Raw genomic sequence first — 70,469 nt, forward strand, 5'->3', positions numbered from 1 at the left:
CATCTGACAGGTTAATGTTTGTGTTTAAAATCAGTTTGCCATGTGCAGGGGTGGACCGTTAAAGCGCCCGAGCGCCAATGGCGCTAAATTTTCTCGTTGGGCGGTAAATACTTGTCGACTTACCGCCCGGGTGGCGCCCAAGCCTTCTTTGTCATTTACACACCGGCTTTCACCTACATCATGGCCCCGACCTGTAGGAAGCCGCCGTTTTCATTTTGCGCGCGTGAACCTGCGCGCCTCTAGCCATGTACTGCACTTGTACGATTCGTGCACATACTGCATGATTCTAGTTATAGTCACGTGAACTATAAGTTCACTATTAAAGACGAAGTGGAACCACGCTAGAAACACACGAGCACGCAGGGAGATGCCGCCGCCACAGGGATGGGATTTCTTGATGAAATCTCCGGCAAAACGCTTTAAAACTGGTGAGGAGAAGCGAGACAGTTCGAAACGGTATGAAGCAGAGAAGGGTGTGTGTAGGTGGAATGATTCTTGGTGGTTTAAAGAAGACGGGAGGCGCAGATAATGACCGTGTTTGAGTTGAGCAGCGCCTCGCCTGGAAAACAGACGAGAGCAGACGGAAGCAGCAGGGGAAGTGGCTGAAAGGCGGGGTTTACGCCGGGGACACACCGGCCGCGGAAGCGCCGGGAAGCGAATCGCTCACGAAATTCGGCCGCTGCTCAGTTCGGATCAGGCGCGCCCCAGTCGAGGCACGCCTCGGCTCAGCTGTAGTTTTTCTTTTAACTATTTGGTGTCCTCCATTTCCGCTCTGCCTTTTCTCAGCTCTTTTCTTCTACGCGCGTGTGTGTGTGTGTGTGTGTGTGTGTGTGTGTGTGTGTGTGAGAGAGAGAGAGAGAGAGTGAGAGTGTGTGTGTGTGTGTGTGAGAGAGAGAGAGAGTGAGAGTGTGTGTGTGTGTGTGTGTGTGAGAGAGAGAGAGAGAGAGAGAGAGAGAGAGAGAGAGAGAGAGAGAGAGAGAGAGAATCTATGTTGTGAGCCAATTGTTTCTGCCAGTTGAATCTCATCATTATCATTTAAAACGGTTCAGTTGTTATTTTGACTCATTTTGGCAGCTGACCAGCGGGGCCGGTAGATTCTTGGCAGGGCCGGTAAATATTCACAGTTACCGGCCCGGCTGGCCGGTTGGTTTTGAAGTTAATGTCCACCCCTGCATGTGGAAGCACCAAACTGTTATATTTGTGACTTTTTAATGTCATGTGAAGTGTCCGACATTTCTGAAATCCTGCCACTCAGGCCTTACACCCGACGTCCTTCCGAGTGCACCAGAACACTTGTAATACTCAGCACAATGTAAGATTATCTGATAAGATTATCTTTAAAGCCATTGCGGTAATAGTACAAAATGTTAAGATTGGCAGAGATGGTCAAAAATCGGCATGATTTTCCTGTTTTCTGTTCATTGACTACAAATGGAAACTATCTCTGGCTATAATCTGGTGTAAAATATCTTTAATGCTTTTGCAAATTGTCCTTGTTAAATAAACAAATAAACAAACAAAACTGTGTGAACCAGGCTACACACAAGTGCCCTTGGGGCAACCACATAATGAGGAACCAGATTTGGAGAAATGGAAAGAAACCTTGGTGATGTCACTGAACAAAAAGTGTTCCTATTTCCCAGTTAGCTGGCTCATTTACAGGACCAAAATGTATTTTTATTTAGTTCTTTTTTTTTTTTTTTACAATGTCTAACTTTGTCTTTAAATAAAAGTTATCAACTTAGTTACTGATTAACATAATTGTCTTCTTACCATTCAGCATAGATATCAGTCTTTTTCTTTCTTCCTCCACCTTCTTTATCACTTCAACGTGTTGACGGTTTGTTTTTTCTAAGGTTTTGACGTCCCGGCTCAAGGCGATGGATCGTTCCCGTAATCTATTGCACTGGGCTGGCGTGACTTGTTCACAATTTATGTCCTCAATGGGCTGCGTTGTGTTGCATTCTGAGATGATCGATTCTTTGTCACAATGACCTGGCACACAAAAATAATTATTAATGACATTTTTACGTTTTTTGAAAGGAACTTTAAAAAAAAGGTATACTTACTTGTGAGGCGTAGAGATACATTGAGGATGGCTTGAGTGATACACAATCCACCAAAGAGAAGCATCATTAGATAATATGCTCTTCTCCCTGTAAATTAAATGTTCACATTTTTTTCTTATACCAAAATGAAGTTTTAATGACATGTTTTTACTGTTATGCTGCAGAATGTGTGATGCTAGTTGAATGGATAGTGTGAAAATTTTAAATCATTTGTGATGATTCCACCTTGTTCTGCCATGCCTGTCTTTTTTTATTTTTTATTTTTTTATTGCAGTAACATGGTTGACCTTACACGGTTTCCGTGGTTCTTCTGACGCACGAGCACAAAACCTCAGATGATTAAGCAATGAGCTCATGTTGCTGAACTGGTGGGGGACGAAGGGAGGGGCTCATATGGACATAACACCAGCACTGAGACAGCTCTGGCCTCTCTCCTTGTCACCGCAGCAAGAGCTGCGTCGTTTCCCGCCTTCCCAACAGCAGTATTTGCTGCAATGCCCTTTTAATTCTCCCACATTTGAATAAAAACCCTTCTATAATTACTGCTGTCAGGTATTTTCATTACATACCTAATTACTTTAACAGCAGATGTATTATCACACTCTAGAACACAAAATCAAGGGTTCCCTGTCTCAAATCTTTTAGCCATGATTTTACAAATCTAAAAATTTTGTAAAAAAATATTTTTCCGTTACCTGTTCTCTTGTTTATTTCCTGTTTTGGCTCTTCATTTACGTAGTCTTGCATCTTTATTCCCGGTATCACGCTGTATGTTTACTGAGCTCTTAGCGTTGCGTTGTGTTCTTGCAGAGTGAGGAAATGATGTCTTTACAACATTTATAGACTGCTTAGGAAAACAGGAAGAAATGATGCAGTGGAAAAAAACAGACAACCCACAAAGATTTGTCATGTCAATCAGCATTTAAATTTGACCAGTAACACCGAAGCTAACGGATTTCTGCCTTCAATCTCTGTTATTCTGTTTTGCTGTTTTCATCACTTCTCTTGAATGTATTTCTCATTTTAGTATGTTTTTTTCTGTTTTCTACATTTTATACTGATATCAAAATAATCACCTTAAATTTAGGTTGTTTTCATTCATACCCATCACTGCTGTTTTTAAAAGGCATTACTTTTGTCACAAATGCCGGTGGGCTGCTATTTTTACAAAGACGCTCTTGCAACTCACTTAACATTAACACAGCAATACTTTGACAAAAAAAATGTGGCAGTGACTCATTTTTAACTTGATTTATATGGAAAAAGCAGAGAATAGAAAACGAGCACAAAAACGTCTCCAAAAAGTGAGCGTCTGCTGACATCATCTATAGCTGTGGATTAGTACATAGACTAGAATAGACTTTGTTGATCCTACAGTGGAGAAATTCACTTGTTACAACAGCTTCAACACTTAAGAGAATTATAGCAAAGGCACATGTATTGTAACCTTCAGCCACTAAAAACCACAAATAAAAAAATTAAAATAAAAAACTTTGATTCCAGAACTATGCAGCATACTGTAATGAACACAGACATACTATGTAAATCTGTTATTGCACAGGTATTGACCACATATTGAGTATTGCATTGGTGTTGTTGTGTACCAGGATAATACCAGAACAGCTTAAACTAAGGAGTTATAAACTCTTATTGCAGAGAGGATGAAAGATCAACGGTAGCATTCTGTTTTACATCTGGGATGTCTCAGTCTGCCTCTGAAGGAGCTGTCCATGATCTTCACAGTAGAATGCATTGAATGGGAGTTTTTTTTTAAAGATGGTCATCTTCCCCAGCATCCTCCTTTCACACATCTTGTCAAACGAATCCAGTGGGCAACCCAGAACCTAACTAGCTTGTTCAGTCTCTTCCTGTCTCAGTCAGAGATGCCTGCACTCCAACTGACCACAGCAGAGTGGATGATAGTGCTCTCTCCCTAGAGATACTAGTATCTCTAGCCATGGTGGCGTTGATGTTTTGTGACAACGGTCTTGTCAGAAGACTGCTTCCGTGGTGTCCTCATGCCAGCATCCTACCGGTTTAGCTCGGCTAACCCGTTTACATGCAGAATGTGATCAAATTGCTTTGTTTTTTAACATCCCCTTTATTGACCAGATCAATATCCCAAAAGTTTGATTTGAAGCTATACTCTAAATAAATAACGTCTTAATTTTTTTCAACCGTGTTTTTAGAAGTAATTGTGTAATTCTGGATAAGGGAAATTTCCACATGAGGCAGAGATTACACTCGCACAGCTATAACCAGAAGTCGATGAGAAATACATGCTACAGGAAATTTGGGTGTCACCTAAAGCCACGGTTTCATCATCAAATGGCTGCAGGACAAATGTTCTTTAGTCATAGTGTTATTTTCCACATAAAAGCTATTTTTTTATGGTCTGGGTGTGTAAACATGACATAAACCTGAGAGCTATATGCACTAAAAAGATGCATCTCTCAACTTCATTCCAGGATGAAAAACAGACTGAAAAAGGAAGAAATGTATGTGTTAGAAAACCAAGGTCCAAAAACGAGAAGTGGATTGCATTATAAACCTTTGCAGAGCACTAATTTCTTTTGTCAGTGTGGCTGATTGCATGTAAGATGGTGAGAGCTGTTCATAGAGAACAAACTGAGATCAGTTTGGATTATGTAAATGAACCAGATGCATCAAACAGACAATGCTCAGGTAAAGGCACTGAAGTGTATCCAGGTAAGAAGTTTTACCAATAGTACTGAAAATGTTGAGCCAAATCCAAATAAAATTATTCTGTTAAAGGAACTAGTCATAGAAAAATGTCGAGTTGCGAATCCCAAAAAAGGCTCTAAAATAATTTTTTATGTGTTTTTCTCCATCCAGGGCAAAAGCTGGTAAAGGTGGTTGCAGTTAGTTTTGGTCTCCTGTGCGTCATACAAGCTACTCTGAATGTTTATTTACGTGTTCTTCTGTGTAAGTACCTGTACCATGTACTAATTTATGAAGGTTTTACAGTGGTTTGTGGCTTACATTGTGCATTTAGAAAAACAACAGACCAACTTATTTCTCTGTTTGAAAAAGCTGGGGACTGTTATAACAATGTCGTTTATGAAAGATGAGAAGAAGTAAACAATAACTAGAGAAGACAAAAATAAATTATTGTGAATTTCCACTTGACTCATGTTACAAATGTGTTTACTCACAACAAATAACGTATTTAACTAACTTGATATTTTAAAACATACAAAAAAGGATTCATTTTTAAAGTTTATGTGATGAATTTTTTTATTTTTATTTTTTACTTTTTCAGATGCTCCAGCTGAGAATAAACACAGAAACCTGACTGACTGGTGTTACAACACATCTCGTGTCACATTTAATGTGAAGATTTGTTGAGTATTAATTTCCTTCCTTGTGAAATACAAATATTAACGATGGATTGTTTGTATGCTGTTATAAAACCTCCTCAAAGACAAGTTAATATATGAACTTTTCCTCTTTTGGCTTTTAGGTTTTTACGATTGTAAGTTACTGAAGCCATGTTGGAAACTGTAAATGTTTTAGTGATTCTCTTGTTTCCCCACAGATGAGTATTTTAAACAAGGATGGGTTTATTTTCATCCAAGCTTGTATTACATCTCTACTACCAACAAAACCTGGGAGGAGAGTAGAGAGGACTGTCTGCAAAAACAAGCAGACCTGATGATTATTAATACCAAAGAAGAACAGGTAAGCCTCAGCCATGTAGAGAAATATTAGTATTAAGCTTGATTGTATAATTATTTTTATTGTTGTTGTTGTCATTATTATTATGATTATTATTATTATGCATTTGTTTTCTATATACATAAGAACTTTGCAAGACACTTTGACAAGCTCACATGGATTGGGCTTTATAACGACACAGGAGAGTGGACATGGGTGGACGGGACTCAACTCAGTGAAAGGTGTTTATTGTGTACACACACACACACACACACACACACACACACACACACACACACACACACACACACACACACACACACACACACACCAGAGGTGTGACCAAGTAACTGCTTTGCAAGTCACAAGTAAGTCACAAGTCTTTCCAGTCAAGTCCAAGTCAAAGACAACCAAGTCCAAGTCGAGTCCAAAATCAATGATGTGGAAGTTCAAGTCAAGTTGTTACCTTTGAATCTTCAAGTCATAATCAAGTCATCTGTTCAACTTCAATTGATGACAATGATAATAAATAAATTCCAGAAATAAAGCTTCTTAAAGCTTCATTTATTTGCTGAAACAAGAAGAAAGTTCAACTGAAAAAGATTATAAACAAAGTGTTGCTGCATTTAGCAGTACAAGATCAAACCCAGAACGAAGAATGATTTATGATTTTTTTTTCCATGTCGTGCCACTTTTTTGCTAAAATATCAAATATGCTAAAGTCATCATCAAGTCAACAGATGCAAGTCGATTCAAGTCGCAAGTCACTGGCGTTCAAGTCCGAGTCAAGTCGTAAATCTTCATAGATTTTATCAAGTCAAGTCAGGAGTCATTAAAATAATGACTCGAGTCCAAGTCATGTGACTCGAGTCCACACCTCTGATTTACATACATACGCACTCAATAATGTAATATAAATGTGTTAACATTTCAGCTACTGGGGTCCTGGAGAACCAAATCAACTTGGAGGTAACAATGAAGACTGTGTCGAGATGAGGTTTCATGAAATTGAAGACAGCTGGAACGACGCACCATGCAGTAATGTAAATTTTTGGATTTGTGAAAAAGATGCTGCACTGGAACTTGAATAAAAGTCCATAAAGTTCATATTCTCTGAAGAAATGATGTTTCTCTCTCTCTCTCACTTTGTGTGTGTGTGTGTGTGTGTGTGTGTGTGTGTGTGTGTGTGTGTGTGTGTGTGTGTGTGTGTGTGTGTGTGTGTGTGTGTGTGTGTGTGTGTGTGTGTGTGTGTGTGTGTGTGTGTATTTAAACTGTTTTCCTTCCACCAGGGGTTTCTTGTATTATTTGCCTTTTTTCCTTCAGTACAAAACCTGCACCCTCTTTTTCTTGTGAAAAAACAAATTAATCCAGTTTTCACCATTTGCTGCTTAAAGGTTTTATTTTGTTTGGATATGGATGTTTGTTCATGCCAAATATGTAACACACTTGTGTAAGCTTGTGATACTTATTAATAAAATGGATAGTTTCTTATTTGTTGTCAAATAAATGAAAATTAAAATTCATGATTTGTGAGCATAAAATCACATCAAAGGAAAAAAAAAATACACAAGCTCACCTGAACTTTTGATTCAGGTAGCCGTACACACATTTTTACGGTTGTTTGGTTTTGGGTATGAAAATGTAAGTAACATCTTTTAGTTCTTTTTAAAACACAGAAAGGTTTTATTTACCTGCAACGTTTCGTTTGCGGCTGCAAACTTCGTCAGGCTAACGCTGATGGTGGCGTCACTTCCTTCTCCATTTATTCGCGGGCAGCAGTCGCCCTCAGCTGCCCGCTCTCTCCTCTCCGACAATGCAGTCCCATGCGCGTTCCAACGAGTAAACTCCATCGTCCCTGTTCATGGTCCCACATCCACGTCTCCTTATCTCGATAGCTTTTTTTTATCCATCTTTTGTATTTCTGTTGTTCGGTGTTTATGATCCTTGTGTTGTCCTAGTCCATTATATGGTTTTCTTTTGTGCAGTGATCTGTTACGGCTGACTTCTTTATTGTGCTTTCTGCTTCTTCTTTTGCTGCTCTTGTGTGTTTTCGACTTGCCTTTCTCGCACTCCTTTCTATATTCTATTGTCCGTGTGTCGAGTTGGTGTCCGGTTTCTCCTATGTATGTTTTATTGCAGTCTTTGCATGGGATTTCGTAAATGACTCCACATTTAAGTCCAGCTGGTATCTTGTGTTTTGGGTGTACCAGTCTGTTTCTAACTATTGTGTATGGTTTTGTTGGTGTGTTTATGTTGTGTTTATTCATTGTTGTTCTTACTTTTTCTGTTATGCCTTTTATGGATGGTAGGGTTATCACTGGTTTATGTTCTTGTCTTTTTGGGTCATCCGGTTCTTTGCTTTTGTTGTTTTTTTCTTTTTGTTGTTGTTTGTTGTTTTCCTTTGTTTATTGCCCATGTCGGGTATCTGCAGGTCTTTAAAGCGTGTTGTATGTGTTTGTCCTTTTGTTTACGGTCTCTTTCTTCTGTTACTATGTTTGCTCTGTGATATAATGTTATGATTACTGATATTTTGTGTATGGTGGGGTGTTCTGATGTCCATAATAAATATTGGTCTGTGTGTGTTGGTTTTCTGTATGGGTTTATGTTTAGGGTCCAGTCGGTCTGCCTGGTTATTTTCATGTCCATAAATGCTATGCTGCCATCTGTTTCTGACTCATATGTGAACTTTATGTTGCCCGTGTTTCCAATATTATTCAAGTGTGGTGTTAGTGTTTCTGTTTGTCCTTTTGGTATGATTTCCAGTATGTCGTCTACGTAGCGTTTCCATAGTTTTTCCATAGAGCGGGCAGCAGAAGGCGAAAACATCCTCTGCTGCCTTCGGATAAACGGAGAAGGGGATGACGCCACCATCAGCGTCAGCCTGAAGAAGTTTGCAGCCGCAAACGAAACGTTGCAGGTAAATAAATCCTTTCTGTGTTTTAAAAACAACTAAAAGATGGAATTAGAATTTCAATACAGCAAGAACACACCAAAGATGTTTAAAGAAAAATATGGACAACAAGGAACAAAGGACTTCTGCCGTTTGGAACAATTACATCAAAAACGCGCACGTCTTAAGAACCACCTTCGCTTCAATTTAAGATGCCCGGCCGAAAACATCACGCCAACAAGCCTACAGCTAAAACACTGATCTGGACCAAGACAGCACAAAACAGAATGGAAAGAGCACACAGAGCACTACTCAAGGAAAGGATAAGAAACGTCATAACCAAACAGAAGTGTCAGAACCCAAGTCCCCAAGCCAGCCTCTCCCAGCTAGCCGATCTCCACCATGGACCCATCTCCCAGCAAGCCCCTCGCGGCGATTCCCTCCACTTCACACCTACATCACTAACCGCGACTATATACGGAAGTCGCCTCCCCAGCTCACCACTCAATCATCGTTTCTTCAGATCCATGATCAGAGTTTCCCATCAACCGATTCATCTTACGAACTATCCGCTCACAGTAAGTGTTCTTACTTACTTCTGGAAAACCCAGCATTTCCGTGTCACTTCATTGACGCTCGAACGCTCCGGGATTCCTAGATTAAATCGTGAGCTGGAGTTTCACCGACGCTATCACTTCCGCGACTGTGAAACCATGCTCAACTCCCGAATCCAGCCGACCAGTCTTACAGGATGACCGAGTCCTTTAACCCAGCGGAGTTTGAGCGAATGAAGAATGAGATTGTTCAGCTTCACGCCTTGGTCGACCGGCTCAACACCAAGGTGAACTCTCTGACCGACCTCACCCTTCAATTATCCACATCCATCAATGCTCTTCAGTAGCAAGCCCTTGCACCACCTAAGGAGGAGCCGCAGTTCAGCCTACCGGAGAGGTGGAACGGAGTGGTTGGGAGCCCAGATGGTCTGCTCGCCTCTCTCGACATGCAATTCGAGTGCCAACTAGGACGCTTCCCCACTGCCCGCTCTCGGGTTGCGCACCTCACCTCCCTGCTTTCTGGACGTGCTCAGGAGGGCCGCTGCTCTCTATAAATCTAAATCCCCTACCTGCAATGACTATGCTGCTTTTGTGGCCGCCTCAGGAAGACCTTCGTTCCACCCAGTAGTGAAGTGGGGGCTGAAGCACGTCTCCTCAAGCTCCGCCAACGGGAACGGTCGTGTGCGCCTATGCGTCCGAGTTTCGCACCATCACGGCCAAACTACAATGGGATGACTCTGCCCTTCGGGCTGTCTTCTTGCAGGGGTTGGCACCCTACATCCGAGACGAGATGGCGGGAAAAGAACTGCCCCAGACCCTGAATGAAGTTGCCGACCTGGCGCTGTGCATAGACCAGCAGGTTCTGGTTCGACCCAGGTCATCCACTCGCTCACTCAGAGCTCCTGGACCTCTTCCTCATTCACCAACGCCAGCTCCTGGACCCACTTCAACTGAGGAGCCTATGCAGCTAGGCCACCTTCCCCCGGAGGAGAGACAGCAAAGGTGCCTATTGTGGCTCTCCTGACCACCAGCGCCTGGACTGCCCATTATGGCCAGGAAACGGAGGAACCCACTGAGTATCGGGGTAGCTCAGCCCGGGTCACCCTCTGCCCCTATCTCTTCCCACCGACTCCTTCTTCCTGTCACCCTCTTTTACAACGAGACCTCACATCAGGTACATGCTCTGGTGGACTCAGGGGGCCGCCGACAACTTCATGGACGTGGATCTGGCTAAACGCCTACAGATCCCCCTGACTCCCCTGGAACGAGTTGTTCTGGTGACCTCGGTGGACGGCAGACCTCTCCAGCCCTATCCTGTCCAAGACCAAACCCAGTCACTCCAGATGGTCCTCCAAGGCCACCGGGAAACCCTCCACTTTCTCATCATCTCCGCTCCCTCCTCTCCTCTAATCCTGGGGTTCCCTTGGCTCCGTCTCCACGACCCCCAGATTTCCTGGTCCCAGAACTGCCTTTTAGGCTGGGGGACCCAGTACCAGGCCCACCTCTCTCCTCCTCCACCCATGGCAGACCGCCCGGCTGGTGGTCTTGGTCCTCTACCGCCCAATCTCCCACTGCCCTATCAGGACCTGGCCGCAGTATTCGATAAGCGACGCACCACCACACTGCTGCCTCACCGCCCATATGACATGGAGATCAAGCTACAACCAGGTATCAGTCCTCCCCATGGGCACCTTTTCTCTCTCCCTCCAAATCCAGAGCTATGGAGGAATATATCAACCAGGCCCTCCAGCAGGGTTTCATCCGACCCTCCTCTTCCCCGGGTGCTGCAGGCTTCTTCTTTGTGAAGAAAAAGGAAGGTGACCTTCGTCCCTGTATAGATTACCGGGGTCTAAACAAGATCACTATCAGGGACCACCGTCCCCTGCCACTCCTCACAACTGCTCTGGACTCCATCTCCCATCTTCACAAAACTGGACCTCCGGAGTGCCGACAATCTGGTCCACATCAAAGCTGGGGATGAGTGGAAGACCGCATTCATCACACCCACCGTTCATTGGGAGTACCAGGTCATGCCCTTCGAGTTGTGCAATAGCCCTGCCGTATTTCAACGCCTCATTAATTAACTATGTCCTCCGCGACATGCTGGGCCGGTGGGTGTTTGCCTACCTGGATGACATCCTAATTTACTCCAAGTCCGAGGCCGAACACCTCCACCATGTTTGTGCCGTCCTGACCCGGATCCTGAACAATAACCTATACTGCAAGCCCGAGAAATGCTCTTTCCACCAGCGGACCATCTCATTTCTGGGCTTCATGATTTCGGATCAGGACATAAACATGGACCCTCAGAAGGTCCAGGCGGTCACTGACTGGCCCCTTCCTACGAGCCTAAAACAGCTACAGAGTTTTCTGGGCTTCTGCAACTTTTACCGCCATTTTATTAAGAACTTCAGCACCATTGTGGCACCGCTCACCTCCCTCACCCGACCAAGCCCACCCGGCCAACCGCTCCGTCTAACTCCAGACGCCATGCGGGCCTTCCGCCACCTGGTCACCCGGTTCACGTCGGCCCCTATCCTCCACCATCCAGATACTACGGAGCCCTTTGTGGTCGAAGTCGATGCCTCAGACGTCGGTGCCGGTGCCATCCTGTCCCAAGGCGGGCCCAACGACAGACTCCATCCCTGTGCCTACTTCTCTAGGAAGTTTTCCACCACCCAGCAGAAGTATGGCGTGGGTGATCGTGAACTGCTGGCCATAAAATGGGCGCTGGAGGAGTGGAGACAGTGGCTTCTAGGCACCACCCAGCCTTTCACTATCTGGACGGACCACCAGAACCTGACTCACATCCGATCCGCCAAGCAGCTCAATCCTCGCCAGGCCTGCTGGGCCCTCTTCTTCAAGCCCGATGAGTTCTATCTCGCCTACCGTCCTGGAACTAAGAACCAGAAGGCTGATGCCCTCTCCCGCCAGTTCACACACTCCACGCCGATGTCCGAGCCTGCACCAATTCTCCCAGAGCACCGTTTCCTGGCCCACCTAAGGTGGCCGTTGGAGGAGGTTATCCAGAACACCCTCCGGGATGACCCAGCACCTCCAGAGACCCCCGTGGGTCGTCTCTATGTCCCTACATCCTGTCGCAGCGAGGCACTCTCCTGGGCCCACTCTTCACGCCTGTCTGGCCACGCGGGGTTCTCTCGAACTCTGAAGTTCCTCCAACAAGCACTCTGGTGGCCATGCATGGTGAGGGATGTTAAGGAATACACTAGCGCCTGTGACATCTGTGCCTGCTCCAAGACACCCAGCCAGGCTCCTGTTGGTGTCCTCAGACCTCTTCCGGTGCCCAGCCGTCCTTGGTCCCACGTGGGCCTGGATTTCGTCACAGGACTCCCCCCGGTCAATAACCTCAACACGGTCCTCATGGTCACTGACCGGTTTTCTAAAGCTGTCCACTTCATCGCCCTTCTGGGTCTCCCTTCGGCCCGACGCACAGCGGAACTATTCCTGGAGAACGTGGTGCGCCTCCACGGCTTCCCTGTCGATGTGGTCTCCGACCGGGGTCCCCAGTTTACGGCCCGATTCTGGAAAGCCTTTTGCCACCTAACAGTCAGCCTATCCTCAGGCTATCACCCGCAGACCAATGGTCAGACGGAGCGGGTTAACCAACAGCTGGGTCGGTACCTCCGGTGCTTTGTCTCGGCCCAACCCTCGCAATGGCCTAAATACCTCCTCTGGGCAGAGTTGTCCCACAATCTTCACACCTCCTCAACCACTCAAATGTCCTCTTTCGAGGTCTGCAATGGCTACCAGCCCCCGGTCTTCACCCACCAGGAGCCCGAAGTTGCTGTACCTGTCGCGCAATCCCTAGTGAGGCGCTGCAAGAACGCCTGGATCAAACCACGAGCTTCCATCACCCGAGCTAACGCCCGTTACGCTCACCAACATCTCTGCCGACACCGTCCTGGTCCCTCCTATGTCCCTGGGGATAAGGTCTGGGTGTCCACCGCGGACCTCCGCTTCCGTGCCAGATATAAGAAGCTCGCTCCCCGGTTCCTCGGGCCTTACACTGTACAGAAGGTCATCAACCCAGTCTTGTACCGGCTGTGGTTGCCGGCGAGTCTCCGCATTCATCCCACCTTCCACACCTCTCGGCTCAAGCCCTATGTGGACTCCTCTCTGCTTCCGCCTCCGCCTGCCCGCTTCCTCGACGGTGAGCCCATCTACACCGTCCGATGCATCCTGGACGCCCGTCGGGGATGGCAATACCTCATGGACTGGGCGGACTACAACCTCGAGGAACGCTCCTGGGAACTGGCCCACTCAATCCTGGATCCTCCCCTCATCTCTGACTTCTGGGACCGCCGGGACGCCCTGGGACTTCAGGAGCTGTCCCTGGATGGGGGGGGGGGGGGATTCAGGACCCAAGTCCCCAAGCCAGCCTCTCCCAGCTAGCCGGTCTCCACCATGGACCACATCTCCCAGCATGCCCCTCGCGGGAATTCCCTCCATGTCACACCTACGTCACTAGCCGCGACTATATACGGAAGTTGCCTCCCCAGCTCACCACTCAGTCATTGTTTCTTCAGATCCATGATCAGAGTTTCCCATCAACCGATTCATCTGACTAACTATCCGCTCACAGTAAGTGTTCTTACTTACTTCTGGAAAACCCAGCATTTCCGTGTCACTTCATTGACGCTTGAACGCTCCGGATTCCTAGATTAAATCGTGAGCCGGAGTTTCACCGACGCTATCACTTCCGCGTCTGTGAAACCACACTCTCTACAAGCTCAACTCCCAAATCCAGCTGACCAGTCTGACAAGAAGTAGAAGACGAACTGGAAAGAAGACACCTGGACTTAAAAAGGAATTACAAACTTGATAAATAAACGGAGGAACTAATTAAAGGACACATGATGGAAAAACAAGAAAAAGAGTTCATAAAAGTAAAAGAAAGACACATAAAGAAATTAAACAAACTCATCAACAAGAAAAAGAGGGAGGAAATACAAGATAACTCCACACAAAGCTCGCAATACGAACTAACAGAAGCAGAAGAAAGCATATTAAAAAGCAGTAACACCAAAGAAAATACCATATGATGAATTCATTGTAGCAACAGAACTAGCATGTCAACAAATCACAGATGAGGGAAAGAAAGCAGAACTTAAAAATAAAGTTGTTGGGATGTTTAAAAACAGCCAAATTCAACACAGCAATATTACAAAAGAAGAACAATCAGCCATGACAACATTATCCAAAAATGAACAGATAATTATTCTACGGCAGACAAAGGAAGAACCACAGTAGTTATGGACAAAGAAAAATATAAACAACAGATGAAACAGATGTCAGAAGACAAAAATACATACAAAATACTTAAAAAAGACCCAACAGAAAGCTTTAAAAAAATATGAAAAAAATTACTGAAGCCACTACAAGAAAATGGCAAAATAACAGAAAAAATGTACAAACACTGGATTCCTACAGCAAACATAACACCAATAATCTATGGAACGCCAAAAATACACAAACAAAACACTCCACTTAGATCAACAGTAGGTACACCAACATACAACATGGCAAGAGAAATCAGCACAATCATCAGTCCGTTATTAGGGAACACAGATCAACATTGCAAAAATAGCATAGAACTGGCAAAAGAACTAAAAAAGATTACAATAGAAGATAACGACATACTCATCTCACATGACGCCACATCCCTGTTCACAAAAACACCAACCCAAAAAACCATAGGCATAGTAGTTAACAGAATCAGACAGGACAAAACTTTACACAAAAGAATAAACCTCACAGCAGATGACATAGCACAACTGATAGGACTGGTAGCTAATTCCACTTACTTCACATACAATGACACAATATACAAACAATTGGAAGGCTTCTCCATGGGTAACCCGTTATCAGCCACCCTGTGTGAGTTTTTCATGGAAGACCTAGAATAAAAAGCCATAGCCACTGCCCCCCAAACTGCTAAATAAAACTATGGAAACGCTACGTAGATGACAACTGGAAATCATACCAAAAGGACAAACAGAAACACTAACACACTTGAATAACATTGACGACACAGGCAACATTAAGTTCACATGAGTCAGAAACAGATGGCAGCATAGCATTTATGGACATGAAAATAACCAGGCAGACTGACGGGACGCTAAACATAAACACATATAGAAAACCAACACACAAAGACCAATATCTATCTTGTTCGCTCTTCCTTCTTCCATCTCAGGAACATTGCTAAGCTGAGTCCCATTTTGTCCTGCTCTGAACTTGAGACTGTTCTCCACACCTTCATCTCCTCACGCTTAGACTACTGCAACTCTCTTTTCACGTGTCAGAATGCCTGTGCTCGGCTTCTGACCAAGTCCTCCAAACACACCCACATCACCCCGCTTCTCCTCCAGCTTCACTGGCTGCCAGTCAACTTCAGGGTTCATTTCAAGATCCTGGTTCTGGTCTATATGGCCTTACATGGACAAGCACCATCTTACATTGGTGATCTTCTTAATCCCTACACCCTGGGACGTAATTTTGGGGGGGGACGGGTGGGACATGCCCCCCCCCCCCACTTTTTCAAAAGGCAGTTTTGGTCCCCTGCACTTTTTCCCGTCCAAAAACAATGTTACGCTCCATTAAATGGATTTGGTTGAGCACTAGGACCGAAACGGAAACCGGTTTACTATTAGACCCGCCCAAAAGCTAATCTATTGGCTCTGCTGATACTTGCTAATGTATTATTGGCTGTTGCTGCTGTCACTCAAGTTGTAAACAGTCAGAACGTGCTCACGTTGTTTTGCTAGTTTGGAGCCGCTAGGGAACACCGGTACTGAGTCACATCATCAGCTAGACGCTGTGTAATATCAGAGCTCAGCTCAGCTTCCATTACATAACATTTGAATAAGTGTTCATTTGTGAGTCTTTGGTAGTTAGGCACAGCCAGGAGGCAGCATGTCAAGAAAACGAAAAGTGGATATAAGAGACTTCTTTCAAAGTCTAAACGTAAGTTGGAACATGTGACACCCCTGCATTAAGCTCAGACTCACCTCCTCCTTCACAAACATACTCAAAACTAACTTTTACAAACTCATCTCCTCCACATAACTGACTCCTCAGACACAATTTATTCGTATTATTATAATTATTGTTTTTTTTATTATTACTATTATCATCATAATTATTATTACTAGTAGTAGTAGTAGTAGAAGTGTAACTTCAAAACTTTTATCATTTAACTTTATTGTAAACTTATCTATTGCAATGTATATTTTCACATTAAAAAGCTCTGAAAAATGAACAGTATCATCATCGTCAACAGATTTTTTAAGCTTAATGTCAAAGATGTACACTTTTCATTAGATTTATCTTATTTTTTCCATTTATTTTTTGTGTGTTGAAATGCAACAACTGTTTAAACACTTTTAAGGGAAAAAAACATATTTAATATGTTTTTATACACTCAAATGTTAGGGTGATGATCATGTGTAAAACATTAGTTCAGCATGTCCTCTAACACAGCAAATGAACAAACGGCCAGATCTCAGGAGGGACCGTTTTTGTATAAATAATTTTTATACTTTTGACTAGGCCTGGGAAAGTAACACATTTTGCTGGACGATATTTTGTCCAACAAATTGTTGATGATAAACGATATCATTGTCAACATTATCTAGACCAAAATAACCACTAATATAATGTTAATATATCATAATAATGCAAGTACACCCTTTAAAATGCAACAAATAAACCTTCATTTAACATTGAAATGTCCAGAACCAGAACTTCTAAATGAATAAAAATAACAAACAAAAATTAAATAAAAAAGGAATCTCACTCCCTGTTAGAAAATGTTGCACCAAAAACAATAAATAAAAGACCCAAAACAATAAATACAATGGCCTATCCATTGTCAACAGCCAAAACTGCACTTCAATAATGATAATAAATAAAAATAATAATAGAGTTGTACATTTTTTAACTTTGATATATATATATATATATATATATATATATATATATATATATATATATATATATATATATATATTGAGGATGGAAAAATTATTTAGATGGGCACGTGACGTGTCAAGGGGTCTTTACATAACACCCCCCACCCCAAATCCGCACAAGCCTGCTGTGTCCCCCCCACTTCTGAAATCAAAATTTCGTCCCTGCCTACACCCCCAGCAGGTCCCTGAGGTCCAGTGATCAAAGCCTACTGGTTGTGCAGCACCAGGCTAAAGACCAAAGGTGACAGATCATTTGCTGCTGTGGCCTCCAGACTCTGGAACTCTCTCCCCCTGAGCCTGAGATCAGTGGACTCAGTGGTCTCATTTAAAAAGCAGCTGAAGACTCACCTGTTCAAGCTGGCTTTTGTATGACCTTCTTCACCACTCTCTCTTTATTCTGCTCTCCCCACCTATTCCACCTTCCTCAGGATCCACTGATTTCCCTTTTTCCTATTCACTCTCTCTTTCTTAACATTTATTTTATCACACTTGTCTCTTTTTGCTCATGTTGAATATATTTTTAAACATTTTCTAAAAGCTTTATTATATTTTTACATTTTTTGTTTTTGTGAAGCGCCTCGTGATTTTTATCTTGAGAGGTGCTATAGAAATGATATTTTCTTCTTCTTCTTCTTCTATGGACATCAGAACACCCTACCATACACAAAATATCAGTAATCATAACATTATATCACAGAGCAAACATAGTAACAGAAGAAAGAGACCGTAAACAAGAGGACAAACACATACAACACGCTTTAAAGACCTGCAGATACCCGACATGGGCAATAAACAAAGGAAAACAACAAACAACAACAGAAAGAAAAAACAACTAAAGCAAAGAACCAGAAACCCAAAAAGACAAGAACATAAACCAGTGATAACCTTACCATCCATCAAAGGCATAACAGAAAAAATAAGAGCAACAATGAATAAACACAACATAAACACACCAACAAAACCATAGTTAGAAACAGACTAGTACACCCAAAAGACGAGATACCAGCTGGACTTAATGTGGAGTCATTTACGAAATCCCATGCAAACTCTGCAATAAAACATACATAGGAGAAACCGGACGCCAACTCAACACACGAACAATAGAATATAGAAAGGAGTGCGAGAAAGAGGCAAGTCGAAAACACACAAGAGCAGCAAAAGAAGAAGCAGAAAGCACAATAAAGAAGTCAGCCGTAACAGATCACTGCACAAAAGAAAACCATATAATGGACTGGGACAACACAAGGATCATAAACACCGAACAACAGAAATACAAAGGATGGATAAAAAAAAAAGCTATCGAGATAAGGAGACGTGGATGTGGGACCATGAACAGGGACGATGGAGTTTACTCGTTGGATCGCGCATGGGACTGCATCGTCGGAGAGGAGAGAGCGGGCAGCAGAGGGCGACAACATCCTCTGCTGTGCGCAGATAAACGGAGAAGGAAGTGACGCCACCAGCAGCGTCAGCCTGACGAAGTTTGCAGCCGCAAACGAAACATTGCAGGTAAATAAAATCTTTCTGTGTTTTAAAATGAACTAAAAGATTGAATTAGAATTTTAACACAGCAAGAACACACCAAAGATTGAGTAACATCTTTAAACTCTAGATTATGGTTTCTCCGGACATGGAGCTCACATTTCCAAATAAAAGCAGCTTACCAACAAACACTTGAGTGACGTGAGGCTGTATCTGGATTTATCAGAAGCCCTCAAGGACCAGGATGGAATATCTCTGCTTTATATTGTAATGTAAGTAGCTGTGGGCAGCACGGGCAGAATACCTTGCCCTCCAGACAGAACCTGAAAACACCACCAGTAGGCAACGACTTATAAAATGACACACTTTATTACATACTCAACAATAAGACACAATTACAAAACACCACGGCCCAAGCCCTCTCTCACAGAACCAGCTGTCCAGCATGAGTCACACAAGCAGTGGTACTTAGCTGTGTCAGATGCGGTGACCCCCCTCCAACTGCCAACTGCCAAAGTCCGTGGCGGCAGATATCGGCGTGGTCTTGGCATCCACTATGCCCAGCCCTCGCTACCTAAAGAAGGCAACCAGCCTTCCCTCCTAACACTGGAACGCTGTACGCCTGCTTAACTGTCTTTGTCGCTGGCAGCCCTAACCGACTGCGAACGACCCCACCCCCCAAAGTCCGGTGCCACAATGACAGGTCGACCACGCACCCCTCTCAGTTGACCTGTCACCTTTTTATCCTCCCTGGCCTCGTTATCCGTAACGAGGAACAGCCGGTGTCACCACACCCTCAGAGCCCGGCAGCTTCCGTCTTCTGTCCATCACACTCTCCCCCTCTTTGTCCTGAAGGACTCGCCCTCGAGTCCAAGATCTCCACATGATAATCCTTATGCCAAACAGGGGGCCTCCTCTGACAAACCACATGTTGCTCCACAGCTCCAGGTCCCTCGACCTTCCCAAGGATACGTCCTCCCGATCCTCTTCCAGCCGCACCCCCTCGAGCAGCCTCTCCATGCAATGGGGCAGGGTTGCTTGAATCACTGGAGCCCTTCGTCTCCGAGAAACGTTGAGCAGTGCTGCAACTATTGGAAGAGAAGTGCACGGCTTAAGTCAGTTGAAATGAATCACACTCTCAGGACCCCCCTCAACAGGTACCAGCCTGTATAGCACATCTGTCACCCGCTCAAGAACCCTAAACAGTCCTCTATCTCGTATCTGAAGCCAGGGACACACCCCCCGCCTCCTCAGCTTATTTCGGACCCACACTAATTCACCTTCCGCGTAGAACAGGCGGGAGGCCCTAAAGTCATATGCCCTCTTTTGTTGCTCCAGTGCCCTGCCCTGATGGCATTTCACTGCATCCACCATCGTAGTGAATGTTTCCTTCAGCCTCGTCACATACTCGTCTACCGAGGCAAAGGCTTCACCTATCCTGGCCTTCAAGTACCCAGCATTTCCGCTTCTTACAGGGGTCTCAACAACGGAGAAGGGGGCGGGCATTTGACCCACTGTACACGCCCCCTCTAGATTCCCTGAACATAAGGACAGTCCCGACGTATATGCCGGTTACAACCACACTCCCAGCAGCCTCCCGACCTCTCGTTTCCGTCCTTCCGGGAATATTCCTGACTAGGCTGCAAGTTTGTAGTCGGAGTGTCACGGTGGGGACTAGATGCAGCCGGTACTGACAGGGTGTGCACCACATTCCGGAGGGATTTCACCTCCTGTCTCAAGCTCTCAACCACCCCCATTAGCGAAGTAATGCATTCATCATCAGCATCTTTCACAGTTATCTCTCTCACTCTTGCGTCAGATACTGAGCTGGTCTCCAAACCCCTAATGAGCTCAAGCTCCGCCGCCAGGTTGATGGCTGCCTCAAGCGACGCAGGCTTAGCACTCCGTAAACTCACTCTCATGTCTCCATTCCCCACATGAGCTACAAACTGATCTTTAGCCAACAGGTCTTGTGTGTTGGGATCCGCTGTCGGATAAACTTTAACGGCAGCCCGTCGTAATGCCATCCCAAATTCACGAACACTTTCATTATGCCATCTACGTCGAGTGGAGAAAACAGCTCTATTCCAATCAGTACTGTCACACGGATCCAAACACTTCCCCATCTGCTCTTTCAACATGGCGTAATTAGCTTTAACACTTCCCGACAAGCCATTATAAACCTCTCGAGCCTTGTCAGACAACAGAAGACACATAAACTTCAACTTAAGGGGCTCATCCCAGTTATTTACATCGGCTGCCATTTCAAATTGTTCAGCCCAGTCTGCCCATTCACGGCCAACACCGGAAAAGCTCTCCGGCATAAAAATCGGCCGAGCCGCTGCGCTCACGGGCTGATTTTCAGCAGATCTCACCGGTGGAGGTGTGTTATGTTCAGGTTCTGACATTCTGGATTGCTAGATCCCACGTCTGACACCAGTGTAATGTAAGTAGCCGTGGGCAGCACGGGCAGAATATCTTGCCCTCCAGACAGAACCTGAAAACACCACCAGTAGGCAACGACTTATAAAATGACACACTTTATTACATACTCAACAATAAGACACAATAACAAAACACCACGGCCCAAGCCCTCTCTCACAGAACCAGCTGTCCAGCATGAGTCACACAAGCAGTGGTACTTAGCTGTCTCAGATGCGGTGACCCCCCTCCCCGGGGTCTGAGCTTCCAACGCCGTCCAACGCCCCAGGGTGCAGCTTGCGAGGACGGCGGGTAATTCCACAGCGTAAGTCCAACTGCCAAAGTCCGTGGCAGCAGATATCGGCGTGGTCTTGGCATCCACTATGCCCAGCCCTCGCTACCTAAAGAAGGCAACCAGCCTTCCCTCCTAACACTGGAATGCTGTACGCCTGCTTAACTGTCTTCGTCGCCGGCAGCCCTAACCAACTGCGAACGACCCCACCCCCCAAAGTTCGGTGCCAAAATGACAGGTCGACCACGCACCCCTCTCAGTAGACCTGTCACCTTTTTATCCTCCCTGGCCTCGTTATCCGTAACGAGGACCAGCCGGTGTCCATTCACCACACCCTCAGAGCCCGGCAGCTTCCGTCTTCTGTCCATCACAATATGGTCCAGTTCAGGTATCTCCTCAGGCTAACAGTAGTGACATTCAATGTGTTTACATGTACTTCAGATAACCAAACTTTTGCAAGTCATACCAAAATTAACCTTTTTTGCTGGGAACTTGTATAAATAAGTGTATTATGTTGTTGTAGACATATGTAGTCATTACGTTTGCATTTTGGTGCATTTTCTTTAAAAACGTAAAATCCAGCCTAAAACCTTCAGTCTAGCGCCCTCTTCAGCTCAAAAATAGTTTACACAAATTTACAACAGAAGTTTGAAATCTGTCTCGACCAATGGGTGAAACGTCCCATGCAACGTAACCAGGTCCCATGTAAGGTGTCACAGCCTTTGGCTGTAGTTTATAAAAGCATCGCATCACAGTCTCAGCTTTGTAGCAGTGGACTCGGATTAGCCACAAGTGAGTGTTTATGCTGTAGTTTAGCTGTAGTTAGCATTAGCATTGAGTGAGAGTCCCAGCAAAGCTTCTAGTACTGTAATTATTTAGTTCTAGTAGCTTGGCTGCTAGATTTTGTAGCTTAGTGTCTTTTACATGTGACTCACCAGCTTGATGGAGTTTGAACTGGGTTATGCTGGTTTGAAGAGCGTTTCACAAATTAGTCCAAGCCATTCCAGTAATTAGCCAAATCCCGCCGACTGCTGCTTCCCCAAAATGGAGATTTTGAGATAAGTTGTTTTTTTAAAATGCATATAAATGTGTTAGTCCAGCTGACGGCGAACTGTTTCCAATCAGAATGAAGCACCCAGATAATGTGTTAGGAATCCAACTTTATTCTGCATGTAAACATGTCAGCTGAGCTTATACAGGTTGGACCCCCCCTCTCCCCCCTCACCCTTCCAAAGTGGCAAGGTTGCTCATGAGATCACGGAAGCAGCATTATAGACAGAGCCGGATTAAATAAATGGACTACACTAGGCAGGCTGCATTTTTTGCCCCCCCCCCTCCCCCCTCCCCTCCATCGATGTTATTTAATGAATTGAAATCTGAAACTTACCAAAGTTACTAATAAAAGTTCATTCACATTTTACATAGCCTAGTTTTTGGTTACAAATTGGTTGTTTGTATGTAAAACATTCTACCAGACTATTTTTTTATATTAATAATTTTTACGTCATTACACAGCTGTATTAAATGCTAATAAATTATCCTCATCTTATCCACTGGGAGTGTCAATGTTAAGGCAGTAGTACCAGTAAATAACCACTAGGTATCATTAAACTATGTAAACAGAGCAAATATGTTTATTTTATTTGCTCTGTTTACATTTAATCAACACATTTAATTAAAAAGATTTTCTGCTAAGTACAATAGCTTACAACATTTAGAAATGTTGACAAATTAATCACATGATAGTGGAAAGACATTCAAGAAGAAATAGATGAATTTTAATGGACTGAAGCATGTTTAAAGGCGCAAAAACTAACTATAAACACGCAGCTTAAATTATTGCAGTATTAATTTAATACAATCTATAATCTTAAAAGAAAGTATTTTAATAAAATGAAAAAGTTATCTTAAGTTTTGATCTTGCTTTATGCTCATTCAGGCTGTTATTGCCTCTGCTGAATCAGAAATTCCGTGTGAATTTTCTGAATATGAACTTATTGTTATGCTATTTGAACATTAATAAAAATATTTTAAAAAATAATAATGAAACCAGCAACACTTACCAAGGAAACCATTTAGCATTCTCCACTCCGGGATAATCTTCAGCTTTCCAGCAGAAAGTTTCCGGCTGAAGTTAGCTTCCGATTCGGGAAACGGCTAAAGGGCCATTACACCCAATTTTTCTCTACTCTGACCATCTTTAATCTGCTCTAGCTCAAAAACTACTACAGCCACACGGTTCAAACCTGTTCTAGATTATTCTACAATAATAGCAGATCAAATAAAACACAGTGTGGAATTTGTGAAACCTTTCCCTGATTTGTGAAACTCCAACAGAGCCTTGAAAAATCGGTCTGCGCGTGCCCCATAGTAGCACATGTCAATGAGCACGGATAGTCCGACTATCTTGAAAATACGCCTCCAAAACAATTCCTCCGCTCCTCCATTGTTCTAACGGCATAGTCTTTTCCTCCCGGACAGGAACTCCGTCATATTACCGTAATGTGTTGTACACCTCTGAAAAGCATGGAGTATCACATTTCTGAAACCATTGGAATTACAAAGATTGTGCAAACGTTTGAACAGTTACGGTAGTAAACATTTGTGTGTAGGCTCCGGCGAAGTAGACGATCACGCTTGACGAATATCTTTGGGAAGCTACATGGACGTTCATTTGGCTAAAGTGTGTATGATGTACTTTTAATATATCTTTGAATAGTAAGGTGAGAAATGTTAAGAAATTTTAAAAATGTCTCATGGGATGTATATGAAACGTGTATTCTAATTATTTAATATTGATACTCGTTTTTGAGTAAACATGAGTTGAACATGAGCTACTCTTATTATGGTGAATTTAATATACTGTAATACTGAAAACACTTGCTACTATTCAACACAAATGCTCACTTCCATCCACTTGAAAATGAAAAAAATGTGTTAGGATTTCTATGCGTAGGTTACATGAAGTAATATCCCATAAAAATGAAAGACCTTCATAATACACCCTGACCAAACTGGTTTCATTAAGGGTAGAGAGAGGGGAGAGGGGGCAGCAGAGGGCGATAACGTCCTCTGCTGCCCGCAGATAAACGGAGAAGGAAGTGACACCACCATCAGCGTCAGCCTGAGGAAGTCTGCAGCCGCAGACGAAACGTAGCACGGGAAAACAGGTAACAAAACTGTTTCTGTGTTTTAAAAAAAGAACGACAGCATGGGATTAGAACCACAACACAGCAAGAACACACCTAAGATGTTCAAGGCATGGACCGAGGCAAAAAAAAAACCCACCCCGTCTCACAGGGCACCCTCAGAAGCCTCTGTATACTTCATACCCTGGTTAAAATTTTGTTAATTTTTTTTGTTCCCAGCATGTGTTCAAAGTTCAAAAGCCTTTATTGTCATCTGCAAAGTAAAGAAACACGCCCGCCCAAGATGCCAAATATAAAAGCAAACCTGTGTGACCCTTGAACCTTGGTTATTTAAAAATTGGGGATATCAATAGAAAAGGGAAAAAAAACTTGCAGTGTAGAAGAACTATACAAAACAAAGAAGACAATTATAATCAAAGACGTTTTGTTTGACTCCTATAAATGTGTGTACTTAAAAAAATATACGTCTATTTATTTCCTTCAATATTATAAAACATATTTAATTATATTTAGTATTACAAGTTATGTGATAACTTTTTCTAATTTTTCCAGATTCTCCAGCAGAGAATCTACAAAAACTGACTGGTGAGAGAATTCAAAAAACACATCTTTTTTCCCCAAAACATTTCATAACACTTTTAATCTATGTGTGTTCTATTGTTGAGTAGTAACTTGCCCATAATTGTGTACAATTTAGAACATCCTCGGGTCTCTGGAAAACGTCCGACATCAGCTCAAACAGCCTCATACATCAGACGATGGAGGAAAATCATCAGAAATGACGACATACAAAAACCAAGGTCAAATCGTTGTCCAAAGACAACAACACCACTTCTTTTTCCTCAATGGTCTGATGTCTGAGGCCACATCATCTGATGTCTGATGATGTTTTCCTGTGAACTGAGAATGTCCTAATATGTATACTGTACCTGAAAGCAAAGTTAAAACATGAGATTTTCTTCTTTTAGCTTCAGCGTTTAAAACTTTATGATTGCAAGTTCATCTTAATAAAAAGATAAAGGGAACTCATGATGGAAACATATGAAATGCGTTCTCTGTCTTTTCAACAGATGAGTATTTTAAACAAGGATGGGTGTATATTCAACCAAGTCTGTATTACATCTCCTCTACCAGAAAAACCTGGCAAGAGAGTAGAGAGGACTGTCTGCAAAGAGAAGCAGACCTGGCGGTTATTAACACCAAAGAAGAACAGGTACGGATCGGATATCAGCCTGTGTAAGGTCAGCTCGGTCTGGGCCCGTGGGGCCATTGCATTTACAATGACGTTGTCTGTGCAAAGCCAACCACTTTTCTCCACCCTGCTTCTCTGTTGTTGTTGTTTTGTACCAAGCCGATCATACACACTCACCAATGAATTGATTGATCGGCTGACGTTTTGTCATTCTCATGCCTACCCTCTAATGAAAGCATTTTATTGGTGAATCAGCCAGCAACAGTATTGCAAATGCGTGATTCATTAGCAATCTGGATGCAGTGGGGTAAACACCTTCTCTGACAGCAGCTCGAGCCGGCTGTGGTTGTCCGAGGACTGACCCTCTGCCAAGAGTGCTTTAGGATGGTAGAGGAGCCAATGGCAGCACTGCTGATCAGTGATGAGTGTAGGAAGCTGCGTGCTTCGTGTCAGAGTCTCCAAAAGCAATACTGTTCATGTTTGTTTACTAAACCTGAGAAGGCTGTATAAATACAGTCTGGCTGTGCTGGGGTGAGCTGTCCACACCAAGCCCAGGTCGAGCTGACCAAAATGTAAATACTTCATATGTGAAGTTGCTATTATTATTTTTCACAATTATTAACATTTTTATGTGCACATTTCAAGGAATTTGCAAGAAAGTTTGACAAATCCACATGGATTGGGCTGTATAAGGACACAGTGACAAGACAGTGGACATGGGTGGATGGGACTCAACTAAACAAAAGGTTCTTGCTATTTGTATTTTATTTACTTGCTTTCTCTCTGTATATATGTACATACACTGCTGGTAGGGAAAGCTTACATGGAACGTGTGTGTGTGTGTGTGTGTGTGTGTGTGTGTGTGTGTGTGTGTGTGTGTGTGTGTGTGTGTGTGTGTGTGTTGTGTGTGTGTGTGTGTGTGTGTGTGTGTGTGTGTGTGTGTGTGTGTGTGTGTGTGTGTGTGTGTGTGTGTGTGTGTGTGTGTGTGTGTGTGTGTGTGTGTGTATACTTATACTCATTCATTCTTCCAAGCTCAAGTCCTCTAGGGAAGGGAAGCCTGGGAGCTCGAGGGGTTTTGTCTTGCCCATGTATGTCTGATCTCTGAATTGTGTGTACTGAAAATCTAATTTCCCTCTGGGATTAATAAAGTATCTTTGATTGATTGATATGATTTGATTTGATTCGCTCAGTGTCTTAGCCGTTCCTAGAACTGCACTTTTCTGTTGTTCATGTTTTTCCTGGGATCTGCTTTAGCCACACCTCCAGTCTAGGGGTTACTGTCCCGATTGCCCTGATGACCATGGGTGCCACCGAGACCTTCCTTCTCCAGGCTTTCTCAAGTTCTTGTTATAGGCACTGGTACTTCTCTAGTTTCTCTTGTTCCTTTTTTCTGATGTTGCCAATCACTTGGTATTGCCACATCAACCACAACGGCTGTCCTCTGTTGTTTATCTACCAACACAATATTCGGTTGGTTCCCCATCACCGTTTTGCCGTTTTGGATCTGGAAGTCCCACAGGATTTTGACTCTCTTGTTCTCAACCACCTTAGGGGATATTTCCCACCTTGACCTTGGGGCTTCCAGTCTATACTTTGCACAGATGTTCCTGTATACTATACCAGCCACTTGGTCGTGGTGTTCCGTGTAAGCTTTTCCGACCAGCAGTGTATAATCATATATTTGTGTTAACATTTCAGCTACTGGGCTCTTGGAGAACCAAACCAACTCGGAGGCAATGAAGGATGTGTTGAGATAAAGTATCGTGAGCAGGTTGACGGTTGGAATGACAGACCATGTAGAAGCAGAAATTTTGGTATTTGTGAAAAAACTGTGTTTCTGTAACTCCAGTTTAACCCCAGAAAGGTTATTATTTTAAAAACAAATAGTAATGAGATGATTACAATGTTTTGTTTATATGCTCTCTTTTAACAACGAGCAAGAATTGTTTTCACATCTTTATTGGAATTAAAAATATAAAGAGTTCTGTCAGTTTAAAGCAAGTTTTCTAATATTTAATTGTTTTCTAATGCACCAAATGATAATGGAATGTTTGCTGCTTGTGTGTTCCATGTGTTAAATTATGCTGCTGGTGTGTGGGGGTCAGCGGCAGGGGGTCCCTGGTTAGATTATGGAATCGTCTCATTAACCTGCCTGAAATTAGAGTGCAAAATAGTTTTTATATGGAGTAAAAATAAGTCCCCTTGGGCTGCTGAACTTCTGACTGTTTTTGCTGTTGCTAAACTCTAAGCATGGATGTTGTAATCATTTGTTTTGTTCTGTTAATGAAATTAGATCCCATTTGATGTCTAATTTTAAATATAATAGGTTGATCGGGAACAAGGCTAAGCCAAAGCTAAGGACTTATTTACAAATTAAAGATCTATTTGAAACGGAGATAAAGGCAAACCTGACAAGAAACCAAAAATCTTTTATATTTCAGCTGCAAACTGGGATCCTTCCCCTAGCCGTAGAGACTGGTAGGTTCACTCAAACACCTGAAGAAGACAGATTTTAGGCTTTAGGCTTTGCGATTTGGGAGAGGTTGAAAATGAAATTCATTTAGTATTATTTTGTCCAACAAATGATGATTTTAGAAATGTATTATTTGGTGATCTGTTAGTCCAAAAGCCTAACATGTTTTGGTTCAATGATGACAACTAGACGAAATGCTTATTTAATTTTAATGTGTATAAATAAGCTACTTTTGTTTGTAATGCCTGGTTGAGGCAGCAGAGCTGCTTATATAAATAAATAATTGTATGGTGTATTATATATGTTTGTCATTTGTAAATGTTGATGGTGTGGTGTCTTATAAGCCTACTGGGGCTTACAATGTATGTAAGACACAAAAATAATTATCTATCTATCTATCATCTATCTATCTATCTATCTATCTATCTATCTATCTATCTATCTATCTATCTATCTATCTATCTATCTATCTATCTATCTATCCATCTATCATCTATCTATCTATCATTTATCTATATCTATCTATCTTAATGCTGAGAAAACAAAGGCCCATACTCTTGTTTCCTTGCTTTCTTTTTCTAAACCGTACACAAAAACAAATATAACTGAATGTGATCATGCGTCTCAAATATATAATAAAAATCTAAAATTATTCTGAATGTTATTGTCCATAGGAGGAAGATTTCCCTTTTAGCCATGTTGTTTACCGGACTTATTACGTATTCACATTTGTTGGAACATTTTCATAATGGGGAAGAAAAAAATAATCTCAAATTTCAAGTCCATGAACATAACTTATTTTTTGAGCGTTCATTTTTAAAATAGACTTTGGTGTTAAGTTTTTTATTCACAGTTTTTTTCTTTCTCTATTTTTAGTGTGCTTTTTTTCTTCAACAAGTTGTTTCCAGTGCCTGTTTTTTGCTGTTTCCTGTTTCTGCTCTACTGCTTTTTTCCTTTGTTGCAACAGCAGACCACATTTCAACAAATGTGGTCTGCATTTCTGTACAGAGTGTTTTGCTGTTTGTTGAATATTCAAAGAGTTTCACTATTAAAGTTTGTTTAAAATGTGTCGGTCACTTGTGCAAAATTTGGTGGGATTATTAGCATTTCTGTCTCTGCAAAGGAATAGTTATGATTCATAGGCCATTGCATAACCTATGCAAAAACACAGATGACACATATCACTAACCTTCGAAGACGCACACACACACACACACACACGCACACACACACACACACACACACACACACACACACACACACACACACACACACACACACACACACACACACACACACACACACACAAACCACCAAAGAGCAGAGCGTACTTTTTTTTCGGGAGGGAGGGTCCTTGGTGAAAACAAAGTTGTTGTATTTTGACTGCAGTGACATCAGACAACACTAGATTATATTTACTCCTCACAAAAAGAGGAGGGTATTTCTTTTTTTTTATTTTTTTTTCACCGTGTCCTGTCTGGCTGTGAAGCAAGCAGAATTGATGTCTGAATGCTGGTAACAAGCCTTACAGATTTATTCTCAGGTGGAGCATCAAAGCGTTTGCTTTTAATGTCACGCCTGATACTTAAAACTTTATTGTTGTTGTTGTTGAATGCTTTGTAATTCCGACCAGACACGGAGACAGAGGTGAAAGAGAAAGGAAAAGAAAAGGTGGGGAGGGGGTGGGGGGTGGGGGGTGGTGGGGTTCCACAAAAATAAACAATAATGAACAAGAGTCTGCTTCTAGACCTGCAGAAAAAAAGACAAAAAAAAAACAAAGGGACACAACAACAATACAAGATCTACCTATCACTGCGTCAACTTGATGAAAAGAAAATATATATATATATAATCAACATTGCTTAACTGAAGAATCACGATAATAAATCACAACGCATTAAGTGCCCACCATAGTCTTAAGACCTGTGTTTAACGTGCCCAAGCCCATACTTTTGAGAGCACCATGTGAGCACCTGTGTGTGTACACGCGCTTGTTTATGTAAGGTTTCTCTATAGGAGCGTCCAATAGAGAGTGTGAGGGACCACAGATCCGCCCCCCAAAGATGCGCAGGAGACGGGGGGAGCTCCAAGTCCCAGAGATCCAGGCGCTGCCCCAGAACACAGGAACCCCAAGGAGACTGCAACCTTAAAGGCCCCCGCCCCCCTCGAGAGGCACAGAGGATCGCCCCGGGGGGCCACAACCAGCAGCCGGCAGAGTCCCTGGAGATATCAGCGGCAAGCCCACAGGCCCGCCCGCAGCCTCCCACCCCCTAGCCGGCCAAGCCCGGGACCCAGCGACCCGGGACCCAGGGGCGACCACCCCCGCCGGGGACCCAGCAGAGCCCAGGGACCCAGACCCCACCAGGCAGCCACCGAGATCTAACAGGCAGATGCCAAAATCTTAAACCCCCAGACCCGGTTGCCACGAACACTCAGGCAGACCAAGGCACAAGCCCCCACACCAGGTGTGGCGGGGGAGGGGGGACAGAGATCTATATCATCAAGAGAAGTTCCAGGAGAGGGGAGGACCCAAAGGCCCCACCTGACATATACAGTCATACACAAACACAGTCACACGCTCCCTCCCTCATGCTCACACATGCACATACAACCCAAGACTTACAAAAATGCATGCCGGACACCCACTCATGCTCCCCATACACACCCTATTCACTCTGGTCCCGGTACTGCTGCACATTGGGTACAACCATCACCGGTAACCAGAGTTTGACCCTTTCTGCTGGGGTGCTGATGAGCAGGCTCCCCCGCCCAACGCTGAGCACAGCAACCCACCACCCCAGACCCCAACCAGACGGCCAGATCTCCCTCCTAGCCTTCAGCCCCAGGAAGCCAAGCAACAACAGAGGTGGCTAAGACCCCTAGTCTCCCTCCGCCTGCTCCAATATAGTGTTGTGTGATCATGAGGTGTATTCCATGGCTGTGGTGAGTGGGCAGTGCGGGCATCATCCAGCATATGCCAGCTGATGCCACTGCACCACCCCACTTACACCCTCAGCCATCAGTGTCTAAGTGCGGTTTAAAATTGGAAGTGGGCACCGGCACTCGGGAGGAGGCTGAAATATCCCCCTGCCAAATGCCGTTGAATGTGCTCACTCCCAAGGCCCTAAGTGTGTGTTTGTGTGGAATGTCGTCAGTGGAAGTGTATAAGGTGCAAATAAAATTGGGGGGCAGAGGAGGGTATTTCTAAAAGATTAGAAAAAAGAAGCTCACCAACAAACCCTTCAGTAAAACAAGACAACATATCTGAATGAATCATGCCCTGAGGACCAGGATGGAATAACCCAGCGATCCTGGGCCCAGGTATCTCCTCGTGTTACTAGTAACATTGATCCTGTCTCATGCAAACCTACTGAAAAGCTGACAAAAAATGAAGGGAAACTCTTGCTGAATTTGAAATTATCTCATTGGTGCCTCTTTGGTGCACCTGCTGTTAATGTCATTGTCACTCCCTCTGCCACATAAGTGACTGAACAACATCCCAGACTAACTGAGTTGATACTACAAAAGTATGCTGTGTATTTAATATTTATTGTTTAATTCTGAAAGGTGCAACTCTGATTTGAAGATGGAAAATTACCCCATGAATAAACCCCCATTAAAGAAGAAGTTGGAGAGAAATATATGCAACACAGAAATGTCCTAAAGCCATGATGTTGTCATCAAACAGCTGCAGGAACGACAGAAAGAATTGTTTTCTACCAAAGTTTACAGAGCTAAAAGAACATTTAACTGTCGCCTACCTAGCTATCATTTTAAATATTTTAAAGCTGTCAATTATTTTTCACTAGATTAAGTTAGGCCTTGATGTAAAACTGAGACTTTTGTACGTTATAAAGATGCATCTTTGTTCTTCACTGGATGAACAAATAATTCTTAAGTAACTGAAAGGGGAAGAAAATGTGTGTGCCAACATGTTTGGAAATCAAAATGCTCAAAAGGAGAAGTGCTTTACATAAAAAACTTCTGCAGACCAATCCTTTCTTGTTGTTTGTCAGTGAGGCGGTTTGCATGTAAGATGGCGACAGCTGTTCAAAGAGAGCCCGCTGGGATCAGTGTGGATTATGTAAATGAACCAGATGCATCAAGCAGAAGTCACTCAGGTAAAGGAACTGAAGCATGTCCAGGTAAGACGGAGATTTAACATCATTAGTGTAAACATTAAGCTAAATATGCATCCAAAAGCAAGAGGAGCCACATCCAGAAAACTGGAACAAACCTGCTTTTAACAAAAGTTTACAAAAATCAATGGTTTGTTTGTGTTTCTCCATCCAGGGCTAAAGTTGGTGAGGGTGGTTGCTGTTAGTTTTGGACTCCTGTGCATTCTACAAGTGACTCTGAATGTTTGTCTGCGTGTCTTTGTGTGTAAGTAGAGCTAGCGTGTGTTTTCACACAGCCCTCTAGAGGCGTGACGGGACTTTTTTTGTTCTGATTAATCACAGAGGCAGATCTGATTAAGGATTTGTCCTCAGTTATGTACTCAAAATGTTTTTTAAAGAAATAATAATCCTTCTAAATCCTTCTAGTGTTTTGTGAATATATTTTAGACAAAATCTACATATTTGGGATTGTTTTATACTTCAATGAGTCTTGAGTTTTGGTTAATGTCTCAGAACTTCTTCTTTCTTGCCTCTTTTATTTTGTGGAGTCACTTCCTTCCTAATTTAGCCTTCCTGATCCTTTCTTTTGCAGTCATCACCTTTTCATAATGTTCTTTTATCTTCTGTGTTCACTGAGTCCTAGATTTCCTCTCAGTTGATGTTGTTTTTGTCTTCCTGTTTTTTAAGTAAACAAAGCTAGTGAAATCTCTGAACTACACAAAATAACTTGTAAGTTGCTTTGGACAAAAGTGTCTGCTAAATACATAAACATAGATAAGATAGAACTACATTCATAGAGATTTAAATTAGACTCATCTTACATAAAACTGTATTTGATGGTAATATTGTTTTAATTTTATGTGACACATTTTTAACTTATTTCAGATCCTCCAGCTGAGAACAAGCTAAAGGAACTGACTGGTGAGGGGATTAAACACATTTCAAATCTTTAAAATGAGCATTCATTTATGTTCATGGCTGTTTGTGTAAGTTTAAATGAAAATGTCTAAGGTTTATTTTTCTCCTTTCACAGATCAGTATTTTAAACAAGGATGGGTTTATTTGCATCCAGGACTCTACTACGTGTCTTCCACTTCTAACACCTGGCATGAGAGTAGAAAGGACTGTCTGCAAAGACAAGCAGACCTGGTGGTTATTAACACCAAAGAAGAACAGGTTGGCCTGCAGATCCGAAAATATATAAATATTGAGAGTGACACATTATGATTATTACTAATACTATGTAATAATACTACATTTTGTAATATTTTAAGGACTTCACAAGAAAGTTTAACAGATTCATATGGATCGGGCTTTTTAACAACACAAAGACAAGACGGTGGACATGGGTGGACGGGACTCCTCTGACCAAAAGGTTAATGTTTGTTTTGTTTTTTAACATCATCAACTATGTTTCTTTAATTTAATGTATTATTTTTATTTTATTTTAGCTACTGGGGTCCTGAAGAACCAAACAACCTAGAAAACAATAGTGAACTATGTGTGGAGTCAAGGTTTTTTAATCAAGACAACAGTTGGAATGACATCGGATGCACAAATAAAAACTTCTGGATTTGTGAGAAAAACTTAGCTCTATAACTCAAACCAATCCCCAGAAAACTCAGAAACAAGATGGTCAGATTATTTAATTAACTGTTTATTTAATGTTTTAGTGGCAGCAGAAAAGAAAATGTCATTAAAATATGTATGTATAAATATTGCATTGTTTATTCCGATGGACCAAATGATAATTGAATGGTTGTTAATGCTAAATGCAAAACACAGTGTGTCAGCCTCTCTTTCTCTGAACCAGATGATAAAATAAAGTCAATGGATGATGATGACTCTAGAAAAAAAACATATGATTGGGAAATCCTTTGAAATTGAAAATTGTGTTATTACTTAAATTTTATCACCAAGAAGAGTCAGATTTATCTTGTGTTACCGTATTTGTTGTAGCAGAACAAAAGCCGCTTAAAGTCTTGTTTAGAATTTCCTTTTTGTTTGTTCCCTTTAAATTTCCAGCTTTTTAAAAACGACCTTTTTATTGAACTGTTTTCTGTCCACCAGGGGTCTCTCGTGTCTGTTTTTACCTTCTCTAGTCTCTGCTCTGAACTCAGAACTTGTTTTTATTCCTTCATTACACCTGCACCTGCTTTTCTAACACTGGATGTGTTTAAACATCCTGTTTTCATCACATTTGTTCTGCTGTTCTGTACTTTGCTCTGTGTGTTTGAATCCACTGAAAATTCCAATGTTTTACACTTTAAATCAGTTTGAAAAAATAAAAAAATTCCAGACAAATACATACCACAATTGTAAAAACTCAAATGAGGTTATAAATTCAGTTTCCACCTCTGCATTTTTAATCAAATAAAAGTAATAATAAAAGGTAAATAATGATTCATAAGCAATCACATGGGCTATTAATAAACAAGAACGGCACACAAGTTCACAGTCAAAATCAGCAGTGAGCCAAACACACAGCCTTGGGGGTTACCTTTTTGTTTTTTTATTTGAGTCTGTAATAAAAAAACATTTAAAAAAATGTAATTATTTATTTATTTATTTATTTATTTATACAAAATCACAATGTAATGACTTTTTATCTACCATTTTGCAAGCTTTCAAGTAAACAAAATACATTAAAATATAGAGGGCCTTTTTGGAATATACTACCTCCAACTCTTGAAGCTACAACTGCACTTCATTAAAAAAAACTGTTAAACGTTATGTTGTTCTCAAATAGCACATGATGTGTCTACGTTTTTATATTTTTAAACTGCACGTGACTTGTTTGTTTCTGCTGCAAAAGTAGCTTATGTCTTTGGGAAGGTGCCTTCATAAGACCTTTGGGTCTTCATAATCTCTCCTGCACAACTGTTCTTTTTTACTGTATATGTTTTATTGATCGTTTTGTGTGCAAATAAACTAAACTGCAGTACCACCTTAAAACACTAAATGTATCTTCCTCTCAAAGAAAGAGTAAGGTGTTTCTTAATGTGGGCTGTTGAAAGAAGAAGCAGCTCACCAACCAACACATACTCACACCCGAAGCATTGAAAAATGAAGTCATTTTGGACGCTTCGGGTGTGAGAACGTGTTGCACCAGCGGACTCACTTGAGTGAAACAGTTTCTGGATAAATCAGAAGTCATCCTAAAAGTCAGTCGACCACATGATGCAACAACCAGGACTATCACTGTGAGACATGATGATGGTGAAAACCCCAAAGTGTCTGCTGTTGCATCTGGTAAAACTGAAATAAAACATTCCATCCATCCTTTCATCCATTTTCGTCTGCTTATCCGGAGTCTGGTTGCAGAAACAGCAGCCTAAGCAGAGAGGCCCAGACTTCTCTCTCCCCAGCCACCTAGACCAGCTCCTCCATTGAATCCCAAGGAGCTTCCTGGCCAGCTGAGAAACATCCAGCATGTCCTGTGTCTTTCTTTAGGGCTCCTCCCGGTTGGACGTGCCCAGAGCCACCTCAACTGGCTCCTCTCAACGTGGAGGAGCAGTGAATCTACTCTGAGCCCTCCTGGATTCCCAAGCTCCTCATCTTGTTTCTAAGGGAGAGCCCAGGACACCCTGCGTAGAAAACTCCTTTCGGCTGCTTGTATCCACAATCACATTCTTTCGGTCACTACACAAAGCTCATGACGACCAGTTTTAAATGGTTTAAACTGTGAGTAAAAGATGAAATTGTTGACAGTGAAAAAAGCAAATGCCATCCATCCATTTTCTGAACCCGCTTGTCCACGCAGGGTCGCGGGGGGGGGGGGGGGGGGGGGGGGGGGGGGGGCTGGTGCCAATCTCCAGCAGTCAACGGGCAATCAGGCGGGGTACACCCTGGACAGAGAGCCTGTCCATCGCAGGGCAACACAGAGACACACAGAACAAACAACAATGCACACACACACACTCACACCTAAGGACAATTTAGACGGACCAATCAACCTAACAGTCATGTTTTTGGACTGTGGGAGGAAGCCGGAGTACCCGGAGAGAATCCACGCATGCACAGGGAGAACATGCAAACTCCATGCAGAAAGATCCCAGGCCGGGAAGCGAACCCAGGACCTTCTTGCTGCAAGGCAACAGCTCTAGATAACAACAAATGTTTCTCAGTATCTATATTTGATAGACGCTTTTGTCCAAAGCAACTTTCAATGAAATAAAATGTCTGATGTGGTTTTCCTGCTGAGACATTTCAGCAGCTGTGAATTCACTTATGAACTTTCTAAATAAAACACTCACAGCTGCTGTCAGGGACTAAAGACATACATGAATGAGAAAGACTCAATGCTGCCATCTGAAGGGATTATCATATTTTGTGTTGGTCCCTAAGTAATTTCATTGTTCCCTTTTAGTTCACCTGTTTCATTATTAGGCAAGGCAGCTTTATTTGTATAGCCCATTTCATAGACAAAGGGAATTCAATGTGCTTTCCATTAACGAGAATAGCACGCACATTAAAATAATGTGACAGTACAATTAAAATACACAAATAAATCTAAATCAAATTAAATGCACAAATTAATTTCAGAGTTGAGAATCAGAAAAAAGACAAAGTTAGAGGATGAGCAGTTACAGCGCAGAAGGTGCAGCATAAGAAACAACAATTCAAAGGCTGATGAATACATGAAACTTTTCCATTTTGATTTTAAAGTTACTAGAGTTGGGGCACATTTGAGGTCATAAGGAAACTGATTCTATCTGTGTGCAGCATAGTAGCTAAAAGCCGCTCCACCTGTGTGGTTCTGATCTGGAGTTCTACAAGCTCACTTTGCTGTTTCCTAAGGATCTTAGAGCCCTGCTGGGATACCTGAAGAAGATCTGACATGTATTCTGGACCCATGCCATTGAGTGATTTGTGAACTAGTAGAAGCACTTTGAATTCACTTCTATAGTTTACTGGTAACCAGTGTAGAGATTCAAGAGCAGGGGTGATGTGCTCGGTTCTCTTGGTTCTTGTTAAGACTCTAGCATAGGGGTGTCAAATATGCGGCCCGCGGGCCGCATCTGGCCCGCAAGCGGGTTGAATCAGGCCCGCAAGATGGTTGTGTGAACTTTATTTTCATACTTTACAATGTAGAGTGAAAATAAACGTATCTTTGTGAGCAAGTTTTCTCTGTAATGAGTATGAATAAAACAAAGCTGCGCTCAAGGCTCACACAAGAACTTGAATCACATCCTGAAGTTGGCCGCCACTCAGGATGTGACTTCTGATGTTGATGTGCTGGTGAAAGCTAAAAGATGTAAAGTAAAATGAGTCAAATATATTTTAAGTGCTGCATGAAACTGATCTAGCCATGTGATCTGTAAGCTCTTTGAATCACTAAGGAATGTTTTTTTTATTTGTTGATTTTTTTTTCAAGTACACAGGTGTCGTACTTGTACTATTTTGGATACACTGTCCTCAGGCTCCAGCTTTGTTTTATATTGATTGTATTAAAACAAAACAATCTGAAGTTGTTTTTAATTTACCGGTCCGGCCCACTTGGGACTAGATTTCCCTCAATGTGGCCCCTGAGCTAAAATGAGTTTGACACCCCTGCTCTAGCACCAGCATCCTGAATAAGCTGCAGTGGCTTCGCAGCTTTGTATGGAAGACCAGCTAAAAGGCCATTGCAATAGTCCAGCTGGCTGGAGATGAATGCATGAATGAGTTTTTCTAGGGCTGAACTGGACATGTGACCTCTAAGTCTTGCTGATGATAATACGTTGATCAAGTTTTAGTCTTTGTGACCAATGAAGCTCAGATCAGCTCCTCACTATGTGTATGTTAAAAATTATTCCTCTATTTTTTATATTCAATAATCTTTGTCTAAAACTGAAAGTCATTGTTTGTCTTTGAATGAGGTAAATGGCCCCATGATGCAGTGGACACGCTACCATTTATAGAAAAATATGAGTAATATCAGAAAATTAGAAAAGTGTCACAGGAAGTCACGATGATGTCATCAATACTTGATTAAATAAACGATAACGAAAATTGTCTTCAAGCATACAAAGCTAAGTAAATTGTATGCTGATCTTTTATTGTTTATTGTCATATAATAAAAATTGAAATTCAACAGCCACTTCAGCTGGTTTAGTGGTTGTTGCTCATTCTCAATATTTTAATTGTGAAATCTATAAATTTCCTTAATTTGCTTGGGGAAAAGGTATCTCAGATTATAATGAATTAAGTTAATTTGGTATTTAAGGGTTAGGAACATTAGTTTCTGAGCAAAGATAAAAAAAATAATCACATTAAATCATTTAAAGGTAATTAAAGATGTAAAACTGAAACTTATGTGGCATTTTAAACTATGAGGAAATAATTTTAAAATGACTAAAAGAGGAAGAACAAGCATGTGGTCATTTGTCAGGAAAGAGAAATGCACAAAAGGGGAATGTCATTGCATGTTAGAAAGTTGTAGAGCACTAATTTCTTAGCTGTCAGTGTGCCTGCTTATGTGTACGATGGTGAGAGCTGTTCATAAAGATCATGCTGGGATCAGAGTGGATTATGTAAATGCACCAGGTGCATCAAGCAGAGAAACTGAAACACATCCAGGTAAGACAATGACAGGAACATTAAGCAAAATACAAATGAAGATATTGTGTAAGATAACTGAAAATCACTGCTATATAGAGGTTCCAGAAACTATTTATTTATTTGTTTGTGTTTTCTCCATTTAGGGCTACGGATGATGAGGGTGGTTGCTGTTAGTTTTGGACTGCTGTGCATTCTACAAGTTTCTTTGAATGTGTGCCTGCGTGTGCTTTTCTGTAAGTATAGCTTTACTGTATATTTTCACTAAGTGCAACGTAGGACTTTCATTTTTATTAATAACAAATTGTATTTGGGCTGCAATCCTTCTTTTTCAGGTTGACTAGTCAACATTTGACTCTTATGGACCGGTGACGCTGGTGACACAACCTGTTTCAAACATCTACTAAATTGTGTCTTGAGTCAAATTCAAGTTTGAAAAAGTGACATTCTATCCATACATATGAGAATCAGCTCCACTACATCCAAGACCATGGTCTTGAGTTGGAAAAGGGAAAAGGAAAAATGCCTTCTCCTTGTCAGGGATGAGGTCCTGCATTAAGTGGAGGAGTTTCGGGGTTTTGTTCATGAGTGAGGAAAAGATAGAGTGGGAGATTGACTGCAGCAGATTGCTGTTACATCTGCAGTGATGCGGCCGTTGTACCGGTCTGCTGTGGTGAAGAGAGAACTGTGCTGGAAGGCAAAGCTCTCAATTTACTGGTCGATCTACATTCCAACCCTCACCTATCACGAGTTTTGGGTAGTGACCCAAAGAATTAGATTGGGAATCCAAGTGGAAGAAACAAAATGAGTTTTCTCCGCAGGGTGGCTGGGCTCTCCAATAGGGTGAGAAGCTTGGTCCTCCTCCTCCTCCATATCGAGAGGAGCCAGTTGAGGTATCTCAGGCATCCTGGACGCCTCCCTTGTGAGGTTTTCTGTGCACGTCCAAATGGGAGGAGACCTAAAGGAAGACCCAGGACACGCTGGACTTCTCGGCTGGCCAGGGAACACCTTGGGATTCCCCCAGAGGAGCTGACCCAAATGGGAGAGGGAAGTCTGGGCCTCCCTGCTTAGGTTGCTGCCCCAGCAAACCGACCCCGGATAAGTGGAAGAGAATGGATGGATGGATCCATAGATGTATAGTTGGAGATAACTTCTTGAAAGGCCTCAGTCTGAAAAAATAGATCAAGTCCAATGGGCTTGATAAGCTAACAGCTAGTCTGAATATAGCCAAAATGCCAGTGCTGCAGCCCATTTTTAAACAACTCTGCTCTCTAAAAGCACTTAGTACATTATGCAAATGGTATTTTTTCAACTTTAACTTCATTTTACATTACAGTTTTTAGAGGTGCTGTAAAAAGTCGATTCAAGTCTGAATCTGGATTCTTATTTATAAAGATTCAGAATCGATTCACAAAGGTTCAGAATCGATTCCAAGAACTCAAATATTTGGCATGTTGCAGGTTTGAGATGCACTTTTTTGATCTTTGTTAGGAGAGTCAGAACTCCGTTTACTTTTGTGGTCCCATAAATCGAGATGATTTATGTTTGAATCTGCTGATGAGAGGGCACTTAAATGTAATTTTTTCCATACTCAGAAATTTGAGATATTCTCATATTTATTTTCTAAGTTGATAAATGAGTACTCAGGATTACTCATGTAACTTGTTTCTACACATACTTGAAAAGTATTTGACCGTATTGCTTTCAAAGCTACTGTTGGGTAACTACAGATTTGTTATATTTTACAAGGTAAACTAAAATAAATGTTACCTTTTGGTCAAAAGATTGCTTCTGTTTACAGTTTTAGAATCACTTTATTTTACATTGTAAATTAGCATTTTTGGAGCATGACCAGTTTAAAGTAAAATAAAAATGTCCCATAGCTTTAACTAACTTGTACAACAAAGTAGTTCATCCTGGAACTGACACTCTTTGTTAATACTGATTGTGAATCAATTTAAATCGAGAATCGATTCTGAATCGAATCGGCACCCCAAGAATCGGAGTCGAATCAAATTGTGAGTTGCTCTAAGATTCACATCCCTAACAGTTATGGTTGTTTACACATCCTTGAATAATTAAAACAACAAACAGAATTGTTTCTTGTGACTACGGTCTTTTTTAGAACACTTTCTAGAGTAGATTTTTTTTAACTCAGATTCAGGTTTTGCAGCCATTGAGCATGCTTGTTGTTACTTTTTGCCTTTAAAATGTAAACATTTGGGCAGTTTTATTATATTTCTAAAAGTAATTAAAGAAGCGTTGGGTAAGTTGAGTCATTTTCGTGTTTGTGTGTTTTAAGTTTAATCTTGGATTTGATAGTTGGGTGTTTTTTGTTGGGTTTTTAAATTTTGTTTCTTTCACTTCCTGTTTTATTTTGATGAGATGTTGTTTTCTTTAGTCATCATCTCCTTTTCTTTATGATCAGTTAACATCTGCGTCTCTGTGTTGTTCATGTTGTTTTTGTTTTTGTGTCTGTGTTCTCCTTCACTGCAGACTTTACTCATATTCGGTTAATCTTTGTTTTAATTAGAAAAGGTTCTTGAGGTTTAACCCACTTTTGACCCATTTCTGGTTACATAACAACTGTACAAATAATTGCTGCTTAACTTGTTTCTTCAGCGTGACTTGATGTAAAAAGAAAAAAAGAAAACGGGGGAATTTAGGAACAGAAAGTTGTGTAATTTCTGAAAGACAGAGGAACTAAAAGAGAAGACAAAATGTTGTCATGAGAGTTTCTATTTGACTTGTGTTACAAACATCCACAACATAAAAATGTAGTTAGTAATCCAGATTATTTTATAAAACAAATACAATGTTTATTTTTGAATTAGCCTAAATGTTTCCACTTTTTTTCAGATACCCCAAACACTCAGATGTTTGATCAAGAGACAGTTTGCAAAAATGTCACACCAAGAGAGGATAAGCTACGAAAACTAACTGGTGAGAGAATCCACCAAAGAGATTTCAGAAATGTTTTTTTTTTTTCAATTGCATTTTGTGCCACTTTATATGTGAAAACTTGTTTAACTTGTGACTTTACAGAGGATGTATAAATATTAGTTTGTTTCATGGGTGTAGTTTTCACTTTATAAATGGGGAGGACACAACCAGACTAGGGAGCTTAAGTCACTTCCGCATCCTGGGTGCCCGGAAAAACAAAAAAATTAATGCAAGTCAAGGAGGCTAAAAATGCTATTTTCTAATCTGCTTTGCCTTACGCCCTGGATCGTTCATATGTTGTACTGCAATTTAAATGAAAAGTAATGATGGGTGTTTCGACCATGCCTACATATACTTTGAGATGTATTAGCTTGTAAAAGTTCGTAAATAGCATGACTACAAACTAGAAATCGACACGTCGCATTTGTGACGTCACCACATAATCTCCTCTCCCCTAAGTAGCTTCTACTTGCCAAATGACCAGATTTATGGTGGTTATTTCCTCCTGTGGGAAGTTTGCTGAATTTACAGCCATTTACTCTCAGTTTTCTCCGTGTCTGGTTCGATGTCGTCACTTTCGTGAAGTGCATTTGTAATCTTGGACTTGTTTCTTCTTCTTCCGGCTCTTGGCGGGTGCAGACGCTTTTTTTTTATTCCTCTCCTCCATATCTTATCCTCAAGACCTTTGTCTGTCTGTGTGTGCTGGGTGCACGGCTGCTTCTGCATTTTTCTGGAAACTGGAAACTGAAATACATTTAAATGGATCTCGTCAGCTGGTCGCTCAACGCGGTTGATAAAATTTTTTCAATGATGAGAACGGGAGAAGGGGCTCCCGGATGTCCTGCCGATACAGACCCAGTTGGACACATCATGGACTCCTGGAAACAGTGGAACTTGATCTGTTTACCTCAGCTGCCTGTGGAGGACTCTGAAGACGTGTGGATATTCGTGGTGTTGGTGTCAGGTTTCCTGCTTTTTGGCCTGGGAGGCTACCTGGCTTACTGGAAAATTAACGAGCTGTCGAGGAATATTGGCCTGATCCCAGAGCTCAGAGATGGTTTGCACCGTGCTGTGAATTCACAGACTCAAATAATTGTCGAGATGAATCGTAAGCTTGGGACTTTGGCGGAGATTCATTCTTTGGCACAAAAGATGGATGCCATCAAGGATAGAGTGGACAAATCAGCACGGACTGGGATAGATTAACGTCCATTATTATTGGGATTCTGAGAGGTTGAGGACCAACAAACTGTAAGACAGAGAGGAAATTATCTCTGTCTGGCCCCAAAACAATTTCTAATCAGAATCTGGCATCCTTGAGCCTGTGAGACTCCAACGAAAACTCCCCCCTCAGAAGATATGTGGAATGTGCCGTCGCTATGGCAACTCAACTCTGCCTCCTTTCTCAGCCTGGGCGGGATAGCGGGAAGGCCGCCGAAGCGTCCAGGGTCACTGCAACCCTCAATCCCCCCCCCACACACACACACACACGCTGAGGTGACATGCGCTGCTTCATTGTGGCTGCAGGTACTGAAGTTGGGGTACAGTAATCCCTCGCTACTTCGCGGTTCGTTCATCGCGGATTCGCTGCTTCGCGGATTTTTTCTTTGGAGCATTTTTCAGGGGGAATTTGCAGATTTGCGGTATTTTTCACTGATTCGCGGTATTTTTCTATGCGAAATATCAAGAAATTCTTGTTTTTTTTTCATCAATTTCATCATAAAATGCACTTTTTGTAATAAAACTAAAAAAAAAACAAGTAAAAAAATGTTTTTCTTGAGTTTTACCCACAAAAAGAGAATGTGATCATATGATAATTCAATAGGGAGCGTGGTTTCACAGAGGCGGAAGTGATAGCGTCGGTGAAACGCCGGCTGATCTAGGAAACCCCCGAGCGTTCGAGCGTCAACGAAGTGACACGGAAATGCCGGGCTTTCCAGAAGTAAGTAAGATAACTTACTATGAGCTGATAGTTCGTTGGATTGATCGGTAGGTTGGAAACTCTGATCATGAATCTAAAGAAACGATGACTGAGTGGTGAGCTGGAAAGGCGACTTCCGTTTATAGCCGCGGTTTGTGACGTAGGTGCAACGTGGAGGGAATCCCCGCGAGGGGCATGCTGGGAGTCCCTACTTCGCGGATTTTCACCTATCGCAGCCAGGTCTGGAACGCATCTACCGCGATAAACGAGGGATTACTGTAGTCCCAACCCATCACCCCTCCTAGTGGACACTTATGTTGTGTTGTCTGGAGTCTGTTGCATTTCTGTCTGAGGTGTTTTCTTGCAGAGCAAAGCTGCCCTCCTGGAGGGAGGGTAACTTTGAAGTGCCTGTTTTTCCCCTCCACCTGAACCAGTCCTCATGTAACCCTCTTATCTCTATTAAGGTAGCACGACTCAAGGTTGCGAATGACCACAGTCACCAATTCTTGTCATGTGTCTTGCCCATGTATTTCTGATCTCTGAATTGTGTGTATTGAAACTCTAATTTCCCCTGGGATTAATAAAGTATCTTTGATTTGATTTGGGCTGCGCAGTGATTAGAGCTGTTGCCTTGTAGCAAGAAGGTCCTGGGTTCGCTTCCTGGCCTGGGATCTTTCTGCATGGAGTTGGCATGTTCTCACTGTGCATGCGTGGGTTCTCTCCGGGTACTCCGGCTTCCTCCCACAGTCTAAAAACATGACTGTTAGGTTGACTGGTCTGTCTAAATTGTCTTTAGGTTTGAGAGTGTGTGTGCATGATTGTTTGTTCTGTGTGTCTCTGTGTTGCCCTGCGATGGACTGGCTCTCTGTCCAGGCTGTACCCCACCTGATTGCCCCGTTGACCGCTGGAGATGCCCCCCCCCCCCCCCCCCCCCCGCGACCCTGAGTGGACAAAGCGGGTTAAAAAAATGGATGGCTGGATGGATGATTTGATTTGATCTTCACACAAAACCTAAAATACACCCACACCCCCACCCACTACCCCACCACCCCCACACCCCACTCAACCCCCCACCCCCCATTCAAAAATAAGCACGTTCTTGGAATCAAAATGTGTCTTTAAAATTCACAGACATCATACGTGAAATCCGTGGCACATAACAAGCGGAATTAGAAAATAGCGTTTTTAGCTCCATTGATTTGCATTCATTTCTTTGTTCTTACGGGGACCCATGATGCGGAAGTGACTTAGGGGACCGAGGGGGAGGGGATCTTTACAGTAAGTATACAAAAAATGTCTATAAAACTACAGCCTAGAGGCTCTTTTATGCAATGTCAGGAATGCAGAGCTGTCAAGTACACAGGTGGCAGTGAAAAGCAAGTATCAGCAGAGCCAATAGATGAGCTTATGGACTGTTCTAATGGGAAACAGGCTTCAACACAAGCATTTTTTTTAAATGGCGTAATAATGTTTTGGATGGTAAAAAGTGCAGGGGACAACAATTTACATTGGAAATCTACATCCATGGTTCATTTTAATGATGGAAACAGTTTTTATGAGGATAATTTAAATGTTTCAGACAGTCTCTTTTTTCCCCAACAGATGTGTATTTTAAAGAGGGATGGGTGTATTTTCATCCAAGTGTCTATTTTATCTCTTCAACCACCAAAACCTGGCAGGAGAGTAGAAAGGACTGTCTGCAGAGACAAGCAGACCTGGTGATTATTGACACCAAAGAAGAACAGGTACATCTTTTGTACTTTCTTGCTGTGTTTGTCTTCTTATTCCATTTTTGGTTCTTTTTAAAAACACAGATAAGGTTTCTCTTTACCTTGCTGACGGTTTCGTTTGCGGCTGCAAACATCTTCAGAGCTGACGCTGATGGTGGCGTCACTTCCTACTCCGTTTATCCACGGGCAGCAGAGGACGTTGTCGCCCTCTGCTGCCCGCTCGCCCCTCTCCAATGATGCAGTCCCATGTGCGATCCAATGAGTAAACTCCATCGTTTCTGTTCATGGTCCCACATCCACGTCTCCTTATCTCTATAGCTTCCTTTATCCATCTTTTGTATTTCTGTTGTTCGGTGTTTATGATCCTTGTGTTGTCCCAGTCCATTACATGGTTTTCTCTTGTGCAGCGATCTGTTACAGCTGACTTCTTTATTGTACTTTCTGCTTCTTGTTTTGCTGCTCTTGTGTGTTTTCGACCTGTATCTTTCTCACACTCCTTTCTATGTTCTATTGTTCGTTTGTTTAGTTGGCGTCCGGTTTCTCCTATGTATGTTTTATTGCAGAGTTTTCATGGGATTTCGTAAACGACTCCGCATTTAAGTCCAGCTGGTATCTTCTTTTGGGTGTACTAGTCTGTTTCTAACTGTTGTGTATGGTTTTGTTGGTGGGTTTATGTTGTGTTTTTTCATTGTTGCTCTTATTTTTTCTGTCATGCCTTTGATGTATGGTAGGGTTATCACTGGTTTTGGTTCTTGTCTTTCTGCGTTTCTGGTTCTCTGCTTAGGTTGTTCTTTTCTTTCTGTTGTTGTATGTTTTTTTCTTTTGTTTATTGCCCATGTCAGGTATCCGCACGTCCTTAAAGTGTCTGCAATAAAACATACATAGGAGAAACCGGACGCCAACTCAACACACGAACAATAAAACATAGAAAGGAGTGCGAGAAAGAAACAGGTCGAAGACACACAAGAGCAGCAAAACAAGAAGCAGAAAGTACAATAAAGAAGTCAGCTGTAACAGAACACTCCACAATAGAAAACCATGTATTGGACTGGGACAACACAAGGATCATAAACACCGAACAACAGAAATACAAAAGATGGATAAAGGAAGCTATAGAGATAAGGAAACGTTGATGTGGGACCATGAACAGAGACGGTGGAGTTTACTCATTGGATCGCACATGGGACTGCATCATTGGAGACGGGAGAGCGGGCAGCAGAGGGCGACAACGTCCTCTGCTGCCCGTGGATGAACGGAGTAGGAAGTGACGCCACCATCAGCGTCAGCTCTGAAGATGTTTGCAGCCGCAAACAAAACCGTCAGCAAGGTAAATAAAAACCTTATCTGTGTTTTAAAAAAGAACCAAAAATGGAAGAACAGGTACAGATCAGCCATGTGAATAAAAATATTAGCATTATGTTTGACTGTGGAATTAATATTATTAATATATGTGTGTTTTTTTTTTTATAAGGACTTCACAAGGCAGTTTCACAAGCTCACATGGATCGGTCTGTACAACAACACAGTGACAGGAGAGTGGACATGGGTGGATGGGACTCCACTGAAAAAAAGGTTTATTGCTCTTTCTGTGTTCTTTGAGTTTTTCCACATTTTTATGCTGTTAACTTGATTTATTTATAAATTTCAGCTACTGGGGTACTGGAGAACCAAACAAATTTGAAGGCAAAGATGAAGGATGTGTTGAAATCAGGTTTTTTGAACTGGAGAACAGCTGGAATGACATCCCATGCATAGACCGTAACTTTTGGATTTGTGAGAAAAAATATTACATTTAGTGTGCTGTTTTCCAACCACCCGGGGTCTCATCCCTGAATTTAACTTTTTATTTCTGTGCTCTGCTTTTAGAACTTTCATTACAACATCTGCACCTACTCTTTCAACCACTGGTTTAAACCACCAGTTTTCACCACATTCTGCCTGCTGTTCTGTAAATTGCACTTTGTTGTTTGCTGTGGAATTTTAAATTTGTTTGAAAATCTGATTTTTTTCCCCTGTCAAATACATGACAGACTTGCAAAAACAAAGATGTGATCATTATTAATTAAATATGTAGCGACATGAATAGCCTCATTTGTGACCCAAAGGTCACACTTCTTCTGCTTGGTCAAGCTGTCCTGGCTGTACTTCTATTTACAGATCATCCATCACAGAAGACACAAAGTCTTTAAACCATCTTTAATCTGACTGCTGTTATCTGACTGCTGTTCCATCTGCAAGACGAAGGACACTTCAAGATTTAAAAGAATCATTTTTACTAAACTCTTTTCACTGTCTGTTACAATGTTCATAAATAATCATCAAGGTTCATTGTAATTGTATTTAATTACTGAAATGAATTATTATTCTTTGGTTAATAATAATTATTATTTATGATAATCAGTAATGTTTAACAGTGACAATAAGGTCATGTGCACTTATACACACCATGCAAGACACAGACATCAGGGTAAAGGTAACTGCATTCACATGTCTTTGTTCCATAACACCAAAGCTTTCTATCTTGAGAGGGCGTGTTCTGAGGTATGTTAAAACCAAAACTCCTCAGTTCAAGTTCAGTTCTTGAGCTCACCAAAATCTCTCCGTGGCACGAGAGTCCAGAGTATCGGGTCGGCCGCTCGAAACCTTTACTAAAGCTGTTCTGTCACGCCGATAGAATTGCTTCAAAAAAACGTCATCTGCAACAAGCTGACGCTACAAGATTCCTTAAGAATCTGCTCAGACGCAAACCACGTCCACACCTGTGTGCCTGCGGCAACTCTAGGACCAGAGAGTCGGTACCATTGGTCTCCTCTACCGAACCGAGTACCCCAAGGCTGATCAACATCCTCCCTTGACCTCCAGATCCAAACAGAGTGTCGTCTGAACGGTGAGGTAGAACACAGATTGCATCTGGATGCCTGTTTTATTAAGAAATAATTTAGCTTAGCAGCAAACCAAACTCTTTCACCCCGAACGTGTTTTCTCTCTCTGAGATAGAAACCTTCTGAGACTTACATTCGCACATCCAAACACACACATTTCATTGTAGTTTCATCCAGACACAGGTTGCTTTAATACCAAGTTTTAATACCAAAGCTTTTGTAAATTGGCATTTATGAATTGTCTTTTAAATTGTCATCTTTAAATTGTTAGTAATAAATTCTTAACTTTTTAAACCTGACTCTTCTTTGAAATAAAACACAAAGTGGGGTATATTTGGTTGCTGAACGAGCAAAGATCTCTTTAAATCTTCTGAATTAATAAATAAACTTCTGCTATTAATTTAAATCTCTTAAATTAAATATTAATCTTTTGATTAAATATAGACCAAGCCAGTTGGTGTATGAACTTCTATCGATTATATATATATATATATATATATATATATATATATATATATATATATATACGTGGATATATATATAGTATAAGTTCATTACCAATTCGTTTGATCTTTCTCCCAGAGACAAGCCTTACAGATTTTACTTTACAGGTGGAGCATCAAAGCGTCTGCTTTTAATGTCACGCCTGATACTTAAAACTTTATTGTTATTGTTTTTTGAATGCTTTGTCATTTCAACCAGATAAAGAGACAGAGGTGAAAGAGAAAGGAAGAGACAAAAGGTGGGGGTGGAGGGTGGTTCCACAAAAATAAACAATCAATGATGAATAACAGTCTGCTTCTAGACCTGCAGAAACGGGACACACAACAATACAACAGGAGCAAGCTATCACTGCGTCAACTTGATGAAGAAAAGTAAAATCAACATTGTTTACTGAACAATCACGATAATAAATCACAGTGCATTTAGTGCCAACCACAGCCTTAAGACATGTGTTGAACGTACCCAAGTCCATACTTATGAGAGCATCATGTGAGCACCTGTGTGTGTACACGCGCGTGTTTATGTAAGGTTTCTCTATAGGGGCGTCCAATAGAGAGTGTGAGGGGCCACAGATCTGCCCCCCAAAGATGCGTAGGAGATGGAGGGAGCTCCAAGTCCCAGAGATCCAGGAGCTGCCCCAGAGCACAGGGACCCCAAGGAGACCGCGACCAGAAAAGCCCCTGCCCCCCTCGAGAGGCACAGACGATCGCCTCGGGGGGCCACAACCAGCAGCCGGCAGAGTCCCGGGAGATATCAGCGGCAAGCCCACAGGCCCGCCCGCAGCCTCCCACCCCCAGCCGGCCGAGCCCGGGACCCAGGGGCGACCACCCCCGCCGGGGACCCAGCAGAGCCCAGGGACCCAGATCCCACCAGGCAGCCACCGGGATTGATCAGGCAGTTGCAAAAATCTTGAACCCCCGACCTGAGAGCCACGAACACTCAGGCAGACCAAGGCACCACATACCGATACTTCTGCCACACAAAAAATGCAATGAATTGGAATACAGGTTTTGTTTTCTTCTCTGCTTTCAACAGGAAAAGATTGTGAGGTAGATAAAAGCAATAAAATATATTAATAGAAATGATCACAAAACGAATATATTAGGTGAACAGAAATGACAAGTTACAATGAAGCCACTTTCAAGCAACTGCATTGGTATTGGTTTCTGGTATCGGTTAACTTTTATCAATATTGATACATGTATAGGTGCATCTCTACGTAGTAAATATTGAGCAGTGTTAAGGGTTGTTGTCTAGTTGAAAGATCCAGCCCCGGTGCAGCTTCAGCTTTGTCACTGATTCCTGGACATTGGTCTCCAGAATCTGCTGATATTGAGTGGAATCCATGGTTCCCTCAACCCAGTCCCTGCACTGGCCACACAGCCCCATCCCCACAGCATGATGAACCACCGCCATTTTTTACTGTACGTAGCAGGTGTTATTCTTGGAATGCTGTGTTCTTCTTGTTATGTTCTGTGTTTCTCTTCTATTTCCATAGGTTTTCCATTCTTGTGTTGTACACAAAGAAGCAAAGTTTCTATTTTGTTATTCCTTGTTTGCTGACAATGTCGGCGTTGCATTGTTGCAAAGCTCTGGTGATGGTGACAGTAAGAGGCAAAAACTGTCAGCAAACAAGGTAAAAAACAGAAACTTTGCTACTCTGTGTACAAGATAAGAACAGAAAGTTTATGGAAATGCTGTGTTCTATTTTCCTCTGTGCATCACGCCCCTAAGCCCAAATTAATTGATTTATTTTCGTCAGTCCACAGCTCTGTTTGTGCTCTGGGTGGAGAAAAGGCTTCCTCCGCATCACTCTCACATACAGCATCTCCTTGTGTAAAGTGCACCGAATAGCTGAATGATGCACAGCGACTCCATCTGCAGCAAGTGATGCTGTAGGTCTTTGGTTCACCTGTGTATGGGGGTCAAGAGTCACTGAGCATACCAAATCAATTTTGAGTTCTAACAACGGTGCCCAAATTTATGCACCTGCCTAATTTTGTTTGAACAGCTATTGCACACTTTCTGCAGCATTCTGGAGGGTTTCCTGTTAATCACGATCATTAGATGAAAAGGGGAGGAGGGCATTTTTTTCAAGGAGGCAAGCGGCTCAGCGCGCCAATGTGTCATATCGGCAGGTGAGTGGCTGAGCCAGGTGGAGGTGCCTCACCTGGAAACCAGTGCAGTGCAGCCACGTTGTAATTTGCTGACAACGTCCCATTTTTCAGCATAGCCATCAGCCACAGCTGATTCTAAATAAATGTGGAGCAGAGATTTTAATCTGAAGATGGAGATAGAATAATGGTTTTGGGCTGAAATGTTAAATTTTAAGTATGTTGCACTAAACTGCCACACTAACAATTACACATGTCTACAGCACCATTTGACACTCATCTACATACAGGTTATCAGCAAAAAAAAAGTTAATTTAGGAGTTACTTGCTCTTTAACTGAATTTCTTTTTGTAACAACCAATGATTTATCTAGGATAATCATGAAGATTAACAAACTTTCTCATCCCACTGCATGTGTGTAAAAAGTAAAATAACAGATTCTAGGCTAGTTGTTTCTTAGAATTCAGTAAAAACACAAATTATGAGAAATCTAAAGACAAACACAATGTTTCATACAGCTGAGGTAGATTACTTCGTCTCTTCGTCTTCATCTTCGTCTTCCTCCGCTTATCCGGGTCCGGGTCGCGGGGGCAGCATCCCAATTAGGGAGCTCCAGGCCGTCCTCTCCCCGGCCTTGTCCACCAGCTCCTCCGGCAGGACCCCAAGGCGTTCCCGGACCAGATTGGAGATGTAACCTCTCCAACGTGTCCTGGGTCGACCCGGGGGCCTTCTGCCGGCAGGACATGCCCGAAACACCTCCCCGGGGAGGCGTCCAGGAGGCATCCTGACCAGATGCCCAAACCACCTCAACTGGCTCCTTTCGATCCGGAGGAGCAGCGGTTCTACTCCGAGTCCCTCCCGAATGTCCGAGCTCCTCACCCTATCTCTAAGGCTGAGCCCGGCCACCCTACGGAGGAAACTCATTTCGGCCGCTTGTATCCGCGATCTCGTTCTTTCGGTCATTAGCCAAAGCTCATGACCATAGGTGAGGATTGGGACGTAGATCGACCGGTAAATCGAGAGCCTGGCTTTCTGGCTCAGCTCCCTCTTCCCCACGACAGATCGGCTCAGCGTCCGCATCACTGCAGATGCCGAACCAATCCGCCTGTCGATCTCCCGATCCCTCCTACCCTCACTCGTGAACAAGACCCCGAGATACTTAAACTCCTCCACTTGAGGTAGGACCTCTCCCCCGACCCGGAGGTGGCAAGCCACCCTTTTCCGGTCGAGAACCATCGTCTCAGATTTGGAGGTGTTGATCCTCATCCCAGCCGCTTCACATTCGGCCGCGAACCTACCCAGCAAGAGCTGAAGGTCAGAGCTGGATGAAGCTAGGAGGACCACATCATCCGCAAAAAGCAGAGACGAGATTCTCCTGCCACCAAACTCGACACACTCCACACCACGGCTGCGTCTAGAAATTCTGTCCATAAAAGTGATGAACAGAACCGGTGACAAAGGGCAGCCCTGGCGGAGTCCAACCCTCACTGGGAACAGGTCCGACTTACTACCGGCTATGCGGACCAAACTCATGCTCCTCTGGTAAAGGGACTGAATGGCCCTTAACAGAAAGCCACCCACCCCATACTCCTGGAGCGTCCCCCACAGGGTGCCCCTGGGGACACGGTCATAAGCCTTCTCCAAATCCACAAAGCACATGTGGATTGGTTGGACAAACTCCCATGCCCCCTCCATCACCCTTGCAAGGGTATAGAGCTGGTCCACAGTTCCACGGCCAGGACGAAAACCACATTGCTCCTCCTCTATCTGAGATTCAACTATCGATCGGACCCTCCTCTCCAGTACCTTGGAGTAGACCTTTCCAGGGAGGCTGAGGAGTGTGATCCCCCTATAGTTGGAACACACCCTCAGGTCACCCTTCTTAAAGATGGGGACCACCACCCCGGTCTGCCACTCCCTAGGAACTGTCCCCGATGACCACGCAATGTTGTAGAGACGTGTCAACCATGACAGCCCTACAACATCCATAGCCTTGAGATACCCAGGACGAACCTCATCCGCCCCCGGGGCTCCGCCGCTGTGTAGTTGTTTGACTACCTCAGCAACTTCTGCCCCCGAGATCGGACAGTTCATCCCCAGGCCTCCCAGCTCTGGTTCCTCCTCGGAATGCGCATTGGTGGGATTGAGGAGCTCCTCAAAGTATTCCTTCCACCGTCCGACTATAGCCTCAGTTGACGTCAGCAGCTCCCCATCCCCACTGTAAACAGTGTGAGCGAGTTGCTGCCTTCCTCTCCTGAGGCGCCGGACAGTTTGCCAGAACCTCTTTGGAGCCGATCGATAGTCTTTCTCCATGGCCTCACCAAACTCCTCCCACGCCCGAGATTTTGCCTCGGCAACTGCCACTGCTGCACCCCGCTTGGGTAGATTACATGTGAATAAAAATGTTAAAGTTATTCTTTCTTCAAAACTCTTGGAATGAAACTGGTCTCTAGTATTCTTTTTCTTTTATGACTAACGTTCTTGTTTATTTGTGGCACACGTAAAGTGGGTGCATTTTGTTGCTTTCCATTTTGTTTACTTTACTTCCTGTTTTATTTTGTAGAGTCCCTTTCTTTCTAATTTTGAATTCCTGCATTTTATTCTCAAAATTTGTTTTTATATGTTCAAAATGGTAACAATTTAGTCCAAATACACTTTAGTACACTACGAGTACATACCAAATACTGCATACTTGTAGTGTACTTAATATACTTATCCTCAAGTATACATAATAAAATGTACTTTATCATTGACCTATTTGAACACATTAACTTGTAAATTTGTTGTTTTTAGGACCTGGTGTAATTTCTAAATTGATTGAAAAAGCTAAATAATTTTGAAATATAGAAAATACCAAATAATGCCTGAGAAACGTTGATTGTGCCTGTGATTTTGGAGTGTCGTGTTCATATTGACCGCTAGAGGGCGGCAAATAACAACTTGACTTCACTTCCGCAAACAAATACCGAGCTAACGTCCAATCAAACTGGACCTCCGTTTTAAATGTGAACTGATAGTTCCTTCTGTTGGCTAAACAACACCAACACTAAATGTGTGTCCAGCGTTTGGATTGAGGATTTTAAAACACTCGTTTTTAGTTAATTGGCTGTTTTTGAACTCCATCTGCCTTCTGGCGTCTGTTGTTTCATGGGAACTCAGGAGGGAGAAAGAAGTAAGTCAACCAAAACTCCGGCTGGAAGCTAACGATACGTAACCTATAGCTTAAGTTAGCTGTTTGATTACTTTCGCTTCCTGCTTTCACTGAACCAGACATTAGCTGTACACATTTAAAATGTAGATATTTTGTTCGAGTAAATGCTTTTTGACCACTCTTTTAATCTTTTCTGACAAGGTTCCTGTTGGCAAACATTAGCATGTTAGCTAGCTACCGGGAAGTTGTGAGTAAACATTTTCGGTACAAGTAAAACAAACGAGGGCAGATCACAAATATGTGCTTTTTTTAATTTGCCTTAAATACACGAATATTATATTTTATGAATGTTAATCTGGTACATTAGCGCTTTATAGATAGAAGTTGGTTTATAAAGAAGGATGAAACGACGCTTCGCTCTCAAATTGACTTTTCCCGGTCATAATGAAACAAAGCGATTCCCAGTTTAACAGATGATTTCCCTTTTCATTCATAGATTGGGTTGATGTGGCTAGAGGTCTACTCAGCAAGTGTCACATAAACCTGAGTGTGAGGAAACTGACAGACTGTAATGCTTATGCCTTCGTGTCTTTGTACCAGAACATCCTTGGAGAGAAGGTTCCAGGTAAGAGCAGCTGGATTGTTTCTTTTACCCCTGTGATGGACTAACCTGTAAAACAGCAGATGGTCGTGATCGTAGTTCAGATTTTAAAGGGACACACAATCCATTTGAATTTGTAGTTCTTATAATAGTGTAATTAACTTGGAGGAGGGGAATAGCAATGAAGAAATGTCAAATCCAATCCTTTGCAGCAGCTGAAGGCTATGAAACGGTAAGCTCATCAGGAATGCATCCCAAAATCAACTGTGATTAAAAGGCAGTAGAGGCTCCAGAGTTTTATGTGTGAGGAGATGTTTTGTACGTTTCTGATGTCTCTGTGGCTTTTGCTGTTTCACTCGTGTGATGCTCGGTACTTTTTTATGCTTTATATTTAGATTATATTGCAACTCCATGCAGTCAGGAGGATGATGTGCACAACGTTCAGTCTGTGATTGATTCCCTGTCTTTGGATTACCTTCAGATCAGCCTCTCTCACATTACAGGTAAAGAAAATAACTCAATCTGTTACTGAGTCCATCGGCTGTTTCCAATTTGTTTATGCTTTCTTAGAAAAGTTTTGTCCTTTTGACTCTCTCTGACTGGATGATTTGAGTTGTAAACAGAAAATTTTGAATTATGTTTTTAAAGAAGTAAAAGGGAAAGGATGACTGTATTTGCAGGAGAGAATGTTGTCAGAGGAGATAAAGAGTCGATCAAGAACCTTCTGGAAATATTCGACGGTCTCCTTGAATATCTCAATGAGGAGATAAATGAGGAATCGCAGAATAGTGGTATGTACATAAGCCTTCTGTCATCATCTTACCACATAACAAACATTGTAACTTTTTGCACCAGTAAGGATGTTTATGACTTAACATCATAATTTAGTCGTCTGTCACTCTGCAGTCTTGTGTTTATCACTCAAATATTCTTCAGCAACCAATCTTTTATTAGATTTACGGTACACAGTCAAACTTGTGCTTCTTGTTTTCAGACGAATTAAATGATGCTCTGAATCAGGGTGAACTGGTTAAAACTAAGGAGCTAAATGATGCTGATGTCACGGAGGTGGAAGAGAGAAACCAGCTGGAATCGGCTACACTCAGTTCAGAGTAAGAGCTGCTCTACCCGAGCAAACAGGAAATGTAGATTTTATTGTAAATACATGCATTATTTTCTATTTGTGATTAACCAGGAGGAGTTTATCTGTTCATCCTGGTTTCCTTTAAGTCTGCATTTAGTCAGAAATCTGAGGTTGTTTGAGCTGATGGAGAGGGACGATCGTTACCATTATTGTGTTAGCCTCGGCCAGTGCCTCATTTGAAGGCAGGCACATCCACAGGTAGCCCAGTGCTGCTGCTGAATTTTATATTTAAAAGTATTTTTGTGTTCCTGAAAGACAAAACATGATCAACTTTTATTAATCTGTTTTGTATTTTTAACACTTGGTTCATTAATTGATTTTTTTTATTAACTTTGGTTCAAAGCTTGATTTTAATTCTGTGCACAGAATTCAACAGGTTAAAATTCGTGTTCAAAAACCGATTATGTTCAGAAATGTTCTGCATCCAGTGTTATTGATGACATTTTAGCACGCAGATAAGGCAAGAAGCATCTAGAAATTGGCTGGGGGGGGGGGGCAGCACATATCTGCCTTTGGCCGACCATGATCTCTAAAAATCGGCATCTGCAGTTACAATAAAACCATATCAGTCAGTAGATGTCCAGTACTTGCCAGTTTTGTTTAGAGTTTTATTAATACAAAATAAGATAAACGCTGGGTTAAAACGTTTTGATGTGTTGGGGACTGACTGATAACAGAAACACAAATTAGCCAAATCGAGTTTAAAAGTTCACTCTGTGACAAAATCTGAAAATGTTTTAAAGAAGTTTTAAACTCAACGTTTCTGTTTTAAGATCCTCACACATCCGCGCTGACATCTAAACGTTGTTGCTGGATTATAATTAATGTGAGGAGTTCGTTATAGAGTCCTGTTCTGCTCCTGGAAATGACCCGTTGACGTAAACGGGAAGTACATCAACCCGGTCACCTGATCCACTTGGTAACCTGTGTGTGGTTCTCTCTCATCGTTTAGAGCTGCGGCCCAATCCAGCCATGCTGAGGAGGCGGGGTCGGCCAGTGAGCTCATGGGCCTGGGCGTGTCGGAGCACACCTTTACAAATAAACAAGAAGGTAAAAACATGGCCGACGTCTGATCCACTATGTTCAAACACAAGGTTCTCCTTTTGGGTTTGGATTTTGTTTGACACGTTTTAGAGGCGGTAACACATCCATCCATCATGGCGGCTGGTGTAACACGTTGTTTCACAGCAGGGCCGCCAGACCCCCCCCAGCACTCGGCCGTCCCACTGCAGCCACCCGCTCAGTCTCACAAACCCCCCGACCCAAACCCCCCCCACCAACCTCCCACAACCGCTGACCTCAGACGACCTGCAGAGAACTCCTCCCCCATCCCAGCACAGGTAGATTTATACAAGAATAAACGGTAAATTCTTTTTAAAACACATTTCCTGCTAGAGTTTTAATAATTTTATTTACTTGTCACTTATTCATGGGGAACTAAGGCATAGCAGATCATCACAAGAGCCTAAATGTGGGATTTTAAACACCTGGCTGTATTTAGTAACAGTTCATTGTTAGTTTAATTATTAAATGTTTAATTTGTCTGTTTGCAGAACTGTAATCTGCTGGCTGAGGTCATCGATGACGGAATATCGTCTCCTGCGACCTGCCGGTCCCCTGGTGAGTCGGAATAGGTTTGTTACAAGATTAGATTCAGAAATGCTTGTTAATCTGGATTAAAGTAGAACTTTCTGTAAGTGATCGTGCCGATTGATGCTAGTCACCCCGGTTAACAGCTTCTGCTGTTAGCACGTTAAAACATTGTGCATCAGAGTGAAATGTCGTGTTTTCTGTTGACTTTCCAGCTGAAAGTGTGAAGTCTGTAACCAGCCAGCAGAGATCAGAGCCAGAGGAGGAAACTCTAGAGGTCAGCAGGGATTTAGTGGCTCCCTAATCCTGGTGGATTATTTCAATCCCACAAAATACCAAATTCACCCACAAGGTCTTTTCCCAAATCTCAGCCAACAAACGGAGGTCCGAGGAGGGTCTTATTCCGCACTCAGCCGGATGTGCTCCTCCTCACCCTGCAGGAGGAGAGGACCACCACCTCCCCGTCTCCACCGGACACTGAAGAGGACGAGGAGGATCTGAGTTACAGGAGACGATCTGAGGACAGAGGAGCAGCTCACAGGAGTGGGACCAACAGGACCGACCTTCGGTGGGAGTTCAGAGGGAGGAATGACAAATAAACAAACAAACACAGTAAATAATTCAGTCTCTGCTCCGTGTTTGTGATGTCACATGTTCCAGCAGCAGCAGGAAGACACGGGAGGCTGCTGAGGAGCCGTTGTCCCAACGCAGAAAAAAGAACAAGCAGACCGAGGAAGAGCTGCACCACATGTCAGAGAAGCTCGCCCAGCGCCTCGAGGAGCTGGATCAGGTTGTGTGTGTGTGTGTGTGTGTGTGTGTGTGTGTGTGTGTGTGTGTGTGTGTGTGTGTGTGTGTGTGTGTGTGTGTGTGTGTGTGTGTGTGTGTGTGTGTGTGTGTGTGTGTGTGTGTGTGTGTGTGTGTGTGTGTGTGTGTTTAGCTTACTTGACTCAGATTTACAGATTTGCTGTACTTATTTTATATTTATTTTTTTTTAAGAATTACTGGATTTACTGAAATCTACAATAAGGATCTCTGAATTACAGCAGGATTATGCTATTGAAGCTCTTGCTTGTAGCCTTTCTTTGGGGGCATTTTCTATCTGAAGCAAAGTGAGACACATGACTCTTTGTCTGCAGACAGGGTGTTTATCTTCCAGCATCAGTGGTAAACAAAATCACAGCAACTCTGGAAATGTGATAGAACATTGTTGGCTTCTGTTAACAAGATTAATACATAACTTGTAATTTCAAATAAAATAATTTGGAACTTCTCAGTTCTGTGCTACAGTAAACACAGCAGGTTAGATTAGTGATGATTTCTCTAGTTCTTATCTGGAAACCTAAACGACGCCTGAATTCTTGCAGATGCTCAAACGAGTTCTGGGTGAAAGTGACGACTTCAGTGAGACCAGAGAAGAAGACCAGCAAACCAGTGATGTCACCACAGCATCCCAGGAGACTCCTAGACAACACACAGGTACTTTAAAACACCTGATGAGTTTTCTGCGTCTGACTCCTATTGGTTGAAAGCGGAATTACAACAGTTGCTACTAACGCTAACACACACGCCAACACATAATAAATAAGCCATGAAGTAAAAAGATCCTCACTGTTGGATAGAAATATTATTACTTCCATGTCCAGTAGCAACAAAGCCAGGTCACCATCAGTCCGTGATTTCAATGCCTCCTTCAGCTCCCTCAAACTAGTGTAGGCCGCGCCGATGTTCACTCTGGTTTTAGCTCTTTGCAGGCAGAGAACTCCCACTAGTGCAGTTTCTGGTCAGCGCTTATTGTGAAGGTATTCAAGTTTCTGGCTCAATCGTTGAAACCCGTTACGCCAGTTTCACACTGGAACCATCAGCGGCGTGGAACGGTTTACTCGCAAACTTCAAAGCAGTCCTTTTTGCACCGGGAGAGTCTTGGCAGCGGCACGGCTTCCTGGCTGTGTTCTTCGTGGACTCGCAAGATTACAAGATCCCTCGAGACTTCAGGTCACGGTTTGTTTCTACCATCCGTCATTAATCCAAAATGAAGGAAGTCACCTTTTATATTTCTGTTTGGATTACAGCCATGAGAAACACACCGCTTCACTTCTGGAACAATGCTAGGATTAAATAAGCCGTTGGGTCACACGTAAGCTTCATATAAATGAAATTGCATCGCTGCAGTCCTTTTATTTTGAAATTTACCATACATACATACCTGCGTGCCGCTTCTGGAAATTTCCTAATCGCTGCTGGTTTGAAACACTCCATAGACTATGATGGATTTTATTTGAAGCAGTGACGTTCGGCTGCCATTGATGCTTCCAGTGTGAAACCGGGGTTAGAGAGCAACAACGCTATGCTTGTTTTTCTTAGCTCAGCTTTTTTTTTTTTTTTGCAATATTCCAAGAAATCCTGAAATATTTATTAATGTTGAGGTAATCTCTGCCATCCTCCTGAAGTGTTTTTATTTATGGGATTTTTTTTTTTGTTTGTTCCAGAAACGCCTGATTCCAGCCAGCAGACCAGCTCTTCATCTCCCTCTCCTCCACCAGATCATCGCTCCTCCTTCCACGACCAGTTAGAAGACGGAGAGACGTTGAGACAAACTAGAGTGTCTGATCATTCGAGACGAGGAGAGTTGCTCCACAGGGAACACAACCAGGTTTTCTTCTTGATCTGTTTATCACATGGAGATCAATCAGATGTTGTTCTTGTGAATGTGTGGATTAGAGAATCGTGTCAGTTTGACTTCTGCTGCAGCACATAACGAAGATAATTATCGTAAAGTGACCTGCGTGTTTTTTTACCTTATTAAAGAGAAAAACGTCTTTTCTCAGAACTACGAGGACGAGTTGAGAGGTTATGAGGAAAGAGAGGTGGAACTGTACACGGCGCGCCTCAAAGCTCAGAAAGCTGTGAGTCAGAAACGTGATGCTTTTGAGGTTTCATTGATCTTTTACTGGTTAGAAGTTAAATAATCTGAGACGGACAAATAATGAGTTACTCTTTGGAAAACTGAAATGCTGCACATTGTTGTGTGTGTGTGTGCGTGTGTGTAGGAGCAAGACTACAGAAAAGCCATACTAGGAGATGTCTCCCAAACGTCCCGACCGTCTCCACCCAGACCGAAGACTCACCCGAAGACGCATCGTTGCTCAGGTGGACCGAAGCGTCTAGAAGCCTCCAGGAGAACCTCATCCTGTGAGTCAGAACTTTGTTGGACGTTTTGGTTCTGTCAGAACCACGTCTCATTCTGCTTCTCCCTCTAGTGAAGATAAAAAAGAACGACCTCCTCCCGGTCCTGAGGGAGGAGTTGCCCCACCTTCACATCTCCTCTCATGCTCTGGGTCGGTTGTGGGATCAGCAAATGCAGCAGGTGGACCGGCTCCACGCCCTCTCCTCCTCCTCACACAGTCGGCATCGTAGAAAGCTCTCCGGTCAGGTAAGATGATGCAGCTGTGATCAGGTGATTCTGATGCTTCAGACTTCGATTTCTAAAGCCTTCATAATAAAATGTAGGCTCCGTGTTAAGATCCTGATTCAAATTCCTGTTTTTACTCCTCCTGATTCAGCTGGAGGAGGCTCAGAGGAAATACGACTTGCTGGTGGAGCTCAACCGTAAAGACCAGGACCACAAGAACCGGCTGGTGGGCCTCAACAGGAAGACGAATAAAACCTGCACAAGGACAGGTTCATGCAGCTCAAACGTGTTTTTGTTTCCTCCAGAGGGAGTTTAAGGATCGAGTCCAGCAGCAGAAGTTCGTTCAGAACAAACTGAAGGAGCAGAAGCAGCAGACGGCTCGGGCTAAAAAATACTACAACGAATATCACGTTCAGCATCGCGCCCGACTGATGAAGGCTCGCACCAAGGAGGAGAGGGTGGGTGGACGAGCTTCAGACTTCAGGCGTTAGGCTAAATGTCAATTAGAAAGTATTTAAGGGAAAATGCTAAACTCGGGTGATGAGGCGACATGCTCGTGTGTGTTTAGATGTTCCAACAGCTATTTGAGGAAGGTCTGCAGCTTCAGAAGCTCCGGCTGAGAGAGCAGAGAGCGTACGCCAGGGAGCAGCAGCTGGAGCATCAGAGACGACGCCAGGATCAGATTGAGTCCTTGGAGAACTACTACAAAGACCAAGTTAGTACACACACACACACACACACACACAATCCCACAGGTGTAGATGGTGAACGGTGCCTTTAATCTTTCAGTTTTCACTGATTGCTGAGAAACTCGCCCAGGAGCGGGAAGAGATCCAGGTCCGACAAAAGGCTCAAGAGAAGGTAAAGACTGGTTATTAATGTTGGAAAACGTGCTGTTGCTGTACTGCTGTAATCCGGCAGAAATGCTCGTGAAATCTTGTGCATCTGTTTTATTTACCAAAAAATTCACTTAATAAAAGTGCAACAACTTCTGATGACATTTTCTATCTAACCCATTTTATTCACGTTTTCCTTTCTTCACGCTAATAAACTTTAGAGCTCTGGAGTATTTTTTTTGTTAAAGGGCGCCATCTAGAGGCGGGAAGATGCATCACACCTTAAGCATAGCCTCTAATGACCAACAGAGCCAAATCATTGTTTTACCATTATTCTCACATTAAGCCGTTTATTCGTACATATTTTATGTATTTTAAATACTTACTTTTTCAAAATAAATGTCACCAACCATCGGTCCAGGTCCTCGCTCACTCTGTGACTGGCATTTGTACGTAAGCAGATGTCTAACACCATTTCATACTGCATGGGGCTCTACAGGAAGGGGGATGATGTACATTATACCACAGTAAAGGGTCAGATGATCACTTTTAACAGATTTCTGACATTAAAGAGCAAGTCACTCCCTACCAGAGTTTTATTCTCATTACTCCACTCCCACTTCCAGTTTAAAGAAATGCAACAAAAGCTGTTGCCTAGCAGACCAAGAGGGCAGAACTGCTAACATACACACGCTCACGACATTGTGACATCACAATGTACCAGCTAACTTTCTAGGGTACCTCTTAGTCGATAGCGATGGCAGATTTAAATTCAAATGCAGTGTAGTTTTTACCTGACAACGGCGTAACACTGACAGTTTTAGGCAAAAAATTTAAAATTTTAACAAAAATTCACTTAAGTGCTAAACTATTGACTACGTGTGTCTGCAGCACGATTAGACACACATTTATATAGTTTATCAGAAAAAAAAGTTGATTTGGGGGTTGACTTGCTCTTTAATTCCTGAAAAGACTTGTGCTGTAAAGCTAGTATTAATTTAGATCCTTTTTTTTTTTTTGGGACAGGCTCTGCTAAAGATGAAACACGAGCTGCGTTCCCGGATGGAGCGTGAAATCAACGATCTGCAGAAAATAATCATTCAGAATGACGAGGAAGACCATTTCCAAGAGCTGGAGGTCCAGAGGCTTCGTAACCGGATCCACATGGCCTCCTTCCAGTACAACAGCGGCTATCTGCACTGACACAACCAGACCCATTTTGGTGCATCTTCATCAATAGACTGCTAAACTAAACAGACGGTACGAGAGTCAGACGCTCAAACTGTAGTTTACTCAGGCATCTTTTTTTTTCTAGAGATTTGCACAGGAAGAGAAATGTGAATGTGTTAATGATTTAAAAACAGAGAAAATGTAGCTTTTGGCTACTTTAGCTAACTCTTCCTCCCACCTCAGCTGCTACCCCTGAACTGAAGACGCATTGGACCAAGTCCCTTTCCTCCTCGGGTTTTTAAGAACTTGATAAATAAGAATGTTTCAACTGTGATTGCAGTAATCGTGTGCTTTTATTCTAGAATTGTCGATCGCTCTCTTGCCAAATAAGGACCACATATGCAAAGTTGTGATTAACCCTAACTTTTTTGCTCTTTTCCATGTCTTCCTTTTACAACTCCAACCATGCAAGTGGATTATTTATTTAACAGTTGGTTTTTAGTCTTGTGATTTTTAATCTCCAGTGGTGATTGTCTGGGCTGTAATGAGTTTCTTTTAACCTGCTTGGTTGTGACTTTTCTACTTCTGACCAAACCTTCAAAGTGAACAAACTTAAACACTACTTGTGATTAATGAGTGAACGTGTTCCCTCTAACTCCATTAAATGTGTGGAATCAGTTTAAACTTGTTGGTTTTTTTTGCTTAGCAGGTTTAGTGCTGATAAAAATACATAAATATTAGATGAGATCCAGGGAAGTTTCTAAAAGTGTAAAGTCAGATTTATTCTGTTTGTAAAAAGCAGCATTGATGTGGGTCCAACATGAAGACTTGTTCAGATCAGGTGTCCAGTTGCTCATCTTCCTCTGGCAGGTTGGTCCACTCGAAGCGGCTCAAACAGACGCTGCACGACTGAATAACTACGATCTTCAGCCCATTCACGTCTCTTTGAACGGTGCACCTCTGGTTGCATTTCCGGCAGGACTTGAACAGCTCCAGGAGGCACTCTTCTTCAACGACAATCTCCGACGGGCTGAAAGGAAGCAAAATGGACGCTGTTGATCACATACGTTAAAATACTGAAGCCAGATCCAGTTACTGATGAGAACAAACCTCCCTAAATCCACCGGGTAGCATTTGTCACCAACTGTCAGTGAAGTGGGGAATTCTTCCTCCGCCTCCTCTTTACCTATAAATGAAAATATTTTGAATAATTACCTTCACGGTCCAGCCAATGGGCAAAGCCAAAGTTGCTTGGCTAGAAACCTTAAAACAAAAAATAATTACAGTTTGGGTTTCTTTGCTAGCCAAGCAACTTTGACTTACCCCACTGGCTGTTTTTTTTTTTTTTTTCAATTCAAAACAAGAAAGTATCATATTTACTAGGGATGCACAGATACCGATACTGGTATCTGTGTCAGTATGGATACGTAAATGAAAGTGGCTTCACTGTAACTTGTCATTTCTGTTCACCTAATATTTTAGTTTTGTGACAATTTATTTTCATTTATTTTACTTTTTATCGATCTCTGTTTTTTCCTGTTGAAAGCAAAAAAAATAAAACCTGTATTCCAATTCATAGCATTTTTTTGTGTGGTTGAAGTATCTGTAATCGGTATCGGCGAGTACTTGGATCCAAGTATTGGTATCGGTATGGAAAAAAGTGGTATTGTTGCATCCCTAATATTTACCTTATTTTAAGTACAGCTATTTTTAGAATAATTTGTCTTTTTAGACTAAAAATTAATTTTTTTAAATTAGGCTCATTTTACAGTCTGAGAAATGCGTTTTTGCAGTGTAGCTTCAAACATGATCAGATTTACCCAGAGGACGCTGTGTGGATGGGTCTGTAGACAGGGGGGTTGTGCTCTGGGAGACACAAAAACAAAAGGAGAAATTAATTCACGCGTAATAATGGCAAGAATAACCATTTCTTCAAATAAACACTAGTAAATAAGCCTGCTTTAGCTAACACGTCCACATGTTTGCTGTCAAGGAGTTTTAAATGGCTAACACTAAAAATGCAGAAGCTTTCATTTGCGACTCACAGCCTGTGAGCTGGTGGCGGGTCGTCGTGACGGAACAGATCCAGGTTTTAAGGACAACTTTGAAACGGACCCGCTGCTGTAGGCATCGTAGTTTGTAAAATCACTCGGCTCAAAATGATCAGAACAAACTACCAACCAAGCGCTGTAATACACTGGTGGCCTTCCAAAAATAAACTCCAACCATCGCTTCCTAAGCTGTTTTTCATTGGGTAAAAAATGCAACGTTAATGAGCTATTTCCACAAATAATACAAGTCCGAATGCGTTCAGCCATGACGTTTATTATTAGCTTCCACTAGCTAGCCTAGCTCTAGCGATTCGGGCTAGATGCAAAATGTCTTTAGATGGTCCCGCCTTTCTCGCCTCTGATTGGCTTGAAGGGCTCTCCTACGATTGGCTGCTTCACTTGGTCGCTAAACGTCATCAGATAAGGTAATTCATAAAGTGAACCAGGAAACAGAAACAACTACAATATGCGAATAGTTGCCACTGTGATGTGTTTTTAAACATTAAAGATTGTGGTGAGATAATGCTGGAGTTATGCCAGCTAGCAATAAACCCATATATTTTTTAAATCTTTTTCCCTAGAAGTTATGAAAAGTAATGTTTAGCATTTAATCTAAATTGTAAACACGAGTACCTGATGATCGATGACAAGGTCTGAGGTTGCACTGTGAGCTACAGTGTAGCACAGCTTGTTGAGGAGCAGGTGGATGGAGGTCCTCTTGTTCTGTGACACATTCATCTGTAGCAGTCGACTCTGGATCATCTACAGCTTCATTAGCAGCATGGCCTCCCAATTTCTTGGAAACAAAACACAAGAAAGTGCACTTTTTAGGTGTGAATCTTCACTTGTCTCCCGATTCGATTACGATTATTGGGTCAACGATTCGATTCGATATCCCGATGCATCACGATTATTTCTTATTGAAAATATGCTTTGCAAAAATTCACAAAATCTGAAAAAATACTGAAAACCTATAGAACACATAATGTAATAATAAAATGCATAATGGGTTCATATATGAGAGTTTACTGTCTCTGAGCAGCTTTAGAGTCAAATATTTATGCCACAGTTCAAGGGTGTCAGAAATGACACCAAATAAAATGTTTGACTTTGTTATTTTATTTGAACCCAAATGTCTCATTTCTGAAATGTTGAAATGTTGGAGAATTAATCAAGTTCTATTTCGTCTAGTCTTAGCCCTTAAGCTAGCTGCTATTGGAAGGATGATCTCAGCATCAGCCAGTCATGAAGAGCTTAAATGTACGCCCACCAATGGTGGTCACCCCCTGTGGGTATATAAGTGGAGTGACTCCACTGTTCGCCTCCATTATCTCTTCAAGCCAAGCTTAATGGGCTCGACACATGGGAGGCGACATCGCCTTTCCTCCATTCATTTTCAATGAGACATGCGCGACCAAGCGATAATCGCGGGTCTCCCTCCTACCAAGCGAAACGCGAAAAACGTAGCGCAAAATTTCACACTCACGTTTTTCGCGTTTCGCTTGGTAGGAGGGAGACCCGCGATTATCGCTTTGTCGCGCATGTCTCATTGAAAATGAATGGAGGAAAGGCGATGTCGCCTCCCATGTGTCGAGCCCATAAGAGCTTCCTTTAAAGAGCAATTATCCAAGAAGCATTCTACTCACCTATGTCCAGCGACGCCAGGACCTGCCCGGCCTGCCAGATGGGCTCCATCTCCAGCGGCGGCCTGCACACCAAGTGTGAGGTCTGTCTCAGGGCTCATCACGCTGGCCTGGCCTTGACCCCCCAGGCCTCGTGCCCGTTTTGTATCGCTCTGCCCGTGGCTGAAAAGATCCGCCGGGTCGAGTTCTTCACCCCCGCCGCCGACGAGGAATTTCCAGTGGTTGACACGTACTCGCTGGACAAGGCCTTGCAGTTCTTCAATGTCGGCCAGGAGCTGGCTGGCTTCAGCCGACTGGACGACGTCATCGACAGTGAGGAGTACGACGAGGCTCGCTGCCATAGCCCTTCTTCCCTCCTGGACAACACGGAGGTCGACGAGCCTCGCTCAGCGGGTCCTTCTGCTCCAGTGACTTCTCGCTCCTCCCTGCCAGCAGTTAGAGCACTGCTCCAGGAGCTGCCTGCCATCATCTCCGCGGCTGCGGTCTGCAAGGGGCTAGCCGTGCCGGAACCGGCTCCGCCTGAAACAGATGATTTGGCGGGAATTTTCGGGGCAACACAGGCGCGCTGTCCAGACCCCATCTGGCCGTGCTTCCCCACTGCCATGAGCTGCTCGTCCGCTGCCTTCTCCGAACCTGCTAAGCTCAAGGCGCAAATTTCCACATATGCACCCATTACCAAGGTCGAGGGCTTCTCCGACCAAGGCTGGTCATCCGTTTCTCCACTGGAGCCGGACTTGGCCTCGCTGTTTGGCGCCAAGAACCACCTCGCTGGCCCACAAGCAGTTCCCGCTTCTAAGCATGACCAGCTGCTGACGCGGCGCACACCAGTGCGCCTTCCAGACCGGCGCTGCAGGAAATAACATTGCCCTTCTTGCCTTTGGCGTTTCCAAAATGGTGGAAGAGCTTGACGCTCCTGACGAGTCAAAAGCCAAATTACTAAAACTGCTGATGCCATTCTCAGTCTGTGCGCTGCTGTACTCACTGGTTCTGCTCGCATTGCTGCCTGGCAGACCCTTATCCAGCGGGCCTTGTGGCTCCAGGCCCTGCCCTCCATTCCTGAACACCTGTACAGGGAGATGCTGGAAGGCCCCATCACCTCTGACGTTCTGTTTGGTCCCCATCTTAGGAGCGTCATCGAGAGGCCTCAGAAGACAGCTGAACTGTCAGCCACGGTGCGAGACCAGGTCCACCCTTGGTCAGCCTCGCACTCCGGCCATTCCTCCAGAGGATGGGACGAACGGCGCAGAAACTTCAGGCGCCCAGCTGCCCCGGCCTCCCGCTTCGGCTCCACCTCAGTGGGACCAGAGAGTTGGCAGCCAACGGTTTCGAAAGAGCCAGCAGACACCGTCTTGGCAGTCACAGTCGCAGGAACCTCGCCGAAAGCAAACACGAAAATGACTCGTTGGGGGGAATGTGTGTGCTTCTGACTGTAATAACTCTGTGAATGATTTTGGTTTTGAAATAAAACCCAAAAAACGTCACATAGAGAGCACAATCCTACAGTCCTCTGCCAAATCCTCACACATGTTCCCCACACCAAGCACTGCGACATATCTGCATGTTCCCGCAGTCAGTCATATTACACGGCCAGCTGTACGGGAGTGCTCCATTTGCGCACCGGCCCCAGCTTCCTGCAAGACCCAACACATTCAGCTTGCCCCACAACGTTGGGTGGGGATGTCATGGCGCTGTTGTGACACAGTGCGCGGTTCCATCCGCTGGCACTTTGTCATCCCCGTACACGGGCCCGGCTCCCACTCATCCTTTAACTTTGGACTCCATGCTCCGTGGTGCGGATCAGCCTCTTCCAGCTGTTTCACACTCGCCCTTTCGAGCGCAGCCCTCCATGGGTCGCTCCCAGTTCTCTGGTGCGAGCGACGGCGGTAAGGGCGCGAACCCAGTCCTTAGACATCATTCACGTGACCTCGAACACGCATCCGCTGTCAGAACGCGCGCAAGAATGGCGCCGCCTTTGTCTCATGAGCAAATGGATATCGGAGACAATATATTAAAGTCACACACTCCATTTTCAGTCCGCTCCTCCTCCCTTCAACGGGATCGTGGAGACGACGTTCACGTCACAGGAACAATCTCAGGCCCTGGAGCTGGAGCTGCGGGAACTTCTGTCCAAGGACGCCATTTCCCAAGTCCCTCGCGGACAAGAGCTCTCAGGCTTCTACTCCCGCTACTTCGTAGTACAGAAGAAGTCGGGAGGACTGAGACCAATTCTCAACCTTTCCCTGTTCAACTGCTCCATAGCAGTGATGCATTTCCACATGTTAACAATGAGGCAAGTCCTAGAATACGTGCGCTCCGGGGACTGTTTCACGTCAATAGACCTGAAAGACGCATACTTCCACATCCCAGTAATTCCCAAACACCGGAAGTTCCTGCGCTTTTCATTCCAGGGAGTTCAATACCAGTTCAATCCTCTCCCTTTCGGCTACTCGCTAGCCCTGCGCACCTTCTCCAAATGTCTGGAGACCACTCTGCAGCCTTTGCGCACGGCGGGAATGAGGGTTTTATTTTACCTGGACGATCTGCTCCTATGCGCCCGGTCCAAGGACGAGGCGTTAGCGCAAACCAGGAAGTTAATAGAGCATCTGTCAACCCTGGGGTTTTCCATAAACTGGGAAAAGAGCTCCATCCTGCAGTCAATTGTGTTTCTCAGGGTGAAGCTGAACACCTCCCTAATGAGAGCACGTTTGTCTCCGGCGAGAGCGGCAGATCTCACCATGGTGATCTCCCGCGTGCAACCCCACAAAATCGTGAGAGCCCTGTTAGTCATGAAACTTCTGGGCATGATGGCTGCAGCCCACGCTGTGGTGCCGTTAGGGTTACTGCACACGAGGCACCTACGGCGTTGGTTCATCTGCCTCCGGGTACACCCGATACGTCAGAAGAGACGTATGTTGAGGGTTCCCCCTTTTGTGGGCGGGGACCTCGCTCGCTGGGGGAATCCCTGCATCCTTTCACACAGGGTCTCCATCGGACGTCCTACGTCACACGTATCTGTGTTTACGGATGCGTCACTGTTGGAATGGGGGGCACGTGCTTGTCCCATGCGGTGGCAGATCGCTGGCCCTCTCACACGCACGAGTACATAAATGTGTTGGAGCTTATGACAGTGAGGAATGTGATCAGACACTTCGCTGCCCTTCTCGAGGGCCGTCATGTCGAGGTTCAAACAGACAACCAGGTGGCGGCAGCCTACATAAATCGCCAAGGGGGAGTTCGATCTCTCCCTCTATTGAGCGTAGCCACAGATTTAGTGTGTTGGGCACATGTCCACCTGCTGTCCATCAAAGCCACCTACATTCCGGGGGTCCTGAATGTGGCAGCAGATATCCTGTCGAGAGGGGGACCCCGCGACTCCGACTGGCGTTTGCATCCTGCACTGATATCACAGATATGGATCAAGTTTGGGGAACCCTCTGTGGATCTGTTCGTGGCTCGCCTGGCCTCAGACGCTCCTGTATGCGTTTCCGCCAGTCCCACTGATTCCCCACCTCCTGGACCGAGTTCGGTCGGAACAGTTTTTGGTAATTCTGGAAGCTCCCAGACGCTTGTCTGTGTCAAGGTTTCCAGACCAGCAAGCGCTAGTGTCCGGCTCCCCGTGGAGGCTGCCTTGGAGATGTAACTCTCCAACGTGTTCTGGGTTGACCCGGGGGCCTCCTGCCAGAAGGACATGCCCGAAACACCTCCTCAGGGAGGCGTCCAGGAGGCATCCTGACCAGATGCCCAAACCACCTCAACTGACTCCTTTCGATCTGGAGGAGCAGCGGTTCTACTCCGAGTCCCTCCCGAATGTCCGAGCTCCTCACCCTATCTCTAAGGCTGAGCCCGGCCACCCTACGGAGGAAACTCATTTTGGCCGCTTGTATCCGCGATCTCGTTCTTTCGGTCATTACCCAAAGCTCATGACCAT

General features: G+C 43.2%; 5 protein-coding genes across 9 annotated transcripts in view; 4 read left to right on the top strand and 1 right to left on the bottom strand.

Moving 5' to 3' along the window:
* The window catches only part of LOC107391672 (C-type lectin domain family 4 member E), an 11,942-nt gene extending 9,045 nt beyond the window's left edge, over window positions 1-2,897 (bottom strand). Inside the window, exons 1-3 of the mRNA XM_015969086.3 lie at window positions 2,765-2,897; window positions 2,070-2,156; window positions 1,774-1,995 (exon numbers count right to left, since the gene is read on the bottom strand). Of these exons, the coding sequence (XP_015824572.1) occupies window positions 1,774-1,995; window positions 2,070-2,156; window positions 2,765-2,816 (361 nt within the window). The 5' untranslated portion in view covers window positions 2,817-2,897. The remainder of the gene's footprint in view (window positions 1-1,773; window positions 1,996-2,069; window positions 2,157-2,764) is intronic.
* A 1,635-nt stretch (window positions 2,898-4,532) lies between these two features.
* LOC107391691 (CD209 antigen-like protein E) lies at window positions 4,533-7,012 on the top strand. 2 transcript variants are annotated; one of them, XM_015969109.3, is made up of 6 exons: window positions 4,533-4,778; window positions 4,926-5,015; window positions 5,353-5,433; window positions 5,629-5,771; window positions 5,895-5,989; window positions 6,682-7,012. In XM_015969109.3, the coding sequence occupies exons 1-6, from the start codon at window positions 4,670-4,672 to the stop codon at window positions 6,836-6,838; spliced, it is 675 nt and encodes a 224-aa protein (XP_015824595.1). In that variant the 5' UTR covers window positions 4,533-4,669; the 3' UTR covers window positions 6,839-7,012. The 2 variants fall into 2 exon arrangements, with proteins under 2 accessions (XP_015824595.1, XP_015824602.1); XM_015969116.3 differs by having other exon boundaries at window positions 4,628-4,754.
* A 25,172-nt stretch (window positions 7,013-32,184) lies between these two features.
* On the top strand, window positions 32,185-34,623 carry LOC107391707 (CD209 antigen-like protein A). The gene is made up of 6 exons (XM_015969128.3): window positions 32,185-32,339; window positions 32,488-32,577; window positions 33,198-33,233; window positions 33,346-33,488; window positions 33,587-33,687; window positions 33,764-34,623. The coding sequence occupies exons 1-6, from the start codon at window positions 32,231-32,233 to the stop codon at window positions 33,909-33,911; spliced, it is 627 nt and encodes a 208-aa protein (XP_015824614.1). The 5' UTR covers window positions 32,185-32,230; the 3' UTR covers window positions 33,912-34,623.
* A 4,085-nt stretch (window positions 34,624-38,708) lies between these two features.
* On the top strand, window positions 38,709-47,455 carry LOC107391853 (CD209 antigen-like protein E). The gene is made up of 6 exons (XM_054744870.2): window positions 38,709-38,873; window positions 38,999-39,088; window positions 41,712-41,795; window positions 45,319-45,461; window positions 46,918-47,018; window positions 47,095-47,455. Exons 1-6 carry the CDS (start codon window positions 38,771-38,773, stop codon window positions 47,240-47,242), a joined length of 669 nt encoding a protein of 222 aa, XP_054600845.1. The 5' UTR covers window positions 38,709-38,770; the 3' UTR covers window positions 47,243-47,455.
* A 6,485-nt stretch (window positions 47,456-53,940) lies between these two features.
* LOC107391544 (centrosomal protein of 95 kDa) lies at window positions 53,941-63,106 on the top strand. Of its 4 annotated transcripts, none has more exons than XM_054744863.2 (21): window positions 53,941-54,118; window positions 54,594-54,722; window positions 55,094-55,201; window positions 55,379-55,489; window positions 55,693-55,810; window positions 56,795-56,892; window positions 56,977-57,182; window positions 57,396-57,462; window positions 57,648-57,709; window positions 57,804-58,000; window positions 58,093-58,222; window positions 58,797-58,908; window positions 59,919-60,082; window positions 60,258-60,335; window positions 60,480-60,621; window positions 60,690-60,862; window positions 60,993-61,067; window positions 61,147-61,299; window positions 61,410-61,556; window positions 61,631-61,702; window positions 62,704-63,106. In XM_054744863.2, the coding sequence occupies exons 1-21, from the start codon at window positions 54,094-54,096 to the stop codon at window positions 62,878-62,880; spliced, it is 2,544 nt and encodes an 847-aa protein (XP_054600838.1). In that variant the 5' UTR covers window positions 53,941-54,093; the 3' UTR covers window positions 62,881-63,106. The 4 variants fall into 4 exon arrangements, with proteins under 4 accessions (XP_054600838.1, XP_054600839.1, XP_015824377.1 ...); XM_054744864.2 differs by having other exon boundaries at window positions 58,096-58,222; XM_015968891.3 differs by having other exon boundaries at window positions 57,031-57,182.
* The last annotated feature ends 7,363 nt before the right edge of the window (window positions 63,107-70,469 follow it).

This window comes from Nothobranchius furzeri, chromosome 4, assembly GCF_043380555.1.
Source record: "Nothobranchius furzeri strain GRZ-AD chromosome 4, NfurGRZ-RIMD1, whole genome shotgun sequence".
In the NCBI taxonomy this organism is placed as follows: domain Eukaryota; kingdom Metazoa; phylum Chordata; class Actinopteri; order Cyprinodontiformes; family Nothobranchiidae; genus Nothobranchius; species Nothobranchius furzeri.

Coding starts and splice junctions, on each gene's coding strand:
- LOC107391691 (XM_015969109.3), top strand. CDS start 4,670: ATGGTGAGAGCTGTTCATAGAGAACAAACTGAGATCAGTTTGGATTAT. Junction 4,779..4,925: donor AGGCACTGAAGTGTATCCAG/GTAAGAAGTTTT, acceptor TTCTCCATCCAG/GGCAAAAGCTGGTAAAGGTG. Junction 5,016..5,352: donor TTATTTACGTGTTCTTCTGT/GTAAGTACCTGT, acceptor TTACTTTTTCAG/ATGCTCCAGCTGAGAATAAA.
- LOC107391707 (XM_015969128.3), top strand. CDS start 32,231: ATGGCGACAGCTGTTCAAAGAGAGCCCGCTGGGATCAGTGTGGATTAT. Junction 32,578..33,197: donor TTGTCTGCGTGTCTTTGTGT/GTAAGTAGAGCT, acceptor AACTTATTTCAG/ATCCTCCAGCTGAGAACAAG. Junction 33,688..33,763: donor GGGACTCCTCTGACCAAAAG/GTTAATGTTTGT, acceptor ATTTTATTTTAG/CTACTGGGGTCCTGAAGAAC.
- LOC107391853 (XM_054744870.2), top strand. CDS start 38,771: ATGTGTACGATGGTGAGAGCTGTTCATAAAGATCATGCTGGGATCAGA. Junction 39,089..41,711: donor GTGCCTGCGTGTGCTTTTCT/GTAAGTATAGCT, acceptor ACTTTTTTTCAG/ATACCCCAAACACTCAGATG. Junction 41,796..45,318: donor TAAGCTACGAAAACTAACTG/GTGAGAGAATCC, acceptor TTTCCCCAACAG/ATGTGTATTTTAAAGAGGGA.
- LOC107391544 (XM_054744863.2), top strand. CDS start 54,094: ATGGGAACTCAGGAGGGAGAAAGAA. Junction 60,083..60,257: donor TCCACAGGGAACACAACCAG/GTTTTCTTCTTG, acceptor GTCTTTTCTCAG/AACTACGAGGACGAGTTGAG. Junction 60,622..60,689: donor CTCCAGGAGAACCTCATCCT/GTGAGTCAGAAC, acceptor TTCTCCCTCTAG/TGAAGATAAAAAAGAACGAC.